General features: G+C 46.3%; 1 protein-coding gene across 1 annotated transcript; it reads left to right on the top strand.

Annotated features, from left to right (window-relative positions):
• Positions 1-13,902: 13,902 nt before the first annotated feature.
• Positions 13,903-22,161, top strand: LOC139250474 (zinc finger protein 436-like). The gene is made up of 2 exons (XM_070872876.1): positions 13,903-14,160; positions 21,093-22,161. Exon 2 carries the CDS (start codon positions 21,202-21,204, stop codon positions 22,069-22,071), a length of 870 nt encoding a protein of 289 aa, XP_070728977.1. The 5' UTR covers positions 13,903-14,160; positions 21,093-21,201; the 3' UTR covers positions 22,072-22,161.
• Positions 22,162-72,089: the final 49,928 nt, after the last annotated feature.

Raw genomic sequence — 72,089 nt, 5'->3', positions numbered from 1 at the left:
CGATCCAGCATTGTGTTCAGTAATTACACTCGAGTCTGCCTCTGTATTATTGGATCAAACACTGTCTTTGTTACTCTCACAGTGGGCCATGCATTTGCTGTTATTACTCCGGACCCTGTCTCTGGAATTGTTACACTAGACCTGAAAATAACCTGCCCCTGTAGTTCCAGTTCTAGTGGCACACCTCTGTTATTATAACTGTAGATTGTGTCTCTGCTGTATTCTATAGAGTATGTTTCTGGTATTGTTAAAGTGTTAAAGGCTTCTGTTAGAGGTGATAGTGTCACACTTTGTTATTATTGCAAAAACACTGTTTCAATTATTAAATACTTGTTTACAGTGTAAAACTAGGCCTTGTCTTTGTTTGTATTACGCTGGACCCTGTCTCCATTTGTATTACGCTGGACCCTGTCTCCGTTTGTATTACGCTGGACCCTGTCTCCGTTTGTATTACGCTGGACCCTGTCTCCGTTTGTATTACGCTGGACCCTGTCTCCGTTTGTATTACGCTGGACCCTGTCTCCGTTTGTATTACGCTGGACCCTGTCTCCGTTTGTATTACGCTGGACCCTGTTGTCGTTTGTATTACGCTGGACCCCGTCTCCGTTTGAATTAAGCTGGACCCCGTCTCCATTTGTATTACGCCGGACCCTGTCTCCATTTGTAATACGCCGGACCCTGTCTCCATTTGTATTAGGCCGGACCCTATCTCCGTTTGTATTACGCTGGACCCTGGGTCTTTTGTGATGCCCAATAGCGTGAGCCCAGGCTGGCCCAATAGCGTGTGCCCGGGCTGGAACCGGGGTGCAAACACGGGGCCTGCGGGCTGTGATTCGGGGCCTGGAACCGAGCCCGGGTGTGTGTGTAGCGGATGGTGCGGAGTGTTGTCTCTCGAGCCTGGGCCCACGCTTGGGCTGCGTGACCTCCCGGGATTTATTAACGCAGGTAACTATTTGTTCTGCACTTTTCTGATGGACAGGCGACAAGCCCCACCCCGTGTCATGGCCCGCCCCCTCTAAGCACAAATCATTCCATGCAGGTGGTGCCGAGAAACAGGACTGAGGTAAGGCATCTACTGGGACTGGGGCAAGGCACTTCAGCTGGGGGAGGCATGCACTGGGAGTGGGGTAAGGCACTTCGGCTGGGGGAGACATGCTTGAGCATGGGGTTTCAGAGCTTGAGCAGCAGCGAGTGTCACTGCATCCGCGAGGCTGAGAGCTACGTGGATAGCACCTTTCAGGGATTCGTCACCTCGCAGCATAAGAGTGTGCAGGCAGAGAGGGAATGGGTGACTGCCCAGACAGACATGGAGGACCAGGCAGGAAGTGCAGGACACCTCTCAGTGCATCTCACTCTCTGTACTGGTGGTTCCTCAGGGAGTACAGCCAGAGCCAAGTCCAAGGCATCATGGGTGGCTCAACTGTAAGGGGGGGGGGGGCAGTGGGAAGGGGAAGGTGAGAGATACGGAGGGGTGTCGGGCTGGAGGAGGTTAGAGAGATAGAGAGGTGTGTAGGTGCTGGAGGAGGTTAGAGGGATAGGGAGGGTGTAAAAGCTGGAAGAGATTACAGAGGGGGAGGGGTCTAGTGCTGGAGAAGGTTACAGAGGGGGAGGATTGTAATGCTGGAGGGGGTTACAGAGATAGAGAGAGGTGTAGGACCTGCAGGAGGTTAGAGATAGGGCGGGGTTTAGGGCTGGAGGAGATTAGTGAGGGAGGGATGTAGGGGATGGAGGTTACAGAGATAGGGAGGGGTTTAGGGCTGGAGGAGGTTTTCGAGAACAGGATGAGTGTAAGGGCTGGAGGAGGTTAGAGAGAGAGATGTTTGTAGGGTCTGGAGGAGATTACAGAGATAGGGAGGGTTGTAGGGCTGCAGCTGGTTACAGAGATAGGGAGGTGTGCAGTGCTGGATGAGGTTACAGAGATAGGAAGGGGCTGGAGGAGATTGCAGAGATAGGGAAGGTTCTGGTATTGGAGGTGGTTATGGAGATAGGGAGGGGTGGTGGGCTGAAGGAGATTACAGAGATAGGGAAGAGTGAACGGCTGGAGGAGGTTACAGAGATCGGTAGAGGCGTAAGGCAGGAGGTGGTGAGAGATAGGGAAGGGTGCAGGGGCTGGAGGAGGTTTGAGAGATAGGGAGGGGTGCAGGGGCTGGAGGAGGTTAGTGAGATAGGGAGGTATGTAGGGGCTGGAGGAAGTTAGAGATAGCGAGGGGTGTCGGTCTGGAGGAAGTTAGAGATAGGGAGGGGTTTAGGGCTGGAGGAGGTTACAGAAAGAGGGAGGGGTGTAGGGCTGGAGGAGGTTAGAGATAGGGAGGGGTGTAAGGGCTGGAGGAGACTGCAGAGATAGGGAGGGTTGTAGGAACCGGAGGTGGTTACAGAGAGAGGGAGGGATGTAGGCGCTGGAGGGGATTACAGACAAAAGGAGAGGTGTAGGGTCTGGTGGAGGTTAGAGATAGTGAGTGGTGTAGGGACTGGAGGTTGCAGAGATATGGAGGGCTGTCGGGGCTGGAGGACATTACAGAGATCGGGAGGGGTGTATGGCAGGAGGAGGTTATAGAGATAGCGAAGGGTGTAGCGCCTGGAGGAGGTTTAAGAGATCGGGAGGGGTGTATGGGCTGGAAGAGGATATAGAGGGGGAGGCTTGTAGTGCTGGAGGACGTTACAGATAAAGGGAGGGGTGTAGGGGCTGGAGGAGATTACAGATAGGGGATGGTGTAGGGGTTGGAGGAGACTACAGAGATAGGGAGGGATGTAGGGGCTGAAGGAGGTTCCATAGATACGGAGGGCTGTCGGGATGGAGGAGGTTACAGAGATAAGGAGGGGTGTAGGGAAGGAGGAGGTTAGAGAGATAGCGTTGGGTGTTGGGGCTGGAGATTACAGAGATAAGGAGGGTTGTAGGGGCTGGAGGAGGTTAGAGAGGGAGGGAGGGGTGTAGGGCTGGAGGAGGTTAGAGATAGGGAGGGGTGTAAGGGCTGGAGGAGACTTCAGAGATAGGGAGGGTTGTAGGAACCGGAGGTGGTTACAGAGAGAGGGAGGGATTTAGGCGCTGGAGGGGATTACAGACAAAAGGAGAGGTGTAGGGTCTGGTGGAGGTTAGAGATAGTGAGTGGTGTAGGGACTGGAGGTTGCAGAGATATGGAGGGCTGTCGGGGCTGGAGGACATTACAGAGATCGGGAGGGGTGTATGGCAGGAGGAGGTTATAGAGATAGCGAAGGGTGTAGCGCCTGGAGGAGGTTTAAGAGATCGGGAGGGGTGTATGGGCTGGAGGAGGATATAGAGGGGGAGGCTTGTAGTGCTGGAGGACGTTACAGATAAAGGGAGGGGTGTAGGGGCTGGAGGAGGTTACAGATAGGGGAGGGTGTAGGGGTTGGAGGAGACTACAGAGATAGGGAGGGATGTAGGGGCTGAAGGAGGTTCCATAGATACGGAGGGCTGTAGGGATGGAGGAGGTTACAGAGATAAGGAGGGGTGTAGGGATGGAGGAGGTTAGAGAGATAGCGATGGGTGTTGGGGCTGGAGGTTACAAAGATAGGGAGGGTTGTAGGAACTGGAGGTGGTTACGGGGATAGGGAGGGGTGTTGGGCCTGGATGAGATTAGAGGTAGGGAGGGATTTAGGGCTGGAGGAGGTTATGGACATAGGGAGGGGTTTAGGGGCTGGAGTTGCTTACAGAGATAGGGAGGGGTCTCGTGCTGGAGGAGGTTACAGAGATAGGGAGCTGTGTAAGTGCTGAAGGTTACAGCGACAGGGACGGGTGTAGGGGCTGGAGGAGGTTAGAGAGATGTGGAGGTGTGTTGCACTGGAGGAGGTTACTGTTGGGGAGGGGTGTAGGGCAGGAGGAGATTGCAGAGATAGCGAGGGGTGTAGGGTCTGGAGGAATTTAGAGATAGGGAGGGGTGTAGGGTCTGGAGGAGGTTACACAGATTGGGAGGGGTGTAGGGGCTGGAGGAGGTGAGAGATAGGGAGAGGTGTCGGGACTGGAGGAGGTTACAGAAAAAGGGATGGGCCTAGAGTTGGAGGAGGTTACAGATAGGGAGGGGTGTAGGGGCTGGAGGAGGTTATGGAGATTGGGAGAGATGTAGGGGATGGAGTAGGTTGGAGAGATACCAAGGTGTGTAGTGCTGGAGGAGGTGACAGAGGGGGAGGGTTGTCGTGCTGGAGGAGGTTGCAGATGTAGGGAGGGGTGTAGGGGCAGGGGGAGGTTAGAGAGATAGCAAGGGGTGTAGGGCTGGAGGAGGTTACAGAGATACGGAGGTGGATAGTGGCTGGATGGGGTTAGAGATATGAAGGGGTGTAGGGGCTGGAGGAGGGTTAGAGAGATAGGGAGGGAGGAGGGTTAGAGAGATAGGGAGGGGTGTAGGGGCTGGAGGAGGGTTAGAGAGATAGGGAGGGGTGTAGGGGCTGGAGAAGGGTTAGAGAGATAGGGAGGGAGGAGGGTTAGAGAGATAGGGAGGGGTGTAGGGGCTGGAGGAGGGTTAGAGAGATAGGGAGGGGTGTAGGGGCTGGAGGAGGTTTAGAGATAGGGAGGGATGTACGGCAGGAGGAGGTTCGAGAGATTGGGAGGGATGTAGGGCTGGGGCTTTGGGGCTGGAAGAGGTTTAGAGAGATATGAGAGGCATCGGTGCTGGAGGAGGTTGAGAGAGATAGGGAGGGTTGTAGGGCTGAGGAGGTTACAGAGATAGGGAGGGGTGTAGAGTCTGGAAGAGGTTTAGAGAGATAGGGAGGGTTGTAGGGCTGAGGAGGTTACAGAGATAGGGAGGGGTGTAGAGTCTGGAGGAGGTTACAGAGAGATAGGGAGGGATGTAGGGCTGGGGCTTTGGCGCTGGAGGAGGTTTAGAGAGATATGAGGGGTGCAGGGCTGGAGGAGGTGGGAGGGGAGGAGGTGGGAGGGGAGGAGAGGAGAGGAGAGGAGAGGGGAGGGGAGGGGAGGGGAGGGGAGGGGAGGGGAGGGGAGGGGAGGGGAGGGGAGGGGAGGGGAGGGGAGGGGAGGGGAGGGGAGGGGAGGGGAGGGGAGGGGAGGATTTGAACACGAGGCTGAGAATTTTAAAATCAGCGCCTCGCTGGGGGGGGGGGGCGCGGAGAAGTGCAGGAACACAACCCCCTCACTACCTACCCTGCACTAACTCCCATCATCTGTTAAATCACCGGGAGTTCCAGCGACACTCCTCCCCCTCTCTCTTGGTATTTATCCACTCACTGCCTCACTCAAAGCTTATCTCCCATTGACAGTCCGTGTGAGTGCCCTCGTTGTCCCAGAATTGCTCCCCGTGGACACCGACTGACCTTCCCCGTGCCTCCGTCGCCCTCCTCCTGTTCCATGACGGCCGACAAATTCAGGTTGTGTTCCAGTCAGCAAGCGAAAGATCGGGAGTGGGGGTGTATAAATTAAAACACATGGCGGGCCGGAGGAAGGGGCTTGGGGGGCCGTGTCCTGCCCACGGGCCGTATGTTTGACACCCCTGAGCTACACTGTCAAGCCCTGTAAGAATTTTCTATGTTTCAATGAGATCACCTCTCATTCTTCTAAACTGTAGAGAATATCGGCCTGGTCTACTCAATCTCTGCTCACTGGACAATCCCCCCATCCCAGGAATCAGTCTGGCGAACCTTCGTTACCATCCTCAATGGTCAGTACATCCTTCCTTGGGTAAGCAGCCAAACTGTACACAATACTCCAGGTGTAGTCTCACCAGGGCCCTATATAATTGCAGTAAGATGTCTAGGAGCAAGTTATTATTTAAATGGAGAAAGATTACAAAATGCTGCAGTACAGTGGCACCTGGGGTCACTTGTGTATGAAGCACAAAAGGATAGTATGCAGGTACAGAAAGTGATCAGGAAGGCCAATGGTATCTTGGCCTTTATTGCAAAGGGGATGGAGTATAAAAGCAGGGAAGTCTTGCTACAGCTATACAAGGTATCAGTGAGGCCACACCCTGGAATACTGCAAGCAGTTTTGGTTTCCATATTTACGAAAGGATTTACTTGCTTCGGAGCCCGTTCAGAGAAGGTTCACTTGATTGATTCTGGGGATGAGGGGGTTGACTTATGAGGAAAGGTTGAGTAGTTTGGGCCTCAACTCATTGAAATTCAGAAGAATGAGAGGTGATCTTATCAAAATGTATAAGATTATGAGGGTGCTTGACAAGGTGGATGCAGAGAGGATGTTTCCACTGATGGGTGAGACTCGAACTAGAGGGCATGATCTTAGAATAATGGCCACCCATTTAAAGCAAAGATGAGGAGGAATTTCTTCTTAGGGTTGTAAATCTGTGGAACTCGCTGCCTCAGACGGTTGTGGAAGCTGGGACATGAAATAAATTTAAGACAGAAATAGACAGTTTCTTAAAGGATAAGGGGTTATGGGGAGTGGGCGGGTAAGTGGAGCTGAATACATGATCAGATCAGCCATGATCTTATTGAATGGCGGAGCAGGCTCGAGAGGTCGTATGGCCCACTCCTGTTCCTATTTCTTATGTTCTTATGTTTACTCTTATCCTCAAATCCTCTTGTAATAAAAGGCTGACATACCATTTGGTTTCTTCATTGCTTGCTGTACCTGCATATTAACTTTCAGTGATTCGTGTACAAGGACACCAAGGTCCCTCTAAACACCGTTTCCCAATCTCTCACCATTTCAAGTAGCTGTTTCCAGTCCACTTTGGCTAAATCACAAATCAGCTTAATAAAATTGGCTTTTCCCCAATTGAGAACTTTTATTCCTGGTCTATCTTTGTCCTTTTCCATAACTACCCGAAATCTAACTGAATTACGATCACTAGCACCAAAATGCTGTCCCATCGATACCCCTTCCACCTGCCCAGCTTCAGTCCCTAATACTAAGTCCAGAACTTCCCCCTCTCTTGTTGGGCTTGCTATGTACTGACTAAAAAGTTCTGCTGGTTGCTGACCCCTCTGCGAAGGGAAAATAGGTCCTTCCTATCCACTCTATCTCGACCGCTCATAATTTTATACACCTCATTAAGGTCTCCCCTCAGTCTCCTCCGTTCCAAAGAAAACAAACTATTAAGAGGGTTGGTGGGCTGGAGGAGGTTACAGAGATAGGGAAGGGCGAGACCCTGGAGAGATTTGAACAAGAGAATGAGTATTTTAAAGACTGACGGCACCAGCCATCTCACCCAGCACATAATGTGACTCACTACTAACAGGAAGGATGTTACTTTAACTGCTAAAGATGCATAATGCGGGGAAATCAATCTCTGTCCCTTTAACTAACAGCAACATGGAAAGAGGGAAATGAATGACCTTTAAACACCTGGTCCACTTGGCACTGAAGTGTCTGAAACTCATAATAGGAACTCCAGGAAAACAAAATAATGACAAATGTTAAACTGTTTTGTTGACAAAAGAAATCTCGATGAAACTTTAAAAGATGAATTGTTGAACAGGGATTCACACAGACTCACCTGACAGGCTGACTCAGGATCCACCCCTCAAGCACCGTGATTGGTTGCAGAACACGCTGCTCCCTGGGCCCCCCGGCCTCTGACCTCTCTTCCTGTTGGTTCCCAGGGCAATCAATCACCACTCGCCAACATTACGCTGCCACATTAAGTTGAGGGGCTCGGAGGAAGAAATAAAATGATGCCGTGAATCTGAGTTAAGAAATAAAATTAGAAAAGCATGATTAAATAAACGGGGAGAGGCAATATAAACTAAAGGGTACAATCCTAAAGGGGGGTGCATGAACAGTGAGACCTGCGGGTATATGTGGACAAATCACTGAAGGTGGCAGGACAGGTTGAGAAAGCAGTTAAAAACACGTACAGGTTGCTGGGCATCAGAGTACAAAAGCAAGGAGGTTATGATGAACCTTTGTAAAACACCGGTTCGGCCTCAACTGGAGCATTGTGTTCAATTCTGGGCACCACACATTAGGATGTGAAGGCCTTAGAGAGGGTGCAGAAAAGATTGACAAGAATGATTCACGAGATGAGGTACTTCAGTTCCGTGGATTGACTGGAGAAGCTGGGGTTGTTCTCCTTGGAGCAGAGAAGGTTAAGAGGAGAATTGCTAGAAGTGTTCAAAATCATGAGGGGTCTGGACAGAGTAGATAGAGAGATACTGTTCCCATTGGTGGAGGGGTCGAGAACCAGAGGAGACGGAAAGGTGAATGGCAAAATAACCAAAGGTGACATCAAAAAAATCTACTTTATGCAGCGAGTGGTTAGGATCCAGAATGCACGGCCTGAAAGGGTGGTGGAGGAAGACTCAATCACAGCTTTCAAAAAAAAAAAAACAAGTTGGATAAGTATCTGAAAAAAAACATTTTGCAGGGCCGGGGAAAGGGAGTAGGCAAGGGTTCGACGGGCCAAATGGCCTTCCGTGCTGTAAACATTCTCTGATTGTGTGAGCAGAACCACTCTGTTCCCTGACTCAATCTAAAGCCTTCCCGATTGTGAACACCTCTGTTAAACCTGCTCTGCACCTTCACTGCTCCAAGGAGAACCACCCCAGATGCTGCAGCCATCATCTTATTGAATGGCGGCAGGCTCGAGGGGCCAAAGGGCCGACTCATCTCCAATTTCTGATGTTCTCATGTATTCATGTCACTGGTCCCCATCCTGCACCTGCTTCCTGCAGTAAGATGGCCGCCGCGCATGCTCCCTGCCCTGCAGCGGGACAATGGAAAGTATGGTGATGTCGAGGAAGCCCCGCCCCTGTTGCTCCCTGCTCCCCGAGGCGGGCGGACCCGTGCTGCCCAAAGCTGGCGGCCGAACTCCCGGCAACCCCCGACAATAACCAAGGCCCGTCCCCGCCCGAAGGTGCCCCGCAGCTGCCACCCAAATCTCACCGCCCGCGCGTGTCCGTGAGTCCTCCGCGGGGGAGGGGGCAAAACGTCGTCCGTCGACAGCTAATCTCCCACAATAGGCTGGCCCCGCGCCTGCGCAAAACTCCTCCCCGCCTCACATGGGCCCCGAGCTCAAAGGTTGCGAGCCAATGGAGAGGCGTCGTGGGGCACCAGCCCACCCAGCGTGCTGCTCCGCGCCAATCAGTGGTGGGGGGCGGGGCCGGGGCACCAATCACTGGTCCCTGAAGGTGCTGACTCTGGCCAGGTTCAGTTCTACACTCACTGGTTCCCCTCCCCTGAAGGTACTGACTCTGGCCAGGTTCAGTTCAACACTCACTGGTTCCCCTCCCCTGAAGGTACTGACTCTGGCTGGGTTCAGTTCTGCACTCACTGGTTCCCCTCCCCTGAAGGTGCTGACTCTGGCCAGGTTCAGTTCTACACTCACTGGTTCCCCTCCCCTGAAGGTACTGACTCTGGCTGGGTTCAGTTCTACACTCACTGGTTCCCCTCCCCTGAAGATACTGACTCTGGCTGGGTTCAGTTCTACACTCACTGGTTCCCCTCCCCTGAAGGTACTGACTCTGGCTGGGTTCAGTTCTACACTCACTGGTTCCCCTCCCCTGAAGGTACTGACTCTGGCTGGGTTCAGTTCGACACTCACTGGTTCCCCTCCCCTGAAGGTACTGACTCTGGCTGGGTTCAGTTCTACACTCACTGGTTCCCCTCCCCTGAAAGTACTGACTCTGGCTGGGTTCAGTTCTACATTCACTGGTTCCCCTCCCCTGAAGGTACTGACTCTGGCTGGGTTCAGTTCTACACTCACTGGTTCCCCTCCCCTGAAAGTACTGACTCTGGCTGGGTTCAGTTCTACACTCACTGGTTCCCCTCCCCTGAAGGTACTGACTCTGGCTGGGTTCAGTTCTACACTCACTGGTTCCCCTCCCCTGAAGGTACTGACTCTGGCTGGGTTCAGTTCTACACTCACTGGTTCCCCTCCCCTGAAAGTACTGACTCTGGCTGGGTTCAGTTCTACACTCACTGGTTCCCCTCCCCTGAAGGTACTGACTCTGGCTGGGTTCAGTTCTACACTCAGTGGTTCCCCTCCCCTGAAGGTACTGACTCTGGCTGGGTTCAGTTCTACACTCACTGGTTCCCCTCCCCTGAAGGTACTGACTCTGGCTGGGTTCAGTTCTACACTCACTGGTTCCCCTCCCCTGAAGGTACTGACTCTGGCTGGGTTCAGTTCCAGACACTGACATCATTCACTTTGTATCTTCAGCAAGATGGCCGCGCATGCGCTGTGCTGCTCACTCAATCAAGATGGCGGAGCGCTGAACCTGCCTTCCTGCTCGAATATGGCCGCCGTTAGCCTGGGCCTGTGACGGGAAGAAAGCCCCGAAACTGCTTCCGCCGATATTCCGGTTATTATTGCTGGCTTCCGGCGGGCACCGGTTGTTTGTGAAGCCTCCCCGGCTCCCCGCTGGTCCCTTACTCCGCTCCGTCCCGCTGATAAAGAGAATTCTGAGGAGCCTGTCCAAAACACGTCTTCTCCGCCATTACACGCACTGCGCATGCTCCAAACACATCCACGGCCCGCGCCTGCGCACTGAGCTCCTGTAGTCTGGGTGCGGCACATTTTCCCCCGCAGGGCATGCTGGGTAGATAAGACCATGACAAACAGGAGCAGGAGTGGGCCAGATACTGCAAAGGTTATATACAGAGTGAAGCTCCCTCTGTACTGTCCTAAACAATCCCAGGGCAGGTACAGCACGGGTTAGTTACAATTTAAAGCTTGCTGTACGCTGACTTTCATCAAACACATCAAGCAGGTACAGCACATGTTAAATACACAGTAAGTGTCCCTGCACACTGTCCCACCAGGTATTCCCAGGGCATGTACAGCACGGGTTAGATACAGAATACAGCTCCCTCTGCACAGTCCCAAGAAACAATCCCAGGGCAGGTACAGCGCAACTATTTTGTTGTTAATCTTTAAATCAAATGCCCCTGATTAAAGGGAGGAGGGCACTATAACCAACAAAATAAACTAATTAAACTTTGGATGGTAAACTTAAATCAAATTAAAATTTGGTTGCTCGAGGTGACGATGCACTCCAGTCCCTCCAGTGCCGACCTCTTACAGAAAGCCACAAGCGTACCGGTAGCAGCTACAGCAGGGTTTAGAGACAGAGTGAAGCTCCCTCTGCACTGTCCCATCAAACACTCCCAGGGCAAGTACAGCATAATTTAAATGCAGGGTAAACGTCTTTCAAAACAGCCAATCCAAAAATTCACAGGACAAGCACAACACAGGTTAGGTACACATTATCATCATCATAGGCAGTCTCTCGAAATCAAGGAAGACTTGCTTACACTCTAAAGGTGATTTCTTAGGTGACTAAACATTCCAATACGGGAATTACAGTCTCTGTCACAGGTGAGACAGCCAGTCATTGAAGGAAAGGGTAGGTGGGACTGGTTTTCCACATGCTCCTACGCTTGGTTTCTGCATGCTCTCAGTGATGAGACTTGAGGTGCTCAGCACCCTCCCGGATGCACTTCCTCCACTTAGGGCGGAATTTAGCCAAGGAATCAGTGGTGATGCTGCATTTTTATCAAGGAGGCTTTGAAGGTGTCCTTGAAAAGTTTCCTCTGATCACCTTGGGCTCGCTTGCCATGTAGGAGTTCTGAGCAGAATGCTTGCTTTGGGAATCTTTCGTCAGCCATGTGAACAATGTGGCGAGCCAGGGTATCTCCGAAAATGGAGCACGCCGTATCCACAAGAGATGGACACTGCAGAGACTGGAGTGCATAATTTCAAGAGAGAACATAATTTTTATTTAATTAATTTGATTTGATTTGACAAAAGTTCTCTTTATTTTGAATTATTAAGTTGTGTTTTTGGTGCCCTCAAAAAGAAAACAAGGGGGCACTTTAATGAAAGTTTCTGGAGTGTGACCCCCCCCCCCCTTTAATCAGGGGGCACTTGATTATTGTTCTACTTAAAATAATTGTGAACAATGTGGCCCACCCAACGCAGCTGGTCGAGTGTGGTCAGTGCTTCGATGCTGAGGATGTTGGCCTGATCGAGGAAACACCGGGAATGGTTTGATGAGAATGACCAGGAGATCCAAGAGCTAATAAATCGCAAGAACAGGGCATTTCTGAACCTAAAACAACAACCCAACTCGGGACCAGCAAAGCAGCATTACAGGTGGCTTCAGGCCGAGGTCCAAGAAAAAATCTGTGACCTAAAGCATAGATGGTTCGTGGAGCAATCAGAGGAGATTCAGCAGCTGGCTGACAGCCATGATGTGTGAGGATCCTTCACATCAGTCAACGCCACCTACAGCACAACCACCCAAGGCACCACCCCACTGTTGGCCAAGAATGGAGAAACACTCATCAAACAGTCCCATCAAACAGACCCAGGGCAGGAACAACACAGGTTAGATACAGAGTAAAGCGCACTCTACACTGTCCCATCAAACACTCCGAGGGAAGATACAGCATGGATTAGATAAGAGAGAAAAGCTTGCTCTACACTATCCCATCAAAAACTGCCAGAGCAGGTACAGCATGGGTTCGACAGAAAGGTTTAGGCTCGGTTTACCAGGACTTGGAACCTGGGCAACAGAAGGCACAGTCACCAATTATAATCAGGGATACTCAGGAAGACAGATATCTCATGGGTGGGGGGCAGGATGGTGGTTGTGGGGCTGGAGGAATTTACAGAGCTCGGGAGGGGCGAGGCAATTTAGGGGTTTGAAAATATTAGAATTTTCAAATCAAGGTGTTGCTTAACCATAAGCCAGTGTAGGTCAGTGAGGACAGGGGTGATGGGTGAGCTGGACTTGGTGCGAGTTAGGGCATGGGAAGCCGAATTTTTGATTAACTCTAGTTTATGTACAGTCGAATGTGGGAGGAGTGCATTGGAATAGTCAAGTCCAGAAGTAACAAAAGCATGGATGAGGGCTTCAGCAGTGGTTGAGCTGAGGCAAGAGCGGAAACGGATGATGTTACAGAGATGGAAATAGGCAGTCTTAATTATGCCGTGGATATATGGTTAAAAAACCTATTTCAGGGTTAAGTATGACACCAAGGTTGCAAAAAGTATGGTTCAGGCTCAGACAGAAGTTGGGGAGAGGGACGGAGTCTGTGGCTAGGGAACGGAGGTTGTGGCAATGACAATTACAAATATCAGAATATTTGACAGGCTATCATGTGCAAAATGTGTGGATGAGTTTGTAAAGTTCAATCGGTTACAAAAACTGGTTACAGAAAGTAAGGGATTTTGAACCTTATGCAAGATGGTTCAATAATGGGGTGGTTCAAAGGATTTCAGTTGAGTTTAAACTGACACACTGCAGTGAAGTCTACTACAACTACAACTCGTACTCAAATGGAACAAGTTTGGGGTTTGATAGAAGGTGAACTAGGTGAGAAATGACATAAGTTAGATAAAGAAAAAGCACTAAAATGGAACAGTCAGTAACAGAACATCAATTAGTCTCCTCTGATCATGGAGGAATCAAATATTCGACAGACTGTGTTTGAAACAAAGATAATTTATTCAACATTTATACACAATATTAATCTCCAGCTCAGGTATAGGGGTTATTAAGATCATCAGAAACAAAGTAGAGCTGCCAGAGTGAACATGTTTCAGTGCCCAATGCAATCACAGTAATTCCTGTTCTATTTACAAATGCAGCCTTTCTCCTCAGCCCATTCAAAACTGAGATAAGGAGAAATGTCTTCTCTCAGAGGGTTGTAAATCTGTGGAATTCTCTGCCCCAGAGAGCAGTGGAGGCTGGGTCATTGAATATATTTAAGGCGGAGATAGCCAGATTTTTGAGCGATAATGGAGTATAGGGTTCTGGGGAGCGGGCAGAGAAGTGGAGCTGAGTCTATGATCAGACCAGCCATGATCTTATTGAATGGGGAGCAGGCTCAGGGGTCCGGCTGGCCCACTCCTGCTCCAATTTCTCATGGTCTTATGAACCCAGCATGCCCCGCGCGGAATAATATGCCGCATCCAGACGACAGGAGCTCAGTGCGCAGGCGCGGTTCTTGGATGTGTTTGGAGCATGCGCGGTGCGTGTAATGGCGGAGGAGACACGGTTTGCACAGGCTCCTTAGATGTGCCTTTTCAGCGGGACGGAGCGGAATAATGGACCAGCGGGGAGCCGGGGAGGCTTCATAAACAACCGGTGCCCGCCGCAAACCCGGAATAATAACCGGAATATCGGCGGTTGCAGCTTCAGGTCGTTCTCCCGGTCACAGGCCCAGGATAACGGCGGCCATCTTCGTATAGGAAGGCAGGGTCATCGCTCCGCCATCTTGGTTCAGTGAGTAGCATAGCGCATGCGCTGCTATCTTGGTGTCGAAACAAAGTGAATGATGTCAGTGTCTGGAACTGCATCCAGCCAGAGTCAGTACCTTCAGGGGAGGGGAACCAGTGAGTGTAGAACTGAACCCAGCCAGAGTCAGTACCTTCAGGGGAGGGGAACCAGTGAGTGTAGAACTGAACCCAGCCAGAGTCAGTACCTTCAGGGGAGCGGAACCAGTGAGTGTAGAACTGAACCCAGCCAGAGTCAGTACCTTCAGGGGAGCGGAACCAGTGAGTGTAGAACTGAACCCAGCCAGAGTCAGTACCTTCAGGGGAGGGGAACCAGTGAGTGTAGAACTGAACCCAGCCAGAGTCAGTACCTTCAGGGGAGGGGAACCAGTGAGTGTAGAACTGAACCCAGCCAGAGTCAGTACCTTCAGGGGAGGGGAACCAGTGAGTGTAGAACTGAACCCAGCCAGAGTCAGTACCTTCAGGGGAGGGGAACCAGTGAGTGTAGAACTAAAGCCAGCCAGAGTCAGCACCTTCAGGGGAGGGGAATCAGTGAGTGTAGAACTGAACCCAGCCAGAGTCAGTACCTTCAGGGGAGGGGAACCAGTGAGTGTAGAACTGAACCCAGCCAGAGTCAGTACCTTCAGGGGAGGGGAACCAGTGAGTGTAGAACTGAACCCAGCCAGAGTCAGTACCTTCAGGGGAGGGGAACCAGTGAGTGTAGAACTGAACCCAGCCAGAGTCAGTACCTTCAGGGGAGGGGAACCAGTGAGTGTAGAACTGAACCCAGCCAGAGTCAGTACCTTCAGGGGAGGGGAACCAGTGAGTGTAGAACTGAACCCAGCCAGAGTCAGTACCTTCAGGGGAGGGGAACCAGTGAGTGTAGAACTGAACCCAGCCAGAGTCAGTACCTTCAGGGGAGGGGTACCAGTGAGTGTAGAACTGAACCCAGCCAGAGTCAGTACCTTCAGGGGAGGGGAACCAGTGAGTGTAGAACTGAACCCAGCCAGAGTCAGTACCTTCAGGGGAGGGGAACCAGTGAGTGTCGGACTGAACCCAGCCCGAGTCAGCACCTTCAGGGGAGGGGAAGCAGTGAGTGCAGAACTAAACCCAGCCAGAGTCAGCACCTTCAGGGGATGAGGGGAACCAGTGAGTGTCGAACTGAACCCAGCCAGAGTCAGCACCTTCAGGAGAGGTGAGCTAGTGGAACCAGTGAGTGTGGAACTGAACCCAGCCAGCCAACACCCTCTGGTAATGAGAGGGAGGAGAACAAGTGAGTGTGGAACTGAACCCAGCCAGGGTCAGCACCATCAGCGGAGGTGAGCTAGGGGAACCAGTGAGTGTGGAACTGAACCCAGATAGAACTAGAGTTTTCAGTGGAGGAGAGGGGCACCAGTGAGTGTGGAAATGTTCCCAGCCACAGTCAGCATCTTGAAGGAAGTGAGGAGAACCAGTGAGTGTAGAACTGAACCCAGCCAGAGCCAGCACTTTCAGGGAAGCAGATGGAGGGGAGCCAGTGAGTGTCGAACTGAATGCAGCCAGAATTGTTGGTGAAAATTGGGAGTGGAGGGAAAATAGTCTATAACATAAGAAATAGGAGCAGGAGTAGGCCATTTGGCCCCTCGAGCCTGCTTCCCATTCAATAAGATCATGGCTGATCTGATCATGGACTCGGCTCCACTTCCCTGCCCACTACCCATAACCCTTTATTCCCTTATCGTTCAAAAATGTGTCTATCCCCACCTTAAATTATTCAATGACTCAGCTTGCACAGCTCTTTGGGGCACAGAATTCCAGGGATTTGCCACCCTCAGAGAGGAAATTCCTCCTCACCTCACTTTTAAATGGGCGGCTCCTTATTCTGAGACTATGTCCCCCTAGTTTTAGTTTCCCCTATGAGTGGAAATATCCTCTCTGCATCCACCTTGGCGAGCCCCCTCATTATCATTAAGTTTCAATACGATCATCTCTCATTCTTCGAAGCTCCAATGTGTATAGGCCCAACCTACTCAACCTATCCTCAGAAGTCAACCCCCCCATCTCCGGAATCAACCTCGTGAACCTTCTCTGAACAGCCTTCAATGCAAGTATATCCTTCCTTCGATACGGAGACCAAAACTGTACGCAGTACTCCAGGTGTGGCCTCACCAATACTCTTTACAGTTGCAGCAGGACTTCTCTGCTTTTATACTCTATCCCCCTTGCAATACAGGCCAACATTCCATTTGCCTTACTGATTACTTGCCGTACCTGCATACTAACTTTTTGTGTTTCATGCACAAGACCCCCAAGTCTCTCTGTAATGCAGCTCTTTGCAATTTTCCTCCATTTAAATTATAATTTGCTTTTCTATTATTTCTGCCAAAGTGGTTAACTTCACATTTTCCCACATTATACTCCATCTGCCAAATGTTTGCCCTCTCACTTAACCTGTCTATATCCCTTTGCATATTTTTTGTGTCCTCCGTACAATTTTTGTAACAACAGCAAACTCGGTCACTTCATCCAAGTCATTAATATGGATTGTAATTAGTTGAAGACCCAGCACCGATCCCTGCGGCATCCCACTAGTCATGTTTGCCAACTGGAAAATGACCATTTATCCCGACCCTCTGTTTTCTGTTGGTTTGCCAATCCTCTATCCACGTTAATACATAACCTCCAACCCTGTGAGCTTTTATCTTGTGCAGTAACCTCTTATGTGGCACCTTATCGAATGCCTTCTGGAAATCCAAATACACCACACCCACTGCTTCCCCCTAATCCACCCTGCTCATTACATCCTCAAAGTACTCCAGCGAATTTGTCAAACATGATTTCCCTTTCATAAAACCATGTTGAATCTGCTTGATTGAATCATGCTTTTCCAAATGTCCTGCTACTACTTCCTTAATAATGGACTCCAGCATTTTCCCAATGACAGATGTTAGACTAACTGGTCTAAATTGTCCTGCTTTTTGTCTGTTTCCTTTTTCAAATAGGCACGTTACATTTGCGGCTTTCCAATCTGTTGGGACCGTCCTCAAATCCAGGGAATTTTGGTAGATTACAACCAATGCATCCACTATCTCTGCAGCCACTTCTCTTAAGACCCTAGGATGCAAGCCATCAGGTCCAGGGGACTTGTCTGCCTTTAGTCCTATTATTTTACCGAGTACTACGTCATTAGTGATAGTGATTGTATTGCGTTCCTCCCTATCGATAGTCCCTCGCTTATCCACTGCTGGGATGTTTTTAGTGTCTTCCACCATGAAGGACTCTTACTATCTGTTTTTATATTTTGTGCTAGTTTTCTTTCATAATCTATCTTCCCTCTCAATCATTTTTTTAGCCGTTCTCTGCTGGCTTTTAAAAATGTCAGAAACCTCTGGCCTCCCACTAGACTTGGCCACACCGTATGCCTTTGTTTTCAATTTGATAACTCCCTTATTTCCTCAGTTAGCCACGGATGGTTATCCCGTCTCTTACAGTCTTTGCTTCTCATTGGAATATATTTTTGTTACAGGTTATGAAATATTTCCTTAAATGTCTGCCACTGCTCATCAACCATCCCATTCTTTAATCTATTTTCCCAGTCCACTTTAGCCAACTCTGCCCTCATACCATTGTAGTCTCCTTTATTTCAGCTTAGGACCCTGGTTTGAGAACCAACTTTCTCACCAACCATAATATGGTTGAATTTGAAATTCAACCATATTATGGTCACTCATTCTGAGAGGATCTTTTAGTACCAGATCACTTATTAATCCAGCCTCATTACACAGAACTCGATCTAAGATAGCCTGCTCCCTGGTTGGTTCCACAACATACTGTTTAAGGAAACTATCTCGGATACACTCTATGGACTCCTCCTCAAGGCTACCCTGGCCAATTTGCTTTGTCCAATCAATATGAAGTTTAAAATCACCCATAATTATTGCCGTTCCTTTTATTACAAGCCTCCATTATTTCTTGATTTATACTCCGTCCAACAGTGTAGCTACTGTTAGGGGCCTATAGACTCTGCCCACCAGTGATTTTCCCTTTATTATTCCTCATCTCCACCCAAACTGATTCAATATATTGATCCTCTGAGCAAATATCGTTTCTCACTGAAGCACTGATCTCATTCTTTATTAACAGAGCTACCCCACCTCCTTTTCCTTTCTGTCTGTCCTTCTGAATTGTCAAATATCCCTGAATATTTAGTTCCCAGTCTTGGTCACCTTGCAAACACGTCTCTGTAATTGCTATCAGATCATACCCATTTGGATCCATTTGTGCCGTCAATTCATCTATTTTGTTACAAATGTTATGTGCATTTAGACAAAGAGCTTTTAAATTTGTGTTTTTTCCTGTTTTTCCTGCTTTTTTCCTCTGTCCTTCCAACTCACTTTCTATATTTTTGCTTTCTAATTCCAGCTTTACTTCCCTCCCACTGAATCTATTCTCAGGTTCCCATCCCCTGCTAAGCTAGTTTAAACCCTCCCCAACAGCACTGACAACTCCCTGCCCCCCCACCCCCCCCGCGAGGATATTGGTCCCGGCTCTGTTGAGGTGCAACCCGTCCGGCTTGTACGGGTCCCACCTCCCTCCAGAACCGGTCCCAATGCATCAGGAATCTAAAGCCCTCCCTCCTGCATCATATCTCCAGCCAGGCATTCATCTGCTCTATCCTCCTATTTCTGTACTCACTAGTTCATGGCACCAGGAGTCATTCTAAATATTACCCTAGACCATGTCACTGTTTATAATTACACATGACCCAGTCTCGGTTTATATTACATTCGACCCTGCCTCTGTTTATATTACACTAGACCCTGTCCCTGTTTACACTACACTTGACAGTATCCCTGTTTATAAATAGAAGTATAGAGTACAAACGCATGGATATTATGATGAACTTGTACAAAACAGGAGCAGCTGGGGTTGCAAGGGGGATAGAGTATAAAAGCAGAGAAGTCCTGCTACAACTGTACAGGGTATTGGTGAGGCCACACCGAGAGTACTGCGTACAGTTTTGGTCTCTGTATTTAAGGAAGGATATACTTTCATTGGAGGCAGTTCAGAGAAGATTCACTAGGTTGATTCCTGAGATGAGGGCATTGACTTATGAAGAAAGGTTGAGTAGTTTGGACCTATACTCATTGAAGTTCAGAAGAATGAGGGGTGATCTTATTGAAACTTAAAACATACTGGAGGGCTTGACAAGGTGGATGCAGAGAGGATATTTCCACTCATAGGAGAATCCAGAACTAGAGGGCATAGTTTTAGAATAAGGGGTTGCCCATTTAAAACTGAGATGAGGGGGAATTTCTTCTCTCAGAGGGTTCGAATTCTGTGGAATTCTCTGCCCCAGAAAGCTGTGGAGGCTGGATCATTGAATTTTTTTAAGGCGGAGATAGACAGATTTTTTGAGCGATATGAGAGTAAAGGTTTATGGGAGCGAGGGGGAAGTGAAGTGGAGTTGAGTCCATGATCAGATCAGCCATGATTTTATTGAATGATGGAGCAGACTCGAGGGGCCAAATGGCCTACTCCCGCTCTTATTTCTTGTGTTCTCCTTAGAGCAGGGAAGATTGAGAGGAGAGTTGATCGAGGTGTTCAAAATCATGAGTGGTCTTGCCAGAGTAGATCGAGAGATACTGTTTCCATTGGCAGAAGGGTCGAGAACCAGAGGACACAGATTTAAGGTGATTGGCAAAAGAACCAAAGGCGACACAAGAAAAAACCTTTTTGCGTAGCGAGTGTTTAATATCTGGATTGCACAGCCTGAAAGGGTGGTGGAGGCAGACTCAATCACGGCTTTCAAAAGGGAGTTGGATAAGTACCTGAAAGAAAAACATTTGCACGGCTGTGGGGTAAGGGCGGGGGAGTGGGACTAGCTGAGGTGCTCTTGCAGAGAGCTGGCACGGGCTCGACGGGCCGAATGGTCTTGTTCCGAGCTGTAACCATTCTCTGATTCTATGGTTCTAACTCTCTCAGCATCAGCCTCTATTCACTTCTCCCTCATATGCTGATCTTCAGTGCATCGATACTGGAAACACAGAGCGACCAATCCAGAGCCGCTCTGTATCAGGGTGGGTGCTGTATACGGAAGTCGCTCCCTGGCCTCCTGTGTGGGTCTGTTTGTTGCATCAGTTTGAGCTGGAGTGGAGAGGGGGAGAAGCTGCTGGGTTTAAACCCCAGTACCTCTGGGCCCAGTCGGGACCAACAATTTCCGATGAGAGACCGTCAACGGCGGTGGATTCTAGGGGAGATTAGGTTGTGAAACAGACACTGCCCGCACAATGTAGAAGCGTATTGTTTTAGGAACAAGTATTTCTGTAGGGGCTTTCAATATACAGATTTGTTTTAATCCATTCTTAGGATGTGGTTGTCGCTCGTAGGGCCAGAATATATTTCCAATTTCCATTTGCCCCTTGACAAGGTGATGGTGGGCCTTCTCGAACTGCTGCAGTCCGTGTGGTGAAGGCCCTCCCACAATGCTGTTAGGTGAGGAGTTCCAGGATTTTCACCCAGTGACGATGTAGGAACGGTGATATATGCCCAAGTCAGGATGGTGTGAGACTTGGAGGGGAACTTGGAGGTGATGGATTTCCATGCACCTGCTGCCCTGGTCCATCTAGGCGGGATAGGTTGTGGGTTTGGGAAGTTCTGTCAAAGTTCTGGTCGAGTTGCAGATGTTTAAATTCCCTCCCCTTCACCCCGCCCACCTCTCCCTCCTCCCATAGAAGCCAGAGTCTTGTGTCGGCCCAGACCGGTTGGTGGGTTCCCTTCCCTGCAGGACATTAGTGACCAGTTGGGTTATTACAACAATCCGTCAGCTTTCATGGTCACTTTTCTTCTGCTGATGGCCGCACAAATAGCCAGGTTCATTCAGCTCAATTTCACAACCTGCCTTTGTGTTTTTGTGGGTTCTCTCTCACCCACCCTTTTTCCTGTTTGAAACTCACTTTACAGGGTATTAAAAGGGGAGGAGTTGTCAACCAGAGGCCCAAACCAAACATCACATTAAGATCTGACGGAGTCACTCGATTCATCGGGAACGGAATATCATCGGCCTTTGATCATGGAAGCAAAAAGCACTGTTCACAGCGGGGAGAAACAGTACACGTGCTCTGTGTGTGGACAAGGCTTCAACCGATCATCCAACCTGGAGAAACACAAGTGTAGTCACACTGGGGAGAAACTGTGTAAATGTGCGGACAGTGGGAAATGTTTCAACTACCCATCCCAGCTGGAAACACATCGGCGAGTTCACACTGGGGAGAGGCCATTCAGCTGCTCTGAGTGTGGGAAAGGATTCACTCAATTATCCAACCTGCTGATACACCAGCGAGTTCACACTGGGGCGAGACCGTTTAGCTGCTCCGATTGTGGGAAGGGATTCACTCGGTCAGCCGACCTGCTGAGGCACCAGCGAGTTCACACTGGGGAGAGGCCATTCACCTGCTCAGAGTGTGGGGAAGGATTCACTCAGTCATCCAACCTGCTGATACACCAGCGAGTTCACACTGGGGAGAGGCCGTTCACCTGCTCCGATTGTGGGAAGGGATTCCCTCGGTCCTCCCACCTGCTGGCACACCAGCGAGTTCACACCGGGGAGAGGCCGTTCACCTGCTCCGATTGTGGGAAGGGATTTGCTCGGTCCTCCCACCTGCTGAGGCACCAGCGAATTCACGCTGGGGAGAGGCCATTCACCTGCTCTGAGTGTGGGAAGGAATTCACTACATCATCCCACCTGCTGGCACACCAGCCGGTTCACACTCAGGAGAGGCCGTTCACCTGCTCTGAGTGTGGGAAGGGATTCACTCAGTCATCCCACTTGCTGACACACCAGCGAGTTCACACCGGGGAGAGGCCGTTCATCTGCTCTGAGTGTGGGAGGGGATTCACTCAGTCATCCACCCTGCTGAAACACCAGAGAGTTCACAAGTGACTGCAGGGGTGGGATTCTGCTGTTATTGCTGCTGTTAATCACATCCGGACTGAACCATGTTCATTCTGACAGTTGGGGTTTGTTTCCGCTGATGTCAATAACTCGTGTAACTGGACTGGAGTTTAATATTTGGGAGAAAGACAAATAAATTCTTGTTGCTTTCAATACATTGGTGTGGATTTCTTTCTTTCCCACCCGAGAGTTTAGCATCACCTGGCTGGAGCTCAGTGAGGACAATCTGGGCGGAGGATCGTATGGGGGGAGAACTTCAGCCTGGACACAGTCCTTCAGGGTCAAACTGAGAGGGGCAAATGGCACTTTGGTCTTTCTAATCACTCTTCATTGACAGCAAAGTCGCTATGCGGGTTCACCTTGACATTGTAAGGTACGGATGATATCCACCCAAGGGTGTTTAAAGAGATGGGACGGGTGCTCTGTCAGCCCTTTGCCCATATCTCCATCAGCTCAGTAGAGTCATGGGTTGTTCCCCGAGATTGGAAGGTAGCACACATAGTTCAAGTTTTGCAAATTGGCCACAAGTTGGGAACTGAAGGCCCATCAACGTGACCTCGATCACTGGGAAGGTGCTTGAAGGGATCCTGAGAGATGCTGTTTTCGATCATGGGGAAAGGGAAGGGGCCATTACAGACACTGAACATGGATTCCGGGAAACATGGTCACGCCTTACAAACTAGCTTGAGTTTGTAAAGAAGTTGTTCGGTTGGTGAATGGGCGAATCCGGTTGACATTGTCTACCTCAAGGTGTCAAACTCATTTTCTATGGTGGGCCTGATGCGATACCCTGGCACTTGGCATGGGCCACATTCAGCAAAAGCTATTATAATAGGAATAAATGAAGATAAACTACATCGGAATTTACATTTAGATTTTATTTACTGCCGCTGCTCCCGATCCCTGGCACCTCTTAGCTTGAGCATTCATGAACTGACCCTGCTCAAACCATAAGCTCAAGGCTATCGGTGCATGGTTCTGCCTGTGACCACAAGGCTGTGTCACTGCCACACACAGATACCATTTCCTCGTTTCACATCTCCATACAAACACCATCACTTCACACATCCTCTTTCTACACAATTGCAGCAGACATGAGCAAGGACATGAGGCTTATTAAAAGACACATTTCATTACAGCAAAGGTTGCACTGGGAGAAATGTTCAGTTACTTTGCATTACAGGCAAATACCGGACAAACCAGCAGCACACTGGCACCTGAACAGTGTCTCATCGGCCTTCAGGCTTTTCTTAAATAGATTTGCTGCCTGGATATAAACTTAAACCAGCTTTGCAGGCGTGATGTTCTATTCACACATTGAAGGTGAGAGAGATGCTGTGGGGCACACACTCAGTCCAGTAGCTGAAAGTGATTTACAGACTGGGTTTTGTGTTTAGTGATCCCGGGCGTGTTACCAATACCAGCAAAGATGAAGCCCATGGAATAAAAGGGACAGTGGATACTGTCTCACTTTGAGCGAGTCAGAATGAGAAGCTTTAACAACAGCTGATGTTTCACAAAGGGAGACCTCACCAGACCAAAGGACATTGGTGGTGTTTAATGGGCTGTTTGTGTCACTGGGCGACAGGAGGCTATTTGTGACAGAGGGAAAGCTGGTTACAGCAAACAAACAGTTTCCCGACCTGTCCAGGGCCCACTCTGACCCCCACCTTCTCTCTCTCACTATTGATGGACACTGCTGCAGTAATTGCTCCTCTGACCTTTCCTCTCTTGTCCCTCCCACACCCCTAATACACGGCCCGACACAATCTCCCTCCCACTACATCCTCACTGTGCTGGAATCCACACCAGTCTCCCCATCTGTTCCTTTTTCCCTCCCTGGATCCTGAAACTACAGTCTGAATCCCACTGTACTTAAGGAAGTGGCCCTCGAAATACTGAATGCATTGGTGATCATTTTCCAACAGTCTATAAACTCTGGATCAGTTCCTATGGACTGGAGGGTAGCTAATGTAACACTACTTTTTAAAAAAGTCGAGAGAGTGAAAATGGGGAATTATAGACTGGTTAGCCTGACATCCGTAGTGGGGAAAATGTTGGAATCAATTGTTAAAGATGAAATAGCAGCACATTTGGATCGGTCCAAGTCAGCATGGATTTATGACAAGTCTTCTAAAATTTTTTGAGGAAGTAACTAGTAGAGTGGACAAGGGAGAACCAGTGAATGTGGTGTATTTGGACTTTCAAAAGGTTTTTGACAAGATCCCACACAAGAGATTGGTGTGCAAAATTAAAGCACAGGGTATTGGGGGTAATGTATTGACGTGGATAGAGGACTGGTTGGCAGACAGAAAGCAGAGAATTTGGATAAACAAGTCCTTTTCAGAATGGCAGGCAGTGACTAGTGGGGAGCCGCAGGGCTCAGTGCTGGGACTCCAGCTATTTACAATATGCATCAATGATTTAGATGAAGGAATTGAGTGTAATATCTCCAAGTTTGCAGATTACACTAATCTGGATGGTGGTGTGAGCTGTGAGGAGGATGCTAAAAGGCTGCAGGGTGAATGGACAGGTTAGGTGAGTGGGCAAATGCATGGCAGATGCAGTATAATGTGGATAAATGTGAGGTTATCCACTTTGGTGGCTAAAACATGAAGACAAAATATTATCTGAATGGCGACAGATTAAGAAAAGGGGAGGTGCAATGAGACAAGGGTGTCATGGTACATCAGTCATTGAAAGTTAGCATGCAGGTCCAGCAGTTGGTGAAGAAGGCAAATGGCATGTTAGCCTTCATAGCTAGGGGATTTGAGTGTAGGAGCAGGGAGGTCTTACTGCAGTTGTATAGACTTTTGCTGAGGCCTCACCTGGAATATTGTGTTCAGTTTTGGTCCCCTAATCTGAGAAAGGACGTTCTTGCTATTGGGGGAGTGCAGTGAATGTTCAACAGATTGATTCTCGGGATGGCAGGACTGACCTATGTTGAGAGACTGGTTCGACTGGGCCTGTATTCACTGCAGTTTAGAAGAATGAGAGAGGATCTCATAGAAACATATAAAATGTTGACGGGACTGGACAGGTTAGATGCGGGAAGAATGTTCCCAATGTTGGGGAAGTACAGAACCAGGGGTCACAGTCTAACGATAATGGGTAAGCCATTTAGGACCGAGTTGAGGAGAAACTTCTTCACTCAGAGACTTGTTAACCTGTGGAATTCTCTACTGCAGAGAGTTGTTCATGCCAGTTCGTTAGATATATTCAAGAGTGGGTTAGATATGGCCCTTATGGCTAAAGGGATTAAGGCGTATGGAGAGAAAGCAGGAAAGGGGTACTGAGGTGAATGATCAGCCATGATCTTATTGAATGGTGCTGCAGGCTCGAAGGGTCGAATGGCCTACTCCTGCATCTATTTTCTATGTTTCTTACTCACTCTTCCCCTCCTGAAGCCTACAAGCTCTAAAACTGAAGCTTGATGGCCCTCAGTCCCCACTCCTTGATTTACCTCCACTTCTCTCCTCCTCTTTCCCCCTTGGTTCTGTTCCACACTGTGGGACTTGGGCCATCCCCGGGGATTCTCAGAATGAACAGGGGGATGTGTGTTGAGATAGGATGTCCCAGCTCTCCTCCTCTTTCCCCTTTGGTTGTGTTCCACACTCTGGACCTTGGGCCTTTCCTGGGGATTCTCAGTATGAACAGGGGGATGTGTGTTGAGACAGGATGCCCCAGCTCTCCACCTTTAAAGGGACAAGGAGATGATCAGCTGGGCTGAATGGCCCTGCTTTATGATATCACTGCAGTGCCTAGCAACCAAATTCCCTGAGCCCTGCTCATTATGGGCTGGGTTGAGCTCAGTGCTGTTACAGGAAGGGAAACAGGAGCAGGATTCGACCCGTGTGGAGCCCAGCATTAATGGGGAGAGGAACATGATCAATTTATACCTTAGAGTGAGAAATGTCAGTGTCCCTGACACTCCCTGTCCCTCAGTATCTGTGTCGCGGAGTGACCGATGGGTTCACTCTGTATCTAACCTGTGCTGTGCCCGACTGGAGAGTGTTTGATGCTGGCACGAGGTGCTCAGCTCGATAAGCACAACATTTAACCCAAAGATGATCAGGTAACCCATCACCTTGTCCCTGGACACAGGTCCTGAACGACATGAAGTGTTTCTAATAATTTGGCTGGTGTCCTTGATCAAATTGAAACACCTCCGATCTCTCTTTAAAAATTTGTTTATGGGATGTGCGTGTCACCTCTCACCTCTCCTTCTAAATGCTGGGGAATATAGGCCATGTCTACTCATTCTCTCAGGACAATCCCCCCATCCCAGGAATCAGTCTGATGAACCTTCATTGCACTCCCTCTGCAGCAAGTTTATTTTTCCTTAGGTAAGGAGACCAAAACAGTAAACAATACTCATGGTCTGGACTCACCAGGGCCCTGTATAATTGCAGTAAGACGTAAGTACTCAAATCTTTTTGTACAAAGGCCATTATAGCTTTTGCTTTCTTAATTGCTTGCTGGACTTCATATTAACTTTTAGCGATTTCTGTACAAGAACACCCAGGTCCCTCTGAACACCAACATTTCCCAATTTCTCACCATTTTAAAAAATACTCTGCCTTTCTATTTTTACTATCACTGTCTAACTTAACATTTCTTCACATTATATTCCATTTACCATGTTCTTGCCCACTCACTGAGCCTGTATATATCCCTTTGAAACCTCTTTTCATCCTTCTCACACTTACATTACCAACTAGCTTTGTATCCTCAGCAAACTTCGATATATTACATTTGGTCCCCTCATCCAAATTATTGATATAGATTGTGAATAGCTGGGGCCCAAGCACCGTTCCTTGCAGCACCCCACCAGTTACAGCCTGCCAACCCGAAAATCACCCGTTTATTCCTACTCTCTGTTTTCTGTCCATTAACCAATCCTTAATCCTTGCTCGTATATTACTTTCAATCTCATGAGTCCTAATTTTGTTCAATAATCTCTTGTGTGGCACCTCATTGAATGCCTTCTGTAAATCTAAATACACCACATCTGGTGGTTCCCCCTTATCTATCCTACGAGTTACAACCTCAAAAAACACCAACAGATTTGTCAAGAACAATTTCCCTTTCATAAATCCATGTTAATTCTGCCCAATCCTGTTATCACTTCCGAAGTGTCCTGTTACCACGTGCTTAATAATAGATTGTAGCATTTTCCCGCTACTGATGTCAGGAATACCCGTACTGGACGAGTTAGATACAAAGTAAATCTCACTCCAGCCTATCCCAAACACTACCATTGTTGATGTCGAGTAAATCTCAGTCTACAACATCCCAAACACTCCCAGGGCAGGTACAGCACTTGTTAGATATAGAGTAAATCTCCCTCTGCACAGTCCCCTCAAACTCTCCCAAGGCAGGTACAGCATAATTTAGATAGAGGGTAATCCTCTCTCTAACCTCGCTCTGCAATTGCACAGGACCTTGGTGAGACCACACCTGGAGTACTGTGCACAGTTTTGGCCTCTTTATCTGAGGAAGGGTATACTTGAGTTGCTTTGATATAGAGTACAGCTTCCTCATCACTGTCCCACCAGACATTCCAAGGGCAGGAGAAGGCCACCTGGCCCCTCGAGCCTGCTCCATCATTTAATAGGATCATGGCTGATTTCATCATGGACTCAGCTCCAGTTCCCTGCCCGCTGCATATAAACCTTTATTCCCTTATCACTCAAAAATCTGTCGATCTCCGCCTTAAATATATTCAATGAACCAGACTCCACAGCGCTCTGGGAAGAGAATTCCATAGATTTACAACCATCTGAGAGAATAAATTCTTCCTCATCTCAGTTTTAAATGGGCAGCCTTTTATTCTGATACTATGTCTCCTAGTTTTAGTTTCCCTGATGAATGGAAATATCCTCTCTGCATCCACCTTGTCGAGGCCCCTTATTTTCTTATCTGTTTCGATAAGATCAGCTCTCATTCTTCTGAACTCCAATGGGTATAGGCCAACCTACTCAAACTATCTTCATCAGTCAACCCCCTCATTTCTGGAATCAACCTAGTGTCCCTTCTCTGAACAGCCACCAATGCAAGTATATCCTTCCTTAAATACGGAGACCAAAACTATACGCAGTACTCTAGGTGTGGCCTCACCAACACCCTGTACAGTTGTAGAAATACTTCTCTGCTTTTATACTCCATCTCCCTTGCAATAAGGGCTAATATTCAATTTGCCTTCCTGATTACCTGCTGTACCTGCATACTAACTTTTTGTGTTTCATGCACAAGGACCCCCAGGTCCCACTATAATGCAGCACTTTGCAATTTTTCACCATTTAAACGATAATTTGCTTTTCTATTTTTTCTGCCAAGGTGGATTACCTTACATTTTCCTACATTGTACACCATTTGCCAAATTGTTTCCCACTCACTTAGCCTGTCTATCACTTTGCACATTTTTTGTGACCTCCTCACAATTTGCTTTCTCACCCATCTTTGTATCATCAGCAAACTTGACTACATTACAGTTAGTCCCTTCATCCAAGTCATTAATATAGATTGTAAATAGTTGAGGACCCAGCACTGATCCCTGCAGCTCTCCACTAGTCACTGTTTGCCAACAGAAAAATGACCCATTTATCTTGACGCAGATACAAAGTAAATCTCCGTCTACACTGCTCCATCAAACACTCCCAGGGCAGGTATAGTACAGGTCAGCTACAGCAAAAAGTTCTCTCTCGACTGTCCCATCAAACACACCCAGGGCAGGTATGGCATGGGTTGGATACAGAGTAAAGCTGCCTCTACACTGTCCCATCAACCACTCCCAGGGCATGTGCTGCATTGGTTAGATACTAAGTAAAGCTCCCTCTACACTTTCCAAATAAACACTCCTAGGGCAGGTACAGCATAATTTAGATTAAGGGTAACCCTCTCTCTAACTTCGCTCTACAAATGTACAGGGCTTTGGTGAGACTACACCTGGAGTACTGTGCACAGTTTTGCTCTCCTTATCTCAGGAAGGATATATTTGCCATGCTTAGATACAGAGTAAAGCTCCCTCAACACTGTCCCACCAGACATTCCAAGTGCAGGGTCAACACACGTTAGATACGGATTATAGCTCCCTCTACTCTGTCCCAAGCATTCCAGAGTCGATGCTGCATTGGTTAGATACAGAAATAAAGCTCCTTCTACACTGTCCCATCAAACACTGCCAGGGCAGGTACAGCACGGGTTAGCTACAAAATAAATCTGCCTCTACACTGTCCCATCAAATCATAGGGCAGGTACAGAATGGGATAGATACAGAGTAAAGCTCCCTCTACACTATCCCATCAAACACTCCCAGGGCAGGTCCAGCACGGGTTAGAAATCTGACACAAACACCCCAGAGAGCACAACCACGGGGAATGATTCCCAGAGCCTGATGCCTATCAGACACACACACGCTCTCTCGATCGTTTTCTGTTATACACACCGACTCTCTCAATTTTCCACTTGAACACACAGAAAGGCTCCAGCTTTTAGACAATATTTCAGGGAGATGAGAGGCGGTGCCAGACGATGCCTGCGAGTATTAATGACCTTTTCCGCTGGTGGGCTCAGTGGGGGTGTTGATTCCTGGATTATTTTACCTCAATTTGGTTCAGCAAAATTACTGAAACGAATACCGTTTGTGCTTTAAACAAAGCAAGCTTTTATTTAAAAAGCAAATCCCGATCGGGGACTTTATCAGACAGAAGGAATGCAAGTCTGTTCGAACGCACTCACTTCCTACGGACAAAGTGACGTTACATTGTAAAGGGACGATGGTTATACATTTTCGGCAAAAGATAACAAGATAGGGCCAGAGTGACATCCCAGCTCAGCCCATCTCTTTTGATCCCTCCTTCCCTTTGTCCACTGATAAGCCGACCCAAGCATGGTCCGATTTCAAACAAAGACCTTCTGTCAATGTTTCAGGTTAATAACATGATTTAATAAGACCTTGAGGTTTTTCTGCAAGCTGTGGGTTTTGTTTCAATATGTGTTAGTGTTGTAACATTTCGCAGTCTCGAGTCTGAGATGTCATGGCTATTCCTCCATGAATTGTTTGTTAGCTTATACTGTCCCTATACAATTCCCACGTTCTCAACTTCAATGTCTCCATACATTTTTAAACATTCACATTCCCCCCTTTTATCATTCCATGATAACACTTAGGATCATTCTAGGAATATCGCATTCATCCGTTCACACTCTATTTCCTGACAGTCTCAGTTAGGGTTAGTGGAACTCCCCCTTTGGAATGTATAGGGAATGTACAGGGAATGTGAACACACCCAACATCTAGAAAAGTTCCCATTTTGCGCATTAACATAAGACATGTAGCTCATGTCTCTGTCTCCCCTCCCATGCGCCGAAACTGTCATATATCAACACTATTATACAGACTGTGGCATACAGAGAGTTTCATCTTATGGCTCAGGATTCAGATAAATAGTCCAATTATTTTGCTGATTAAAAGAGTTCAGTTTTCCCGTCTCTCTTCTCAGGTCACCGTCGGTGTAGCTGGCTTTCTATCACTATGGGTAAAAGTTCAAACTGGTCCACGTTCCAATTAGGATGCCAATGGCCTTGTTCAGCTATGGAGAAGAGGAAGTCTGGAACAGAAACAGGAGTTATAATAACCAGTAAAATAGGTTTGTTAGAGGGTGGTGAGCTTGCAGTGGTGCAGGTGAACCCAGGCACTTTCCCCCTCAACCTTGGCTGCAGTGGGGGTAGTGAGTAACACCTGAAAAGGCCCCTCCCATGGTGGCTCTAATCCCTTGCAAATCCATACTTCCCTGGTGCCACGAGGGACAATTCGGGTAAAACTGGGAGGTCGAGGTGAGTATCTTGAACCTGGTTGTGAGCTAGTCGCAGAGCCTGAGTCAGAGAAAGAACATAGGTGGTCATCAGTCGAGCTGAGATACCATATCTAGGAACAATTTCCCTCATTAACACCGTAACAACAGTTTGAGCCTTATTGTCCAGGGTAGGGTAGGCTTCAATCCATCTGCTAAACACATCTACTATTACTAACACATATTTGTAACACTGAACTTTTTGCAACTCAATGTAGTCCAACTGAAATGTCTCAAAGGGACCTTCGGGTAGGGGCATTTTACCCCAATCACAGGGGACTCCCTTCCATGGATTATGTTGCTGGCAAACCAGGCAACGACTACTGATGTTCTGGGTGAGCGCCTGGAATCGTGAGTGCCACCAAGTAGCCAAAAGTGTGTCACTCGTGGTCCTTGCTCCACAATGAGTAGCAAAATGCATGCATTCAATAACCCATAGAGCCAACTCGTCAGACATGCAAGTCTGTTCCGCGGGAGTGGTCTAGAGTTTAGAAACATTGTCATAAGTACATGCATAATATTTCCACAACAGTTTAACTTTTTCAGGAGTGTCCTCCTGTGCTTTTATAACATCTTGGATGGCTGGCATTGGTTTTTCCGAGGCTAACTTATCCTTCGCAGGATTTTTAGTCTGACTCATAATTTTGGGCACTACCATCTGTTGGTCACGAGAGGCTTGTTTGGCCTCTTGGTCAGCACAACGATTCCCTATATCAACCAGAGAATTTCCGGTAGTGTGGGCAGTACATTTGACAATGGCAATGCGTTTGGGGAACATGAGGGCTTGCAACAAATCAGATACTAGCTGTTTATGGGATATCTCATTCCCCTGTGAGGTTAGGAATCCCCTATTTTTCCATAGTTGTCCGAAATCATGGGCCACCCCAAAGGCATGCCTAGAGTCGATATAGGCAATTTCAAAAGTGGCAGATTCCAAGACCTGATTCTCCTGGTTTACTGTGGCGTATCCTGAGATTCGTGTACCTTCTGGATTAATTCCATCAACATACATAATACAGTCTGGACCTTCAATTGGTACATCAACAAAATCTTCCCTGACTGATGTGGCCTCTTAAATTAAAGATAAGCAATCATGACTGGGCTCTTCCTCATCTTGGGGTGGCTCAGTAAGAAAACAGGCCGGATTAATTGCAGTGCAGTGCCGAAAGGTCAGCTTAAGATTGTTTAGTAAGTAGATCTCATATCTGCTTTGCCTGGCCATGGTAAGGTGTTGAGTCTGCAGTTGGCCCAGGAGGGCAGCTACGGAGTGAGTTGTGTTAAGACAACGGTAGCACAGTCTTTCAGAACTGTAAATGCAGTTGAAAGGGCCGGTCATAGAGGGGCCGGCCCAAAGCCGGAGCTTGCAGCAGGGCTGTCTTTAGTTCCTTAAAGGCTTGGACGTCTACGGTTTCTATTTCAAAGCTGCCTTACTTATTTGTATACGGGGTGAGGTGCTTAGTCATCAGGGCAACATTAGGGATCCAGGATCTGCAGTAATTGATCATCCCCAAACACTGTCGCATTTGTTTAGCCGTGCTAGTGACTGGAAACTGGCAAATTGGTTCGACTCGGCTAGCCTCCAAAGCTCGGTGGATACTCAGTATTGCCTGTGATAACCCACTTGGGAGGGGTCCTCTGCCCACACATGAGAATCCACATAGTCAGGTATGTCAGAGCCAGTATGATGCTGCAGAGTCGTTAAGACCTTCTCGGGATCCCCGTGGAGTTGGACTGTACGGCCATGTTTTACAATTTGCACATCCCGGCTGGTAGGGTCAGCCTCGTCTATAGCCTGGCGCACCATAACTCCCAAATCTTTAGCATGGTGGGGAGGTAATACTTCACGAGTAATATGTGGTGCCACCGTTGGGGGCTGTCCTTTTCCACAAAATCTGCCTTCCCTTCCGGTCCAGTCACTCTAGCCCTTAATAGAATTTCCTTCACTTCCCCTTCGTGATCCTGATAAAAGTTCTGCAGGTCCTGATTCTTTCCACTGGGATCGTATGCTAGGGTCACGTGATAGGGTGCCTGCCGCAGGTCCAGAGACCACCACTGAGGGGTTCTAGTGGTATAATACTGCCGCTTAAGGGTTCCCTGTTTTACAATGATCCCATCATCTTCACACTCCAAATGCAACTGGAATTTGCAGAGGAGTTCTCTAGCCATAAAATTACAGTCCAGATTGGTTGTGATAACAAATCGATGTTCCACCGATTCTTCCTGGTAACCCATTTTAACGGGTTCTGACACCGGGAATGTCGAGATTTGTCCCAGGAATCCTGAAAGTTCCTGTGTTTCAGTAGAGGCAGGGAGTTTAAGCTTTGATTGTACAGAAGACATGAAGGCTCCCGTATCTATCAAAAAGGGTTGCCACTCATTCAGAATCTTTAACAATATCATTGGTTCGTCGTCCGAGAAGGATCCCTGCACAATCAAGCTGCGTAGTCAATCGGGGGACAATTGACCAAAGGGGTTGTTCTGGGAGAAGTTAGTGTAAGATCCTCCTCTCCCCCCTTGCCCCCCTCCTCTTCCTTTTCCATGCTGATGGTAGTGGCAATTTTTATTCCAATGTCCTTCCTGCCCACAATTAAAATAGTCAATTCCTCTTACCCAGTCTCGGCCTCTTCCCATACCATGCCGGGGACAATAGGGAGGTTTATTAGCAGGGCTCGGGCCGTTTGGTTGTTTAGTATAACCGTATCCTTGCTTATCCATCCAATCCTGTATGCAACACTGCGGTTCTATTGATCCTTCCTCCCGAGATGGCTCTTCCTTGCTAGTCACGTATTCAGTCTTGACCTGGGTTGGGGGCGCACCTCCCCCCTCCCCTTTCTTTTCCTGCCAATAATATCTAACTGCCCTTTCCATTTGTCCGGATAGCGTGAGCAATCGAATAGTTGTTCGAAGATCACATCGACATCTATAGTGGGGTGGTCTGCAGCTTGTTGTGCATCAGGGTTTGGCATTGGTCTGACAGGGAATTGGTGTCGGGATTTTGGGATCTTGGAAATCATTTCTAGGTCGGAGGATGTTTCGGAGCTGTCTAACTGCTTGACAGTTCTGCGTCTCGATCAGCGGGGGTGTTTGCTATGCCTTTCACAACTTGGACTGGTAGATTGACTGGAAGATTTACGGAACTGTCTGTGATATCGAGATATAGTTCTGCCCTTTCGAGTGTGTGATCTGGTCCTTTCGGCTATATTGCTTGTGAACTGGGGATCCGAATCGCTATCAGAGGATGAGGAGTCAGTTTGGGTTTGATGCTTTGGTGGTATGGGGTTATTTTTAACTCCTCTCACCGGAGTGTAAGATGGAGGGTGTTGGGAAGAGGACTGGAGCAAGGGGCCAAGGGGTGCGGGAGGCGCCGTTGGGCGCTGAGTCAGTGACCACTCATCAATTTCATCATCAGCCTCGGTTAACACAAAGCCAGCCATTTGACTACGTAGTCGGTCAATACCTTTCTCAGAGGTCCCAGAGGATCTCTTAGTAAGTTTCTCGTGCACACATTCTTTTTTTTTAAGACGTCTACAATTTTAACATGTGTTCCCTCTGTCAATGAGAATCCCAATTTAATAGCATTTATTTGCCAACTTGACAGAAGTGATGCATCTTTTAATTTTTGACAATCCCTGTGCTTTTTTTTGCTACCTCTACGCTTCTAGTGCCACCTAGAGGCCACTGGTCATCTCCTAATAATTTGCTCAGGGCTCCTGATAATTTTCTAAAGTCTTCAGCTCTTTCAGGGAATTCCTCACATAACTTTTGCAGCGGACTATCCGCATCCGTTGTTTTATCCAACTGATTACCCATTTTCACGCTGCCCCTCATATTACCGTGTCATTATGCGTTCGTGTCGTCGTGCAATTTGAACAAACTTAAAATAAACACAGACTTTACTGAAACTAACACTGACTTTGAACAAACTCAAAATAAACAGACTTTACTAAATCTAACACTGATCCGCATCGCCCCGCGGTTCGCGTGGCCGCGCGATTTAAAACACTTAAAATAAACAAAGACTTTACTAAATCTAACACTGATCCGCGTCGCCCCGTGGTTCGCGTCGCCACGCGATTTAAAACACTTAAAATAAACAAAGACTCCCGCGTCGCCCCGCGGTTCGCGTCACCACGCGATTTAAAACACTTAAAATAAACAAAGACTTACTGACACCAGCACTGACTTTGATATCACCCCGCGGTTCGCGTTGCCGCGCATTCGCATCGTCCCACGTTCACTCGGCCGCGCGCTCACGCCGTCGCACGTCCCGCGCCGCCACGCGTTCCACACTGCTGCGCGTCTGCGTCAGCCCTCCTTCACTCGGCCGCACGGTCGTGCCGTCGCACGTCCCGCGCCGCCACGCGTTCCACACTGCTGCGCGTCTGCGTCAGCCCTCCTTTACTCGGCCGCACGCTCGCGCCGCCGCACATCTCGCACCGCTGCGCGTCCGCGTCGGCCCTACCTTTCGAGTTGCTGCGTGATTTAAATTCAATCAGTGCCTAGATGGGCCAAGTGATATACGAGGTCGACGTCACACCTGACTTGAACACCTATCCTCTATTTAATTCCCCATAAGCCTTACTTAATTTCCTGTGAGCCTAATTTTCTAAATTTGATTTCTTATGAGCCTTATTTAAGTTCTTTTAGTCTCCAAATGTCCCGATCCTTTCGCGTCACTGCGCAGTATAAATCCAATCAGTCAATGAAAGCCCTAATTTGATGGAGTTTTTCTGCCAATTGGACAGGAGTGATTTTTTTTTTAGACTGCCGTGGAATTTTTCTCATAATTTAAAATCTCAGAAAAAAAATTTTTTTCAGCACCTATTTAGTACGTTACTTTTATTTGTCTTTTCCATAACTAGAGGGAAGTCTGGCACGTAGGCTGTGGACTGCTTTTCGTTATCTCAATTGTTCCAGCCTCAAGGTCGTGTTATTTAATATAATATATTTTTTTGAATCCTTTTGAATCCATCTCAGTTGTTTTGCTGTGCCTTCTCTGAATGTTTTCTTTCGACAAGTAAGTGAGCATGTTAAATCCTTTTTTTTAACCACCCGGACCATGTAATTTTTTTCTTTTTTTTTTAACTCAACAAACCTATCCTTTGTGCATTTTCTGGCTCTCTAACTTATCATCCGAATATACGTAATTCAATAAGGTTCACACTCTTAATCTTCCCACATACAGGACAACACTACGAATGGTTAAAAAAAAAATTCATTCTGTTTGAGATAAAACAAACCACAACTCCCCGGCTTTTTTTTTTTAAACAGTAAAAATCACATAGGCATTTCTCATTTAAACAGACGTTCACAAGAATCTCTTTTCTTTCCTATTAATTTTTAGATCCATGATTGATCATCTATCCCTATCTAGCTCTAACTTTAACCTATCTTTCCAAGTCGCCGTTTGGTTTGCGTCATCGCGCAATTTCCCTATCTCTATCCCTATTCTAAGTTTGAAAGGTATTCACCAGATTGTCCTGGATCTCGTTCAGACACTACCTGAGAACCAGCGAGTGGCTAAACTTTCCTCAGACTTTTGAAACCGGGGGAAACTGGAGCAGTATTGAAATCATACTCACACTAGTGGCCACTTTCCCCTCGTCTCGTCCAAGGCTAGTCTGGCTCTTAATTCGCAAGTTTTCGGCTGTCGTCCGTTGAGATCCCACTTTTGACACCAAATGTTGATTCCTGGATTCTTTTACCTCAATCTGGTTCAGCAAAATTACTGAAACGAATACCGTTTGTGCTTTAAACAAAGCAAGCTTTTATTTAAAAAGCAAATCCCGATCGGGGACTTTATCAGACAGAAGGAATGCAAGTCTGTTCGAACGCACTCACTTCCTACGGACAAAGTGACGTTACATTGCAAAGGGACGATGGTTATACATTTTCGGCAAAAGATAACAAGATAGGGCCAGAGTGACATCCCAGCTCAGCCCATCTCATTTGATCCCTCCTTCCCTTTGTCCACTCATAAGCCGACCCAAGCATGGTCCGATTTTAAACAAAGACCTTCTGTCAATGTTTCAGGTTAATAACATGATTTAATAAGACCTTGAGGTTTTATTGCAAGCTGTGGGTTTTGTTTCATTATGTGTTAGTGTTGTAACATTTCGCAGTCTCGAGTCTGAGATGTCATGGCGATTCCACCATGAATTGTTTGTTAGCTTATACTGTCCCTATAGAATTCCCACGTTCTCAACTTCAATGTCTCTATACATGTTTAAACATTCACATTGGCAGGGTGTGTGATCGCTGGGAAAAGTCCAATTCTGATCTAATACCATTTAATTTTGACCAGGCCAAATATGTGAGTGGAGCCCTCCTGTCGGGGAGAGCACTTGTACAATGATTTTTGGTTTTGGATTAGCCTCTTTAAATAACTCCCATGTCCAAACGTTTTAACAGACTGAGGAGCAAAGTAACCACCTCCAATCCTGCTCTAATCTCAACAACACCAATTAACCCTAACACTCAGTCTCCTATTTCCAGACTAAAGTTCGCCCTACTGGAATTAGTAATGGGGAACATGGAGATGGCAGAAACTCTGAACAAATATTTTGTATCAGTCTTTAAGGTAGAGGGCACTAGCAATAATATGGCAGTGGATAGTCAAGGGGCTGTGTGGGTGGGGGGTGGGGGGTAGGGGGAGGAACTTAACACAATCACAATCTCTAAGGAGGTGGTACTCAGTAAGATAACGGGACAAAAGGAAGATAAATCCCCTGGACCTGATGGCTTGCATCGTAGGGTCTTAAGAGAAATAGTGGCAGGGATAGTGGATGCATTGGTTTTAATTTACCAAAATTCCCTGGATTCTGGGGAGCTCCCAGCGGATTGGAAAACTGCAAATGTAACACCACTATTTAAAAAAGGAGGCAGACACCAAGCAAGAAACTATGGACCAGTTAGCCTAACATCTGTCGTTGGGAAACTGTTGGAGTCCATTATTAAAGAAGCAATAGATGGAGATTTGGAAAAGCAAAATTCGGTCAGACAGTGTCAGCATGGATTTATGAAGGGGAAGTCTTGCTTGACAAATTTGCCGGAGTTCTTTGTGGATGCAATGAAGAGGGTGGATAAAGGGGAACCAGTGGATGTGGTGTATTTGGACTTGCAGAAGGCATTTGTTAAGGTGCCACATAAAAGGTTACTGCACAAGATAAAGTTCACGGGGTTGGAGGTAATATATTAGCATGGATAGAGGATTGGCTAACGAAAAGAATACAGAGAGTCGGGATAAATGGTTCATTCTTGGGTTGGCAACCAGTAACTAGTGGGCTGCTGCAGGGATCAGTGCTGGGCTCTCAAATATTGACTATCTATATTAACGATTTGGAAGAAGGTACTGAGTGTAACGAAGCCAAGTTTGCTGACGATACAACGATGGGAGGAAAAGCAATCTGTGAGGACACAAAAAACCTGACAAAGGAAATAGACAGCCTAAATGAATGTCCAAAAATTTGTCAGATGGAGTATAATGTTGGAAAGTGTGAGGTCATGCACTTCGGCAGAAAAAATTCGAAGAGCAAGTTATTGTTTAAATGGAGAAACATTGCACAGTGCTGCAGTGTAGCGGGATCTGGGGGTACTTGTGCAGGAAACACAAACAGAGAGTATGGAGGTACAGCAAGTGATCTGGAAGGCCTTGGCATTTATTGCAAAGGGGATGGAGTATAAAAGCAGGGAAGTTTTGCAACGGCTACATAAGGCCACACCTGGTATACTGCGTGCAGTTTTCGTTCCATATTTAAGAAAGGATATACTTGCTTTGGAGGCAGTTCAGAGATGATTCACCAGGTTGACTCCGGGGATGAGGGGTGGACTTATGAAGAAAGGTTGAGTAGGCTGGGCCTCTCTACTCATTGGAATTCAGAAGAATGAGAGGTGATCTTATCGAAACGTGTAAGATTATGATGGGGCTTGACAGGGTGGATGCTCCCATTGATGGGGAGACTAGAACTAGAGGGCACGATCTTAGAATAAGGGGCCACCCATTTAAAACAGAGATGAAGAGAAATTTCTTCTGTCAGTGGGTTATAAATCTGTGGAATTCGCTGACCCAGAGAGCTATGGAAGCTGGGACATTGAATCAATTTAATGCAGAAATAGACAGTTTCTTAAACGATAAGGGGATAAGGGGTTATGGGGAGCGGGCAGGGAAGTGGAGCTGAGTCCATGATCAGATCAGTCATGATCTTATTGAATGGCGGGGCAGGCTCGAGGGCCGTATCGCCTACTCCTGTTCTTATGTTCTTATGTTCTACTCTGCTCCGTTTCCTCTGATACCATCTCCCTGAACTCACTGATCATCACCCTGGGGATCCTGTCTCCCTGCTCTGCGCCATTCCCTCTGATACAATCTCCCTGAACTCACTGACGATGACGCAGGGATCCACCAGTGACATTCGCACCCTGTTTCCCTGAAGTTTGGGAATCTGTCCTTCACCATCTGAACTTTCATTCGGAGCCACCCGACCATGGAACACCTACTGCGGTTTCTGGTCACACCCGAGTATCTTCCGGAATTTTCCATCTGATGCCACGCTGCTCTTCCTCTAAGATGATGGGGTCCAGGCCTGAGGCCTCCTGTAGTAGAATAGTGCTTCGGGTTGGCGGGAGGGAAGAATCATCGGTGCTGCTGAAGAGGCTTGCAAGTGAATTTGGGAATGTGTGGAGTTGGTGAACATTGTTATATATCACCTATTGACAGATGTTAGAAGTTAGCATTAAGAAGCTTATTTTACACATCTTTAATGAATAAATAATATTTACGTTTGTATCCTCCTGTATGTGCATTGATTGTCTGTAAAACTAGTTTATAAAGATAGAAAATGGCAGTAAAACATAAAATGGGGTTTAAAATGGCCAAAGGCTGAGAAGCAAAGCATCATGGTAAATTGAGCCATTATTATGTTATCCATTTTTGTAACTGCTGATACAGCTTCACTTAGAACTGGAAGGATCATGGCCAAAATTATTAATAGGTAAGATAAAGGTATGCAGCATGTACCATTTATTTTCATAATTTTGTAAAGCCAAGCTCAGTAATGAATTCTGTGTGACATGTTCTGTATAATTGTTCTCAGAGAACTGATTCCTGCTACAGAGAGGGAGAGGAGATAGAGATAACTTAGAAGGTCAAAGGCATTAGATAATATGATCTATTGTAAGGCGACAACAGCTACAGATTTTCACAGCATTTGAATGGGAGAAAAGGGCTATAAAGTAACAGCTCTTCTACTCAGAAGGCAGTGCGAATCAAGAGAACAGGAGATAAGGAGTCGGCACCACGGTCAGCTCGAGAGGACGCTATCGAGAATTAGGCTGTGACTCTAATTTGTTAAGTATTACTTTTTATAACAGAAGGTATTTATTTGATAAAACTCTGTTGTTTTTACTCACCATACCTGTATTAAAAGCAATTGGTATGATCTGAACAAGAGTATCCTAGTTTGAATTATATATAAACCCTGAGAATAGTTGAATTGCTATAGTTAGCAAAGCGGCAGAAGGCTGCTAAGTACTTAACAACTACGTCTGGCCACCACGAAGGGACAAAACAAAGAGATAGCTGATAAAATACAATATATTTATTAAACAAGTTAATTGGGGACTCTTGTATTTTTTTCTCTCCATTTAAAAACAGATAGTTGTGTATAAACAGCAGACGCAAGGCAGCTAGTTTGATCACCGATCGAACCTTAGGTGGGTTGATTTACGTCAAATGATAGTTACTATTATCTTCGGTAAGGAAGCTTAATTAAAAATAATTAATTTTTTCTCCCTCATTTTTTAAAAAGTGGTGTTACATTAGCTACCTTCCAGTCCATAGGAACTGATCCAGAGTCGAAAGACTGTGGGAAAATGATCACCAATGCATCCACTATTTCTCGGGACACTTCCGTAAGTACTCTGGGATGCAGACAATCAGGCCCCAAGGATTTATCAGCCTTCAATCCTATCAATTTCCCCAACACAATTTCCCGCCTAATAAGGATATCCTTCAGTTCCTCCTTCTCACTAGACCTTCAGTCCCCTAGTACCTCCGGAAGGTTATTTGTGTCTTCGTTCGTGAAGACAGATCCAAAGTATTTGTTCAATTGGTCTGCCATTTCTTTGTTCACCATTATAAATTCACTGAGTCCGACACAAGGGACCTACGTTTGTCTTCACTAATCTTTTTCTCTTCACATATCTATAGAAGCTTTTGCAGTCAGTTTTTATGTTCCCGGCAAGCTTCCTCTCGGACTCTATTTTCCTCCTCCGAATCAAATACTTTGTCCTCCTCTGTTGAATACTTAATTTCTCCCAGTCCTCAGGTTTGCTGCTTTTTCTGGCCAATTTATATGCCTCTTCCTTGAATCTAACACTATCCTTAATATACCTTGTTAGACATGATTGAGCCACATTCCCCGTTTAATTTTTACTCCAGACAGGGATGTCCACTTGTTGAAGTTCATCATGTGATAGAAACATAGAAACATAGAAACATAGAAAATAGGTGCAGGAGTAGGCCATTCGGCCCTTCTAGCCTGCACCGCCATTCAATGAGTTCATGGCTGAACATTCAACTTCAGTACCCCATTCCTGCTTTCTCGCCATACCCCTTGATCCCCCTAGCAGTAAGGACCTCATCTAACTCCTTTTTGAATATATTTAGTGAATTGGCCTCAACAACTTTCTGTGGTAGAGAATTCCACAGGTTCACCACTCTCTGGGTGAAGAAGTTCCTCCGCATCTCGGTCCTAAATGGCTTACCCCTTATCCTTAGACTGTGACCCCTGGTTCTGGACTTCCCCAACATTGGGAACATTCTTCCTGCATCTAACCTGTCTAACCCCGTCAGAATTTTATATGTTTCTATGAGGTCCCCTCTCATTCTTCTGAACTCCAGTGAATACAAGCCCAGTTGATCCAGTCTTTCTTGATAGGTCAGTCCCGCCATCCCGGGAATCAGTCTGGTGAACCTTCGCTGCACTCCCTCAATAGCAAGAATGTCCTTCCTCAGGTTAGGAGACCAAACTGTACACAATACTCCAGGTGTGGCCTCACCAATGCCCTGTACAACTGTAGCAACACCTCCCTGCCCCTGTACTCAAATCCCCTTGCTATGAAGGCCAACATGCCATTTGCTTTCTTAACCGCCTGCTGCACCTGCATGCCAACCTTCAATGACTGATGTACCATGACACCCAGGTCTCTTTGCACCTCCCCTTTTCCTAATCTGTCACCATTCAGATAATAGTCTGTCTCTCTGTTTTTACCACCAAAGTGGATAACCTCACATTTATCCACATTATACTTCATCTGCCATGCATTTGCCCACTCACCTAACCTATCCAAGTCGCTCTGCAGCCTCAAAGCATCCTCCTCGCAGCTCACACTGCCACCCAACTTAGTGTCATCCGCAAATTTGGAGATACTACATTTAATCCCCTCATCTAAATCATTAATGTACAGTGTAAACAGCTGGGGCCCCAGCACAGAACCTTGCGGTACCCCACTAGTCACTGCCTGCCATTCTGAAAAGTACCCATTTACTCCTACTCTTTGCTTCCTGTCTGACAACCAGTTCTCAATCCATGTCAGTACACTATCCCCAATCCCATGTGCTCTAACTTTGCACATCAATCTCTTGTGTGGGACCTTGTCGAACGCCTTCTGAAAGTCCAAATATACCACATCAACTGGTTCTCCCTTATCCACTCTACTGGAAACATCCTCAAAAAATTCCAGAAGATTTGTCAAGCATGATTTCCCTTTCACAAATCCATGCTGACTTGGACCTATCATGTCACCTCTTTCCAAATGCACTGCTATGACATCCTTAATAATTGATTGCATCATTTTACCCACTACCGATGTCAGGCTGACGGGTCTATAATTCCCTGTTTTCTCTCTCCCTCCTTTTTTAAAAAGTGGGGTTACATTGGCTACCCTCCACTCCATAGGAACTGATCCAGAGTCAATGGAATGTTGGAAAATGACTGTCAACGCATCCACTATTTCCAAGGCCACCTCCTTAAGTACTCTGGGATGCAGTCCATCAGGCCCTGGGGATTTATCGGCCTTCAATCCCATCAATTTCCCCAACACAATTTCCCGGCTAATAAGGATTTCCCTCAGTTCCTCCTCCTTACTAGACCCCCCGACCCCTTTTATAACCGGAAGGTTGTTCGTGTCCTCCTTCGTGAATACCGAACCAAAGTACTTGTTCAATTGGTCCGCCATTTCTTTGTTCCCCGTTATGACTTCCCCTGATTCTGACTGCAGGGGACCTACATTTGTCTTTAATAACCTTTTTCTCTTTACATATCTATAGAAACTTTTGCAATCCGTCTTAATGTTCCCTGCAAGCTTCATCTCATACTCCATTTTCCCTGCCCTAATCAAACCCTTTGTCCTCCTCTGCTGAGTTCTAAATTTCTCCCAGTCCCCAGGTTCGCTGCTATTTCTGGCCAATTTGTATGCCACTTCCTTGGCTTTAATACTATCCCTGATTTCCCTTGATAGCCACGGTTGAGCCACCTTCCCTTTTTTATTTCTATGCCAGACAGGAATGTACAATTGTTGTAGTTCATCCATGCGGTCTCTAAATGTCTGCCATTGCCCATCCACAGTCAACCCCTTAAGTATCATTCGCCAATCCATCTCAGCCAATTCACGCCTCATACCTTCAAAGTTAGCCTTCTTTAAGTTCTGGACCATGGTCTCTGAATTAACTGTTTCATTCTCCATCCTAATGCAGAATTCCACCATATTATGGTCACTCTTCCCCAAGGGGCCTCGCACAACGAGATTGCGAATTAATCCTTTCTCATTACATAACACCCAGTCTAAGATGGCCTCCCCCCTAGTTGGTTCCTCGACATATTGGTCTAAAAAACCATCCCTTATGCACTCCAGAAAATCCTCCTCCACCGTATTGCTTCCAGTTTGGTTAGCCCAATCTATGTGCATATTAAAGTCACCCATTATAACTGCTGCACCTTTATTGCACGCACCCCTAATTTCCTGTTTGATGCCCTCCCCAACATCATTACTACTGTTTGGAGGTCTGTACACAACTCCCACTAACGTTTTTTGCCCTTTGGTGTTCTGCAGCTCTACCCATATAGATTCCACATCATCCAAGCTAATGTCCTTCCTAACTATTGCCTTAATCTCCTCCTTAACCAGCAATGCTACCCCACCTCCTTTTCCTTTTATTCTATCCTTCCTGTATGTTGAATACCCCTGGATGTTGAGTTCCCAGCCCTGCTCATCCTGGAGCCACGTCTCCGTAATCCCAATCACATCATATTTGTTAACATCTATTTGCACAGTTAATTCATCCACCTTATTGCGGATACTCCTTGCATTAAGACACAAAGCCTTTAGGCTTGTTTTTTTAACACCCTCTGTCCTTTTAGAATTTTGCTGTACAATGGCCCTTTTTGTTCTTTGCCTTGGGTTTCTCTGCCCTCCACTTTTCCTCATCTCCTTTCTGTCTTTTGTTTTTGCCTCCTTTTTGTTTCCCTCTATCTCCCTGCATTGGTTCCCATCCCCCTGCCATATTAGTTTAACTCCTCCCCAACAGCACTAGCAAACACTCCCCCGAGGACATTGGTGATCTATAAATGTTTGCCATTGCCTATCCACCGTCAACCCTTAAAGTATCATTTGCCAGTCTAGTCTAGCCAATTCACACCTCGTGCCATCGAAGTTAGCTTTCCTTCAGTTCAGGACCCTAGTTAGCGAATTAACTGCGTCATTCTCCATCTCAATAAAGAATTCTACCAGATTATGGTCACTCTTCCCCAAGGGGCCCGCACAACAAGATTGTTAATTAGTCCCTTCTCATTACACATCACCCAGTCTAGGATGGCCAGCTCCCTTGTTGGTTCCTCGATAGATTGGTCTCGAAAACCATCCCTAATACACTCCAGGAAATCCTCCTCCACCGCATTGCTACCAGTTTGTTTAGCCCAATCTATATGTAAATTAAAGTCGCCCATGATAACTGCTGTACCTTTATTGCGCACATCCCTTATTTCTTGTTTGATGCTGTCCCTAACCTCACTACTACTGTTTGGTGATCTTTACACAACCTCCACCAGCGGTTTCTGCCCGTCGGTATTCCGTTGGTCTACCCATACCGATTCCACATCATCCAAGCTAATGTCCTTCCTTACTATTGCATCAATTTCCTCTTTAACCAGCAACGCTACCACACATACTTTTCCTTTCTGTCTATCCTTCGTAAATGTTGAATACCCCTGGATGTTGAGTTCCCAGCCTTGGTCACCCTGGAGCAATGTCTCTGTGATGCCAATTACATCATATCCATTAACTGCTATCTGCACAGTTAATTCATCCACCTTATTCCGAATACTCCTCGCATTGAGGCACAGAGCCTGAGGCTTGTCTTTTTAACACACTTTGCCGCTTTAGAATTTTGCTGTAAAGTGGTCCTCTTCGTTTTTTGCCTTGGGTTTCTCTGCTCTCCACTTTTACTATTCTCCTTTCTATCTTTTGCCTCTGTCTCCCTTTTATTTCCATCCCCCTGCTATATTAGTTTAAATCCTCTGCAACAACACGAGCAAACACTCCCCCAAAGACATTGGTTCTGCTCCTGCCCAGATGCAGACCATCCGGTATTTACTGGTCCCACCTCCCCACAGAACCCGTTCCAAGGTCCCAGGAATTTGAATCCCTCCCTTCTGCACCACTCCTCAAGCCACGTATTCATCTGAGCTATCCTGCGATTCCTGCAGTGACTAGCTCGTGGCACTGGTAGCAATCCTGAGATTACTACTTTTGAGGTCCTACTTTTTAATTTAGCTCCGAGCTCCCTAAATTCATCTCGTAGGACCCCATCCCGTTTTTTACCTATATCTTTGGTATCTATATCTTTGGTACCTATATGCACCACGACAACTGGCTGTTCACCCTCCCTTATCAGAATGTCCTGTACCCGCTCCGAGACATCCTTGACCCTTGCACCGGGGAGGCAACATACCATCCTGGAGTCTCGGGTGCGGCCGCAGAAACGCCTATCTATTCCCTTTACAATTGAATCCCCTATTACTATAGCTCTCCCAATCTTTTTCCTGCCCTCCTGTGCAGCAGGGGCACCCATGATGCCATGAACTTGGCTGCTGCTGCCTTCCGCTGATGAGTCAACAGTACCCAAAGCGGTGTATCTGTTTTGCAGGGCGATGACCGTAGGGGTCCCCTGCACTTCCTTGCTTGCACTGCTCTTCCTGTTGGTCTTCCATTCCCTATCTGGCTGTGGACCCTGTACCTGCGGTAAGACCAACTCGCTAAACCTGCTATTCACATCATGGATGCTCCAGAGTGAATCCACCCACAGCTCCGGTGCCGCAATGCGGTCTGTCACGATCTGCAGTCAGATACACTTCCTGCACATGTAGTCGTCAGGGACACCGGAAGCATCCCTGAGTTCCCACATAGTACAGGAGGAGCATAACACATGCCCGAGCTCTCCTGCCATGACTTAATCCTTGGATTAACTTAATTAGGCAACAACAATGTTAAAAGGTTACTCACTGATAAAAGAAAGAAAAAGAAAAACTGTCCCTTACCTCCTTGGTTGTGACATCACCTTTCGATTTCTTTCTACTTCTTTTTTGCTGCCCTGCTGCAGCTGCACCGGCTGGGCCTTTATAGGCCTCAGCAATATCCTGCTCCACCTCTCCGACACTGCCGCCGATCCCCGATCTCCCGCTGGGCCTTTATAGGCCTCAGTGATCTCCTGCTCCACCTCTCCGACACTGCCGCCGATCCCCGATCTCCCGCTGGGCCTTTATAGGCCTCAGTGATCTCCTGCTCCACCTCTCCGACACTGCCGCCGATCCCCGGTCTCCCGCTGGGCCTTTATAGGCCTCAGTGATCTCCTGCTCCACCTCTCCGACACTGCCACCGATCCCCGATCTCCCGCTGGACCTTTATAGGCCTCAGTGATCTCCTGCTCCACCTCTCCGACACTGCCGCCGATCCCCGATCTCCCGCTGGACCTTTATAGGCCTCAGTGATCTCCTGCTCCGCCTCTCCGACACTGCCGCCGATCCCCGATCTCCCGCTGGGCCTTTATAGGCCTCAGCGATCTCCTGCTCCGCCTCTCCGACACTGCCGCCGATCCCCGGTCTCCCGTTGGGCCATTTTAGGCCTCAGCTATCTCCTGATCCGCCTCTCTGACGCTGCCGCCGATCCCCGGACTCCTGCTGGGCATTTATAGGCCTCAGTGATCTCCTTCTCCGCCTCTCTGACACTGCCACCGATCCCCGGACTCCCGTTGGGCCTTTATAGGCCTCAGTGATCTCCTTCTCCGCCTCTCTGACACTGCCACCGATCCCCGGACTCCCGTTGGGCCTTTATAGGCCTCAGCGATTTCCTGCTCTGCCTCTCTGAGGCTGCCGCCGGTCCCCGGATTCCCGCTAAGCCTTTATAGGCCTCCCGAACTTCTACTCCGCCTCTCCAATGCTGCCGCCGGAATTGGAGGATAAGATATCAGCATTGAGAAAACAAAATTCGGCTAAGAATGAAGAATTGCAGAAAATAGATTCAGTCAGTAAACAAATTGAGAATTTGCAGAGTCAATTTGCCTCAGCTACTGCATTAATGCAACAGCAGAATATCAATGCAAATCACGCAGGACTGCAATTCAAAAATTACGCAATCTTGAGATTCAAAACGAAGATCTAAGCAGAGAGAATAGACATCTCACCAAACAATTAGAGAACTCATGGGGAGCTATGAGGGAGGTTTTGCATCGACCCCATAGAGAGGCAGACCATCAACCTTGTCAGGTTACGATCCGACAGTTTTTCAACTCGTTGGGAGTAAAAACATGCAGTTGTATCCGCAGTAACGATGGACTATACCTGCTCAGATCTTAATGAGAGTCTGGCTCGTTCTGGTTGAAATTTGTATGCATTTCTCCTCGCTCTCTTACTGCTAAATACCACATCATGTGGTAATAATGACACAACAATTAAAAAGGATGAGAAAAAGGCTCCGCTCAAACCCCCGGCTATCGAAAACCAGTAAGTATCGTGACTTGAACTGATGTCACCTCAACTCAACACCAGATGACACTGCGGCAGATACTGATTGAGTTGCACCACCGGCACTCCTGTTTGGTAGGCGCTTATCAGCATTCTCAGCCTTCAAAAACTAAACTTAAAAAAGCCAGTTAGAAACCAGAAAACACAACATACCTCTGCGCGTAGCATAGAAACTTGTGAAACAGGATAAGCATGAAGTGCAGGAGAGAGAGTAGGAAGATCTAAGAACTCAGCAAAGGAAGAAAAAAACGGAACTAGAAAATATGTTGCTGAAATAAACTAATTGAAAAAAAAATGAAAGTATGAATAAATTGAGCGTTAAAATATTCATTGTGTACTTAAAATTGAATTAAATTTTGAGTTAGAAACGCAGGTGCCTAGTTAGTTTAATTATGATTTATGCAGCAATGGGTTTGTAAAAAGGATGGGTTTGTTTAACAAAAGATAAAATTTAAGCCTCGAAGTTACAGTTGCTAAAAAAATGATTTGGAAGTTTTTAATTGGATTACAGTAAAAAAATAAATGCATGGTCTCATTTTAAATTAATTCAGATTGTAACAAAGCACTGTCTTTTCAATTGTGTTATTACAAGCTGAAAAGTTCCGAGATGCTCACTTACCTATCAAAATAAAACTTAAAAATTGATTACATTGGTTTGAAAGATAAGTGCCTTTAAAAAAAGCCTGCATAAATTTCTCGAAGCTACAAGCTAAGGGAAAATCCCCTCTCTTTTGCCTTTTGTGTAGAATGTGTTTCTGATGTTTGTTAAATACAAAAACGATTGTTTCTCCAGTTACATTCAGAATTTTAAAATTAACCTGGTCAGCAGAAAGTCGACACCATTTGGACGCTTCCGCTGCCCGTGTCAAAGACAGTGCTGTGATCCTTCTTGGGACTGATAAGATATCAAAGGAATTTAATTCTGCATTTTGCAAACAAAACAAAACCTATGTATGAACAGTTGAAAAATGAGTATGGGGAAGACTTTCGACCGGCCTGGGGTGATATCCAGACAAATTAAGTAAAATGCTTTAAAACAAGCTACAATACAGGCAACTGCTCTTATCTCTCTAGATGGGATTCAGAGTGAACACCCACTCATCTCAGCAAGCAGAATTGGTAGCCATTATTCGCGCCACCCACTATACAGTATCTGAAGCAATAAACATTTGGTCTGACAGAAGCTATGTATGCCATGCAGTTATGGCCTTGCACCAATACCAAAAACTGTGTACTATTTGTTAGATAGTAAAATTCCAATACATTCTGGTCTCCTCCGTAAACTTTGGGAAGTGCTCCAGAAATGACTCGCCCTTGTCATATAGGCCACCAGAAAGATTCCTCATCCCATAACAATGGCCATAATGCAGCTGATCAGTTGGCTAAAGAATCTGCAATAACCGGATTAAATGTACCAGGTTGCGTTTTGGAAACTCCCCAGATATCTGCTGTAGCGGCTGCCACTAAAACACAATACATCGACTTGCATAAACTCCAGTCCAAGCACGACACTACATGCGAGACGAGTAAGTCCATATGAGGCTATGACTGGGAACCAAATGTGGATACCAATAGACATAAACCTGGGGAATAACATACCATTCAAATGGACGGGTCCACATCAAATAATTGATAAATTAAATCCCGTTCTGTGCCTATTGAAACATACATAGAAACATAGAAAATAAGTGCAGGAGTAGGCCATTTGGCTCTTCGAGCCTGCACTGCCATTAAATAATATCATGGCTGATCTTTCCCTTAGTACACCTTTCCTGCTTTCTCAACGTACACCTTGATCCCCTTAGCCGTAAGCACCATATCTACCTCCCTCTTGAATATATCCCATGAACTGGCATCAACAAATCTCAGCGGCAGGGAATTCAATACGTTAACAACTCTCTGAGTGAAGAAGTTTGTCCTCATCTCAGTCCTAAATGGCCTACCTCTTATCCTAAGACTATGTCCCCTGGTTCTGGACTTCCCCAACATCGGGAACATTGTTCCCGCATCGAACCTGTCCAGTCCCATCAGAATCTTATTCATTTCTATGAGATCCCCTCTCATCCTTCTAAACTCCAGTGAATAAAGGCCCAGTTGATCCAGTCTCTCCTCATATGACAGTTCAGCCATCCATGGAATCAGTCTTGTGAACCTTCACTGCACTCCCTCAATAGCAAGAATGTCCTTCCTCCGATAAGGACACCAAAACTGAACACAATATTCCAGGTGAGGCCTCATTAAGGTCCTGTACAACTGCAGTAAGACTTCCCTGCTCCTATACTCAAATCTCCGAGCTATGAAGGCCAACATACCATTTGTCTTCTTCACTGCCTGCTGTATCTGCATGCCAACTTTCAATTTCTGATGGACCATGACATCCAGGTCTCGTTGCACCTCCCCTTTTCCTAATCTTCCACCATTCAGATAAAATTCTGCCTTCGTATTTTTGCCCCCAAAATGGATAACCTCACATTTATCCACATTATAGTGCATCTGCCATGCATTTGCCTACTCACCTAAGCTGTCCAAATCACCCTGCCGCCTCTTAGCGTCCTCCTCAAAGCTCACACCGCCATCCAGTTTTGTGTCATCTGCAAACTTGGAGATATTACACTCAATTCCTTCATCTAAATCGTTAATGTATATTGTAAAGATCTGGGGTCCCAGCACTGAGCCCTGCGGCACTCCACTAGTTACTGCCTGCCATTCTGAAAAGGACCAATTTAACCCGACTCTCTGCTTCCTGTCTGCCAACCAGTTCTCTATCCACGTCAGTACATTACCCCCAAAACAATGTGCTTTGATTTTGTACACCAATTTATTGTGCGGGACCTTGTCAAAAGCCTTTTGAAAGTCGAAGTACACCACATCCAATGGTTCTCCCTTGTCCACTCTACCAGTTACATCCTCAAAAAATTCCAGAAGATTCGTCACGCATGATTTCCCTTTCAAAAATCCAAGCTGCCGTGGACTGATCCTGTCACTGCTTTCCAAATGTGATTTAAAACACTTAAAATAAACAAAGACTTACTGACACCAGCACTGACTTTGATATCACCCCGCGGTTCACGTTGCCGCGCGTTCGCATCGTCCCACGTTCACTCGGCCGCGCGCTCACGCCGTCGCACGTCCCGCGCCGCCACGCGTTCCATGCTGCTGCGCGTCTGCGTCAGCCCTCCTTTACTCGGCCACACGCTCACGCCGCCGCACGTCTCGCATCGCTGCGCGTCCGCGTCGGCCCTACCTTTCGAGTTGCTGCGTGATTTAAATTCAATCAGTGTCTTGACGGGCCAAGTGATATACGAGGTCGACGTCACACCGGACTTGAACACCTATACTCGATTTAATTCCCCATAAGCCTTACTTAATTTCCTGTGAGCCTAATTTTCTAAATATGATTTCTTATGAGCCTTATTTAATTTCTTTTAGTCTCCAAATGTCCCGATCCTTTCGCGTCACTGCGCAGTTTAAATCCAATCAGTCAATGAAAGCCCTAATTTAATGGAGTTTTTCTGCCAATTGGACAGGAGTGATTTTTTTTTTAGACTGCCGTGGAATTTTTCTCACAATTTAAATTCTCAGAAAAAAAATTTTTTTCAGCACCTATTTAGTACGTTACTTTTATTTGTCTTTTCCATAACTAGAGAGAAGTCTGGCACGTAGGCTGTGGACTGCTTTTCGTTATCTCAATTGTTCCAGCCTCAAGGTCGTGTTATTTAATATAATATATTTTTTTGAATCCTTTTGAATCCATCTCAGTTGTTTTGCTGTGCCTTCTCTGAATGTTTTCTTTCGACAAGTAAGTGAGCATGTTAAATCCTTTTTTTTAACCACCGGGACCATGTAATTTTTTTCTTTTTTTTTAACTCAACAAACCTATCCTTTGTGCATTTCCTGGCTCCATAACTTATCATCTGAATATACGTAATACAATAAGGTTCACACTCTTAAACTTCCCACATACAGGACAACACTACGAAGGGTTAAAAAAAACTTTCATTCTGTTTGAGATAAAACAAACCACAACTCCCCGGCTTTTTTCTTTACAGTAAAAATCACAGAAGCATTTCTCATTTAAACAGACGTTCACAAGAGTCTCTTTTCTTTCCTATTAATTTTTAGATCCATGATTGATCATCTATCCCTATCTAGCTCTAACTTTAACCTATCTTTCCAAGTCGCCGCTTGGTTTGCGTCATCGCGCAATTTCCCTATCTCTATCCCTATTCTAAGTTTGAAAGATATTCACCAGATTGTCCTGGATCTCGTTCAGACACTACCTGAGAACCAGCGAGTGGCTAAACTTTCCTCAGACTTTTGAAACCGGGGGAAACTGGAGCAGTATTGAAATCATACTCACACTAGTGGCCACTTTCCCCTCGTCTCGTCCAAGGCTAGTCTGGCTCTTAATTCGAAAGTTTTCGGCAGTCGTCCGTTGAGATCCCACTTCTGACACCAAATGTTGATTCCTGGATTCTTTTACCTCAATCTGGTTCAGCAAAATTACTGAAACGAATACCGTTTGTGCTTTAAACAAAGCAAGCTTTTATTTAAAAAGCAAATCCCGATCGGGGACTTTATCAGACAGAAGGAATGCAAGTCTGTTCGAACGCACTCACTTCCTACGGACAAAGTGACGTTACATTGTAAAGGGACGATGGTTATACATTTTCGGCAAAAGATAACAAGATAGGGCCAGAGTGACATCCCAGCTCAGCCCATCTCTTTTGATCCCTCCTTCCCTTTGTCCACTCATAAGCCGACCCAAGCATGGTCCGTATTAAACAAAGACGTTCTGTCAATGTTTCAGGTTAATTACATGATTTAATAAGACCTTGAGGTTTTTCTGCAAGCTGTGGGTTTTGTTTCAATATGTGTTAGTGTTGTAACATTTCGCAGTCTCGAGTCTGAGATGTCATGGCTATTCCACCATGGATTGTTTGTTAGCTTATACTGTCCCTATACAATTCCCACGTTCTCAACTTCAATGTCTCTATACATTTTTAAACATTCACATTGGCAGGGTGTGTGATCGCCTGGAAAAGTCCAATTCTGATCTAATACCATTTAATTTTGACCAGGCCAAATATGTGAGTGGAGCCCTCCTGTCGGGGAGGGCACTTGTACAATGATTTTTGGTTTTGGATTAGCCTCTTTAAATAACTCCCATGTCCAAACGTTTTAACAGACTGAGGAGCAAAGTAACCACCTCCAATCCTGCTCTAATCTCAACAACACCAATTAACCCTAACATTCAGTCTCCTATTTCCAGACTAAAGTTCGCCCTACTGGAATTAGTAATGGGGAACATGGAGATGGCAGAAACTCTGGACAAATATTTTGTATCAGTCTTTAAGGTAGAGGGCACTAGCAATAATACGGCAGTGGATAGTCAAGGGGCTGTGTGGGTGGGGGGTGGGGGGTAGGGGGAGGAACTTAACACAATCACAATTTCTAAGGAGGTGGTACTCAGTAAGATAACGGGACAAAAGGAAGATAAATCCCCTGGACCTGATGGCTTGCATCGTAGGGTCTTAAGAGAAATAGTGGCAGGGATAGTGGATGCATTGGTTTTAATTTACCAAAATTCCCTGGATTCTGGGGAGCTCCCAGCGGATTGAAAAACTGCAAATGTAACACCACTATTTAAAAAAGGAGGCAGACACCAAGCAAGAAACTATAGACCAGTTAGCCTAACATCTGTCGTTGGGAAAATGTTGGAGTCCATCATTAAAGAAGCAATAGATGGAGATTTGGAAAAGCAAAATTCGGTCAGACAGTGTCAGCATGGATTTATGAAGGAGAAGTCTTGCTTGAAAAATTTGCCGGAGTTCTTTGTGGATGCAATGAAGAGGGTGGATAAAGGGGAACCAGTGGATGTGGTGTATTTGGACTTGCAGAAGGCATTTGTCAAGGTGCCACATAAAAGGTTACTGCACAAGATAAAGTTCACGGTGTTGGGGGTAATATATTAGCATGGATAGAGGATTGGCGAACGAAAAGAATATAGAGAGTCGGGAAAAATGGTTCATTCTTGGGTTGGCAACCAGTAACTAGTGGGCTGCTGCAGGGATCAGTGCTGGGCTCTCAAATATTGACTATCTATATTAACGATTTGGAAGAAGATACTGAGTGTAACGAAGCCAAGTTTGCTGACGATACAACGATGGGAGGAAAAGCAATCTGTGAGGACACAAAAAACCTGACAAAGGAAATAGACAGCCTAAATGAATGGGCAAAAATTTGTCAGATGGAGTATAATGTTGGAAAGTGTGAGGTCATGCACTTCGGCAGAAAAACTTCGAAGAGCAAGTTATTGTTTAAATGGAGAAACATTGCACAGTGCTGCAGTGTAGCGGGATCTGGGGGTACTTGTGCAGGAAACACAAACAGAGAGTATGGAGGTACAGCAAGTGATCTGGAAGGCCTTGGCATTTATTGCAAAGGGGATGGAGTATAAAAGCAGGGAAGTTTTGCAACGGCTACATAAGGCCACACCTGGAATACTGCGTGCAGTTTTCGTTCCATATTTAAGAAAGGATATACTTGCTTTGGAGGCAGTTCAGAGATGATTCACCAGGTTGACTCCGGGGATGAGGGGTGGACTTATGAAGAAAGGTTGAGTAGGCTGGGCCTCTCTACTCATTGGAGTTCAGAAGAATGAGAGGTGATCTTATCGAAACGTATAAGATTATGATGGGGCTTGACAGGGTGGATGCTTCCATTGATGGGGGAGACTAGAACTAGAGGGCACGATCTTAGAATAAGGGGCCACCCATTTAAAACAGAGATGAAGAGAAATTTCTTCTCTCAGTGGGTTATAAATCTGTGGAATTCGCTGACCCAGAGAGCTATGGAAGCTGGGACATTGAATCAATTTAATGCAGAAATAGACAGTTTCTTAAACGATAAGGGGATAAGGGGTTATGGGGAGCGGGCAGGGAAGTGGAGCTGAGTCCATGATCAGATCAGTCATGATCTTATTGAATGGCAGGGCAGGCTCGAGGGCCGTATGGCCTACTCCTGTTCTTATGTTCTTATGTTCTACTCTGCTCTGTTCCCTCTGATACCATCTCCCTGAACTCACTGATCATCACCCTGGGGATCCTGTCTCCCTGCTCTGCGCCATTCCCTCTGATACAATCTCCCTGAACTCACTGACGATGGCGCAGGGATCCACCAGTGATATTCGCACTCTGTTTCCCTGAAGTTTGGCAACCCTGTCCTTCACCATCTGAACTTTCATTCGGAGCCACCCGACCATGGAACACCTACTGCGGTTTCTGGTCACACCCGAGTATCTTCCGGAATTTTCCATCTGATGCCACGCTGCTCTTCCTCTAAGATCATGGGGTCCAAGCCTGAGGCCTCCTGTAGTAGAATAGTGCTTCGGGTTGGCGGGAGGGAAGAATCATCGGTGCTGCTGAACAGGCTTGCAAGTGAATTTGGGAATGTGTGGAGTTAGTGAATATTGTTATATATCACCTATTGACAGATGTTAGAAGTTAGTATTAAGAAGCTTATTTTACACATCTTTAATGAATGAATAATATTTATGTTTGTAACCTCCTGTATATGCATTGATTGTCTGTAAAACTAGTTTATAAAGATAGAAAATGGCAGTAAAACATAAAATGGGTTTTAAAATGGCCAAAGGCTGAGAAGCAAAGCATCATGGTAAATTGAGCCATTATTATGTTATCCATTTTTGTACCTGCTGATACAGCTTCACTTAGAACTGGGAGGATCATGGCCAAAATTATTAATAGGTAAGATAAAGGTATGCAGCATGTACCATTTATTTTCATAATTTTGTAAAGCCAAGCTCAGTAATGAATTCTGTGTGACATGTTCTGTATAATTGTTCTCAGAGAACTGATTCCTGCTACAGAGAGGGAGAGGAGATAGAGATAACATAGAAGGTCAAAGGCATTAGATAATATGATCTATTGTAAGGCGACAACAGCTACAGATTTTCACAGCATTTGAATGGGAGAAAAGGCGTATAAGGTACAGCTCTTCTACTCAGAAGGCAGTGCGAATCAAGAGAACAGGAGATAAGGAGTCGGCACCACGGTCAGCTCGAGAGGACGCTATCGAGAATTAGGCTGTGACTATAATTTGTTAAGTATTACTTTGTATAACAGATGGTATTTATTTGATAAAACTCTGTTGTTTTTACTCACTATACCTGTATTAAAAGCAATTGGTATGATCTGAACAAGAGTATCCTAGTTTGAATTATATATAAACCCTGAGAATAGTTGAATTGCTATAGTTAGCAAAGCGGCAAAAAGCTGCTAAGTGGTTAAAAACTACATCTGGCCACCACGAAGGGACAAAACAAAGAGATAGCTGATAAAATACAATATACTTATTAAACAAGTTAATTGGGGACTCTTGTATTTTTTTCTCTCCATTTAAAAACAGATTGTTGTGTATAAACAGCAGACGCAAGGCAGCTAGTTTGATCACCGATCGAACCTTAGGTGGGTTGATTTACGTCAAATGATAGTGACTATTATCTTCGGTAAGGAAGCTTAATTAAAAATAATTAATTTTAAAATGCCAGAGGAGTGTCTTTGGGAAGAGTATCAGAAAAAGTTAGAAAAAAGATGTGGCGAATCGCAAGTGTAGACACTTTTGGTAGATTGCCTAGGGAGAAACCCGAAAGTGTCACTTAAGGATGCGGTCATTTTTGTTGATGAACAGATTAAAGGTAAGAAATGGAAGCTGGGTAAGGCGATCAGTCTCGTCACCTATGCAGCTTCATACTGCGCAGAACGTGAATCAAAGGCCAAGAAACATAGAAAAAAAACATAGAAACATAGAACATCGGTGCAGGAGTAGGCCATTCGGACCTTCGAGCCTGCTCCACCATTCAATAATATCATGGCTGACCATTCGCCTCAGTACCTTTTCCTGCTTTCTCTCCATACCCCTTGATCCCTTTAGCCGTAAGGGCCATATCTAACTCCCTCTTGAATATATCCAATGAACTGGCATCAACAACTCTCTGTGGCAGGGAATTCCACACGTTAACAACTCTGAGTGAAGAAGTTTCTCCTCATCTCAGTCCTAAATGGCCTACCCCTTATCCTAAGACTGTGTCCCCAAGTTCTGGACTTATCCAACATTTCCATGAGATTCCCTCTCATCCTTCTAAACTCCAATGTATAAAGGCCCAGTTGATCCAGTCTCTCAACATAGGTCAGTCCAGCCATCCCGGGAATCAGTCAAGTGAACCTTGGCTGCACTCCCTCAATAGCAAGAACCGTCCTTCCTCAGATTAGGAGACCAATTCTGAACACAATATTCCAGGTGAGGCCTCACCAAGGCCCTGTACAATTGGAGTAAGACCTCCCTGCTCCTATATTCAAATCCCCTAGCTATGAAGGCCAACATGCCATTTGCCTTTTTCACTGCCTGCTATACCTGCATTCTAGCTTTCAATGACTGATGAACCATGACACCCAGGTCCCATTGCACCTCCCCTTTTCCTAATCTGCCGCCATTGAGATAATATTCTGCCTTCGTGTTTTTGCCACCAAACTGGATAACCTCACATTTATCCACATTATACTGCATCTGCAATGCATTTGCCTACTCACCTAACCTGTCCAAATCAACTTGCAGCCTCTTAGCATCCTCCCCACAGCTCACACCGCCACCCAGTTTAGTGTCATCTGCAAACTCCAAGTTACACTCAATTCCTTCATCCAAATCATTAATGTATACTGTAAAGAGCTGCGGTCCCAGCCCTGAGCCCTGCGGCATTCCACTAGTCACTGCATCGCATTCCGAAAAGGACCGGTTTATCCCGACTCTCTGCTTCCTGTCTGCCAACCAATTCTCTATCCACGCCAGTACATTACCCCCAATACCATGTGCTTTGATTTTGCACACCAATCTCTTATGTGGGACCTTGTCAAAGGCCTTTTGAAAGTCCAAATACACCACATCCACTGTTTCTCCCTTGTCCACTCTACTAGTTACTTCCTCAAAAAATTCCAGAGGATTTGCCAAGCCTGATTTCCCTTTCGTAAATCCATGCTGACTTGGACTGATCCTGTCACTGCTTTCCAAATGCGCTGCTATTTCATCCTTAATAATTGATTCCACCATTTTCCATACTACTGATGTCAGGCTAACCGGTCCATAATTACCCGTTTTCTCTCTCCCTCCTTTTTTAAAAAGTGGTGTTACATTAGCTACCTTCCAGTCCATAGGAACTGATCCAGAGTCGAAAGACTGTTGGAAAATGATCACCAATGCATCCACTATTTCTCGGGACACTTCCGTAAGTACTCTGGGATGCAGACAATCAGGCCCCAAGGATTTATCAGCCTTCAATCCCATCAATTTCCCCAACACAATTTCCCGCCTAATAAGGATATCCTTCAGTTCCTCCTTCTCACTAGACCTTCAGTCCCCTAGTACCTCCGGAAGGTTATTTGTGTCTTCCTTCGTGAAGACAGAACCAAAGTATTTGTTCAATTGGTCTGCCATTTCTTTATTCTCCATTATAAATTCACTGAGTCCGACACAAGGGACCTACGTTTGTCTTCACTAATCTTTTTCTCTTCACATATCTATAGAAGCTTTTGCAGTCAGTTTTTATGTTCCCGGCAAGCTTCCTCTCGTACTCTATTTTCCTCCTCCGAATCAAATACTCTGTCCTCCTCTGTTGAATTCTTAATTTCTCCCAGTCCTCAGGTTTGCTGCTTTTTCTGGCCAATTTATATGCCTCTTCCTTGAATCTAACACTATCCTTAATATACCTTGTTAGACATGGTTGAGCCACATTCCCCGTTTAATTTTTATCCAGACAGGGATGTCCACTTGTTGAAGTTCATCATGTGATCTATAAATGTTTGCCATTGCCTATCCACCGTCAACCCTTAAAGTATCATTTGCCAGTCTAGTCTAGCCAATTCACACTTCGTGCCATCAAAGTTAGCTTTCCTTCAGTTCAGGACCCTAGTTAGCGAATTAACTGCGTCATTCTCCATCTCAATAAAGAATTCTACCAGATCATGGTCACTCTTCCCCAAGGGGCCTCGCACAACAAGATTGTTAATTAGTCCCTTCTCATTACACATCACCCAGTCTAGGATGGCCAGCTCCCTTGTTGGTTCCTCGATATATTGGTCTCGAAAACCATCCCTAATACACTCCAGGAAATCCTCCTCCACCGCATTGCTACCAGTTTGTTTAGCCCAATCTATATGTAAATTAAAGTCGCCCATGATAACTGCTGTACCTTTATTGCGCACATCCCTTATTTCTTGTTTGATGCTGTCCCTAACCTCACTACTACTGTTTGGTGATCTTTACACAACCTCCACCAGCGTTTTCTGCCCGTCGGTATTCCGTAGGTCTACCCATACCGATTCCACATCATCCAAGCTAATGTCCTTCCTTACTATTGCATCAATTTCCTCTTTAACCAGCAACGCTACCCCACATACTTTTCCTTTCTGTCTATCCTTCGTAAATGTTGAATACCCGTGGATGTTGAGTTCCCAGCCTTGGTCACCCTGGAGCAATGTCTCTGTGATGCCAATTACATCATATCCATTAACTGCTATCTGCACAGTTAATTCATCCACCTTATTCCGAATACTCCTCGCATTGAGGCACAGAGCCTGAGGCTTGTCTTTTTAACACACTTTGCCACTTTAGAATTTTGCTGTAATGTGGTCCTCTTCGTTTTTTGCCTTGGGTTTCTCTACTCTCCACTTTTACTATTCTCCTTTCTATCTTTTGCCTCTGTCTCCCTTTTATTTCCATCCCCCTGCTATATTAGTTTAAATCCTCCGCAACAACACTAGCAAACACTCCCCCAAAGACATTGGTTCTGCTCCTGCCCAGATGCAGACCATCCGGTATTTACTGGTCCCACCTCCCCACAGAACCGGTTCCAATGTCCCACTCCTTGTGCACCACTCCTCAAGCCACGTATTCATCTGAGCTATCCTGCGATTCCTGCAGTGACTAGCTCGTGGCACTGGTAGCAATCCTGAGATTACTACTTTTGAGGTCCTACTTTTTAATTTAGCTCCGAGCTCCCTAAATTCATCTCGTAGGACCTCATCCCGTTTTTTACCTGTATCTTTGGTATCTATATCTTTGGTACCTATATGCACCACGACAACTGGCTGTTCACCCTCCCTTATCAGAATGTCCTGTACCCGCTCCGAGACATCCTTGACCCTTGCACCGGGGAGGCAACATACCATCCTGGAGTCTCGGGTGCGGCCGCAGAAACGCCTATTTATTCCCTTTACAATTGAATCCCCTATTACTATAGCTCTCCCAATCTTTTTCCTGCCCTCCTGTGCAGCAGGGGCACCCATGATGCCATGAACTTGGCTGCTGCTGCCTTCCCCTGATGAGTCAACAGTACCCAAAGCGGTGTATCTGTTTTGCAGGGCGATGACCGTAGGGGTCCCCTGCACTTCCTTGCTTGCACTGTTCTTCCTGTTGGTCTTCCATTCCCTATCTGGCTGTGGACCCTGTACCTGCGGTAAGACCAACTCGCTAAACCTGCTATTCACATCATGGATGCTCCAGAGTGAATCCACCCACAGCTCCGGTGCCGCAATGCGGTCTGTCATGATCTGCAGTCAGATACACTTCCTGCACATGTAGTCGTCAGGAACACCGGAAGCATCCCTGAGTTCCCACATAGTACAGGAGGAGCATAACACGTGCCCGAGCTCTCCTGCCATGACTTAATCCTTGGATTAACTTAATTAGGCAACAACAATGTTAAAAGTTTACTCACTGATAAAAGAAAGAAAAAGAAAAACTATCCCTTACCCTCTTGGTTGTGACATCACCTTTCGATTTCTTTCCACTTCTTTTTTGCTGCCCTGCTGCAGCTGCACTGGCTGGGCCTTTATAGGCCTCAGTGATCTCCTGCTCCACCTCTCCGACATTGCCGCCGATCCCCGGTCTCCCGCTGGGCATTTATAGGACTCAGTGATCTTCTGCTCCACCTCTCCGACACTGCCGCCGATCCCCGATCTCCCGCTGGGCCTTTATAGGCCTCAGCGATCTCCTGCTCCACCTCTCCGACATTGCCACCGATCCCCGATCTCCCGCTGGACCTTTATAGGCCTCAGTGATCTCCTGCTCCACCTCTCCGACACTGCCGCCGATCCCCGATCTCCGGCTGGACCTTTATAGGCCTCAGTAATCTCCTGCTCCGCCTCTCCGACACTGCCGCCAATCCCCAGACTCCCGTTGGGCCTTTATAGGCCTCAGCGATCTCCTGCTCCACCTCTCTGACACTGCCGCCGATCCACGGGCTCCCGCTGGACCTTTATAGGCCTCAGCGATCTCCTGCTCTGCCTCTCCGACACTGCCGCCAATCCCCAGACTCCTGCTGGACCTTTATAGGCCTCAGTGATCTCCTGCTCTGCCTCGCCGGCACTGCCGCCGATCCCCGGTCTCCTGCTGGGCCTTTTCAGGCCTCAGCGATCTCCTGCTCCGCCTCTCCGACACTGCCGCCGATTCCCGGACTCCCGCTGGGTCTTTATAGACCTCAGCGATCTCCTGATCCACCTCTCTGACGCTGCCGCCGATCCCCGGACTCCCGCTGGGCATTTATAGGCCTCAGTGATCTCCTTCTCCGCCTCTCTGACACTGCCACCGATCCCCGGACTCCCGTTGGGCCTTTATAGGCCTCAGCGATCTCCTGCTCTGCCTCGCTGAGGCTGCCGCCGGTCCCCGGATTCCCGCTAAGCCTTTATAGGCCTCCCGAACTCCTACTCCGCCTCTCCAACGCTGCCGCCGGAATTGGAGGATAAGATATCAGCATTGAGAAAACAAAATTCGGCTAAGAATGAAGAATTGCAGAAAATAGATTCAGACAGTAAACAAATTGAGAATTTGCAGAGTCAATTTGCCTCAGCTACTGCATTAATGCAACAGCAGAATATCAATGCAAATCACGCAGGACTGCAATTCAAAAATTACGCAATCTTGAGATTCAAAACGAAGATCTAAGCAGAGAGAATAGCCATCTCACCAAACAATTAGAGAACTCATGGGGAGCAATGAGGGAGGTTTTGCATCGACCCCAAAGAGAGGCAGACCATCAACCTTGTCAGGTTACGATCCGACAGTTTTTCAACTCGTTGGGAGTAAAAACATGCAGTTGTAGCCGCAGTAACGATGGACCATACCTGCTCAGATCTTAATGAGAGTCTGGCTCGTTCTGGTTGAAATTTGTATGCATTTCTCCTCGCTCTCTTACTGCTAAATACCACATCATGTGGTAATAATGACACAACAATTAAAAAGGATGAGAAAAAGGCTCCGCTCAAACCCCCGGCTATAAAACCAGTAAGTATCGTGACTTGAACTGATGTCACCTCAACTCAACACCAGATGACACTGCGGCAGATACTGATTGAGTTGCACCACCGGCACTCCTGTTTGGTAGGAGCTTATCAGCATTCTCAGCCTTCAAAAACTAAACTTAAAAAAGCCAGTTAGAAACCAGAAAACACAACATACCTCTGCGCGTAGCATAGAAACTTGTGAAACAGGATAAGCATGAAGTGCAGGAGAGAGAGTAGGAAGATCTAAGAACTCAGCAAAGGAAGAAAGAAACGGAACTAGAAAATATGTTGCTGAAATAAACTAATTGAAAAAAAAATGAAAGTATGAATAAATTGAGCGTTAAAATATTCATTGTGTACTTAAAATTGAATTAAATTTTGAGTTAGAAACGCAGGTGCCTAGTTAGTTTAATTATGATTTATGCAGCAATGGGTTTGTAAAAAGGATGGGTTTGTTTAACAAAAGATAAAATTTAAGCCTCGAAGTTACAGTTGCTAAAAAAATGATTTGGAAGTTTTAATTGGATTACAGTAAAAAAATAAATGCGTGGTCTCATTTTAAATTAATTCAGATTGTAACAAAGCACTGTCTTTTCAATTGTGTTATTACAAGCTGAAAAGTTCCGAGATGCTCACTTACCTATCAAAATAAAACTTAAAAATTGATTACATTGGTTTGAAAGATAAGTGCCTTTAAAAAAAGCCTGCATAAATTTCTCGAAGCTACAAGCTAAGGGAAAATCCCCTCTCTTTTGCCTTTTGTGTAGAATGTGTTTCTGATGTTTGTTAAATACAAAAACGATTGTTTCTCCAGTTACATTCAGAATTTTAAAATTAATCTGGTCAGCAGAAAGTCGACACCATTTGGACGCTTCCGCTGCCTGTGTCAAAGAGAGTGCTGTGATCCTTCTTGGGACTGATAAGATATCAAAGGAATTTAATTCTGCATTTTGCAAACAAAACAAAACCTCTGTATGAACAGTTGAAAAATGAGTATGGGGAAGACTTTCGACCGGCCTGGGGTGATATCCAGACAAATTAAGTAAAATGCTTTAAAACAAGCTACAATACAGGCAACTGCTCTTATCTCTCTAGATGGGATTCAGAGTGAACACCCACTCATCTCAGCAAGCAGAATTGGTAGCCATTATTCGCGCCACCCATTATACAGTATCTGAAGCAATAAACATTTGGTCTGACAGAAGCTATGTATGCCATGCAGTTATGGCCTTGCACCGATACCAAAAACTGTGTACTATTTGTTAGATAGTAAAATTCTAATACATTCTGGTCTCCTCCGTAAACTTTGGGAAGTGCTCCAGAAACGACTCGCCCTTGTCATATAGGCCACCAGAAAGATTCCTCATCCCATAACAATGGCCATAATGCAGCTGATCAGTTGGCTAAAGAATCTGCAATAACCGGATTAAATGTAGCAGGTTGCGTTTTTGAAACTCCCCAGATATCTGCTGTGGCGGCTGCCACTAAAACACAAGCCATCGACTTGCATAAACTCCAGTCCAAGCACGACACTACATGCGAGACGAGTAAGTCCATATGAGGCCATGACTGGGAACCAAATATGGATACCAATAGACATAAACCTGGGGAATAAAATACCACTCAAATGGACGGGTCTACATCAAATAATTGATAAATTAAATCCCGTTCTGTGCCTATTGAAACATACATAGAAACATAGAAAATAAGTGCAGGAGTAGGCCATTTGGCCCTTCGAGCCTGCACTGCCATTAAATAATATCATGGCTGATCTTTCCCTTAGTACACCTTTCCTGCTTTCTCAACGTACACCTTGATCCCCTTAGCCGTAAGCGCCATATCTACCTCCCTCTTGAATATATCCCATGAACTGGCATCAACAAATCTCAGCGGCAGGGAATTCAAACGTTAACAACTCTCTGAGTGAAGAAGTTTGTCCTCATCTCAGTCCTAAATGGCCTACCTCTTATCCTAAGACTATGTCCCCTGCTTCTGGACTTCCCCAACATCGGGAACATTGTTCCCGCATTGAACCTGTCCAGTCCAATCAGAATCTTATTCATTTCTATGAGATCCCCTCTCATCCTTCTAAACTCCAGTGAATAAAGGCCCAGTTTATCCAGTCTCTCCTCATATGACAGTTCAGCCATCCATGGAATCAGTCTTGTGAACCTTCGCTGCACTCCCTCAATAGCAAGAATGTCCTTCCTCCGATAAGGACACCAAAACTGAACACAATATTCCAGGTGAGGCCTCATTAAGGTCCTGTACAACTGCAGTAAGACTTCCCTGCTCCTATACTCAAATCTCCGAGCTATGAAGGCCAACATACCATTTGTCTTCTTCACTGCCTGCTGTGCCTGCATGCCAAGTTTCAATTTCTGATGGACCATGACATCCAGGTCTCGTTGCACCTCCCCTTTTCCTAATCTTCCACCATTCAGATAAAATTCTGCCTTCGTATTTTTGCCCCCAAAATGGATAACCTCACGTTAATCCACATTATACTGCATCTGCCATGCATTTGCTTACTCACCTAAGCTGTCCAAATCACCCTGCCGCCACTTAGCGTCCTCCTCAAAGCTCACACCGCCATCCAGTTTTGTGTCATCTGCAAACTTCGAGATATTACACTCAATTCCTTCATCTAAATCGTTAATGCATATTGTAAAGATCTGGGGTCCCAGCACTGAGCCCTGCGGCACTCCACTAGTTACTGCCTGCCATTCTGAAAAGGACCCATTTAACCCGACTCTCTGCTTCCTGTCTGCCAACCAGTTCTCTATCCACGTCAGTACATTACCCCCAATACCATGTGCTTTGATTTTGTACACCAATTTATTGTGCGGGACCTTGTCAAAAGCCTTTTGAAAGTCGAAGTACACCACATCCACTGGTTCTCCCTTGTCCACTCTACCAGTTACATCCTCAAAAAATTCCAGAAGATTCGTCACGCATGATTTCCCTTTCAAAAATCCAAGCTGCCGTGGACTGATCCTGTCACTGCTTTCCAAATGCGCTGCTATTTCATTCTTAATAGAAACATAGAAAATAGGTGCAGGAGTAGGCCATTCGGCCCTTCGAGCCTGCACCATCATTCAACAAGATCATGGCTGATCACCCACCCCAGCAACTCCCACCACGACCCCTCCACCCCCCCGACACCCACAGCCGCAAGGACCACATCCAACTCCCTCCCGAACACATCCAATGAACTGGCATCAACAACTCTCCGTGGAAGGGAACCCCACAGGCCAACAACTCCCTGAGTGAACATGTCTCTCCCAATCCCAGCCCCAAACAGTCCAACTCCCATCCCAAGAGCGTGCCCCCCCCGGTTCCGGACCCACCCAACACCGGGAACACTCCCCCCACACCCAACCCGCCCCGTCCCGTCAGAATCCTTCCCAAATACCCCTGGATATCGAGCCCCCAGCCCCGGCCACCGCGGAGCCACGCCCCCGCGACGCTAACCACACCACATCCACCAACCGCCATCTGCGCAGTCAATCCATCCACCCCACTCCAAACACTCCCCGCACTGAGGCACAGACCCCCCAGGCCCGCTCCTCCAACACACTTCGCCCCCCCCACACATCCGCTGCAATAAGGCCCCTCCTGTCCCCCGCCCTGGATTTCTACCCCCCCCCCCACCTCCACCACTCTCCCCTCCATCCAACGCCCCCATCTCCCCTGAACTTCCCTCTGCCTCCCCGCACAGGCTCCCATCTTGGGGGCGGTAACCTTCTGGGGCAGGGAATTTTAGCCCCCAGCGTGTAAGTCCTGCTCCCGCCGCAGAATTGGCCTTACCACCCCTCAATGGAAGCGGAGTGCAATTTCCCACACTCCACTTCCTCTGGGGGCAGTTACCAGGGCACGATATGATGCTCCTGTGACATTTGGAACTTGTGCTCTCCACTCTCCATCCTGTGACAGTTGGAACTGGTGCACTCTACTCTCTCTTCCTGTGACAGTTTGAACTGGTGATTGATTCCAATTAATGATTGATTCCAACATTTTCCCCAATGCTGATGTCAGGCTAACCGATCTATAATTACCCGTTTTCTCTCTCCCTCCCTTTTTAAAACGTGGTGTTACATTAGCTGCCCTCCAGTCCATAGGAACTGATCCAGAGTCGATAGATTGTTGGAAAATGATCACCATTGCACCCACTATTTCTAGGGCCACTTCCTTAAGTACTCTGGGATGCAGACCTTCAGGCCCCAGGGGTTTATCGGCCTTCAATCCCATCAATTTCCCGAACACAATTTCCTGCCAAATAAGGATATTCTTCAGTTCCTCCTTCTGACTCGACCCACTCTCCATGAGTACATTCGGAAGGTTATTTGTGTCTTCCTTCGTGAAGACATAACTGAAGTCTTTGTTCAATTGGTCTGCAATTTCTTTGTTCCCCATTATAAATTCACCTGAATCCGACTGCAAGTGACCTACGTTTCTTTTCACTCATCTTTTTTCCCTTCACATGTATATAGAAGCTTTTACAGCCAATTGTCTATTCCCTGCAAGCTTCGTCTTGTACTCTATCTTCCCCTCTTAAATAAACCCTTCGAACTCCTCTGTTGAATTCTAAATCTCTTCCAGTCCTCAGGCTCGTTGCTTTTCTAACCAATTTGTATGCCTCTTGCTTGGTTTTAACACTATCCTCAATTTCCCTTGTTAGCCACGGTTGAGCCACCTTCCCCGTTTTATTTTTACTCCAGACAGGGATATACAATTGCTGAAGTTCATCCATGTGATCTTTAAATGTTTGCCATTGCTTATCCACCATCAACCCTTTAAGTACCATTTGCCAGTTTATTCTAGCCAATTCATGCCTCATACCGTCGAAGTTATCTTTCCTTACGTTCAGGATCCTGGTTTCTGAATTAACTATGTCACTCTCCATCTTAATAAGGGATTCTACCATATTATGGTCACTCTTCCCTAAGGGGCCTTACACAACAAGATTGCTAATTTGTCCCTTCTCATTACACATCACCCAATCTAGGATGGCCAGCTCTCTGGTTGGTTCCTCGACATATTTGTCTAGAAAACCATCCCCAATACACTCCAGAAAATCCTCCTCCACCGTATTGCTACCAGTTTGCTTCACCCAATCAACATGCAGATTAAAGTCGCCAATGATAACTGCTGTACCTTTATTGCACACATCCATTATTTCTTGTTTGATGCTGTCCCCAACCTCACTACTACTGTTTGGTGGTTTGTACACAACTCCCACTAAAGTTTTCTGCCTTTTGCTATTCCGCAGCTCCACCCATACCAATTCTACATCGTCCAGGTTAATGTCCCTCCTAACTATTGATTTAATTTTCTCTTTAACCAGCAACGTCACCCCGCCTCCTCTTCCTCTCTGCCTATCCTTCCTAAAGGTTGAGTTCCCAGCCTGGAGCCATGTCTCCATGAAGCCAATTACTTCATACCCGTTAACTGCTGTCTGTGCAGTTAATTCGTCCACCTTATTCTGAATACTCTTCGCATTGAGGCACAGAGCCTTCAGGTTTGTTTTTTTAGAATTTTGCTGCAATGTGTCCCTGTTTATTTTTTGCCTTGGGTTTCTCTGTCCTCCACTTTTCCTATTCTCCTTTCTATCTTTTTCTTCTGCCACCATTTTATTTCCATCTGTCTCACTGCATAGGTTCCCATCCCCCTGCCATGTTAGTTTTACTTCTCCCCAACAGCACTAGCAAACACTTCCCCTCGGACATTGGTTCCGGTCCTGCCCAGGTGCAGACTGTCTGGTTTGTACTGGTCCCACCTCACCCAGAACCGCTTCCTATGCCCCAGGAATTTGATTCGCTCCCTTTTGCACCACGCCACGTATTCATCTGAGCTATCTTGCAATTCCTACTCTGACTTGCATGTGGCACGGGTAGCAATCCTGAGATTACTACTTTTGAGGTCCTACTTTTTAATTTAGCAACTAGCTCCCTAAATTCATCTCATAGGACCTCATCCCGTTTTTTACCGATATCATTGATACCTATATGCACCATGACAACTGGCTACTCACCCTCCCTTTTCAGAATGTCCTGCACCCGCTCCAAGACATACTTGACCCTTGCACCAGGGAGGCAACATACCATCCTGGAGTCTCGGTTGCTCTCGCAGAAACGCTTATATATTCCCCTTACAATTGAATCCCCTATCACTATAGCTCTCCCACTCTTTTTCTTGCCCTCCTGTGCAGCAGAGCCACCCACGGTACCATGAACTTGGCTGCTGCTGCTCCCCTCTGATGAGTCATCCCCCTCAACAGTAACCAAAGCAGTGTATCTGTTTTGAATGTTCCGCATGGCCTAAAGGAAGAACCAAAACTGAAATGGTTCCATATCAATAAGATGAAACCTGTTCAGACCGAAAAAATATTATGCTTGGTTTTCTTGCACGTGAATGATGTGGATCTATACGCTTCTATTGCTACTAGGAAGTTTTGGATAGACAACGAAAGAAGAGCAGGACTGCAGAACACTCTCAGACGATAAATGTACTCAGCTCCTCTTTTTTGGAACATTTCCACTGGTTCTTGGTGGACTTAAAAAAAGACATAATGAATCCTATGGATGGCATTTCCCATTGTGGATGAAGCAGGATAATAATGTAACAACAGAATACACGGCAGGTTGTGGTGCTATAACGGAAGGTGTAGATCAGTGGGACATAAAAGAAGTATACGGAGTATGTATGAGTTGTCCGTTTAGAGATAGGGAAGGCCGACAGGTATGGAGATTTCTGAAAAAGAGTGGGGGATTGTGGGGAGAAAAAAAAACAAGGCACAATAGCATCAGAAAAGAAAGCATACAACCAATTGTTTTGTCCTAGATGGTGGAAAAAACATGAAGGGCAGTACTCATGCATTGGGACACATATTAAACCTACCCACCCGGAAAATAAACCTGTCATGACTACATTCAAGGCTTGTGGAAAATATACCTACCTCACACGTGACAGAAGTGGGATAGGTGCACAGATGGTGAAATTTGAGGATGCTGTCGAAAGTGGTTTAAATGATAGAGGGGAATTCTGTAGTATTAGGTTTGAATCGTAAAATGAAAATAATGACTCAGATCAGGATCAGAGATGCGGAACTATGTAAAATTTAAAGTTTGATTAAAGTATATTCAGTCAAGCACGAATGCCACAAGGTAGGGAACCAAAAGTTATAGGGATTAATATAGAAAATCTTCCCTGGATTAGAATAATTTCACATTTATTGTTAATTGTTCAACTCACATTGTTAATATGATTAATAGTGCACATCTTCAATTTAAAGCATCTCATACGCCAGACACAAATATGACTTAACGTTATAACCGCCCAAAACCTATTAGACAAAAGTCAAAATGAAAACTTAGGAAGTCCCTCCACCTCAAGGTATGGATTGTAAGATATCAGCTATTGACAGATGTTAGAAGTTAGAATGAATAAGCTTATTTTACACGTCTTTAAATAATGAACAGCCTTTACGTTTGTAACTTCCTGTATGTGCATTGATTGTCTATAAAACTGTTTATAAATGATAGAAAATGGCCATGTAATATAACGTGTTTCAAAATGGCCAAAGTCTGAGAAGCAAAGCATCATGGTAAATTGAGCCATTATTATGTTATTCATTTTTATAACTGCTGATAGAGCTTCATTTAGAACTGGAAGGATCATGGCCAAAATTATTAATAGGTAAGATAAAAGTATGCAGCATGTACCAATTCTTATCATAATTTTGCAAAGCCAAGCTCAGTATAATTGTGTGTGTGAAGGTCTGTATAACTGTTCTCAGAGAAGTGAGCCCTACCACAGAGAACGAGGAAAGATAAAGATAACATAGTAGGTCAAAGGCAGTAGTCAATATGATCTATTGTAAGCTTAAAACGGCTGCAGATTTTCACAGCATTTGAATGGGAGGAAAGGGATATAAAGCAACAGCTCTTCTACCAGGAAGGCAGTGCGAATCAAGACAACAGGAAAAAATCATCTTCAGAAGGAAAAGAGGATAACGGGTCGGCACCACGGTCTCTCAAGAGGACGCAATGGAGAACAGGCTGTGACTATCATTTGTTAAGTATTGCTTTTTGTAACAATGTAATTTACTTGAAAAATCTCTCTTGTTTTTACACAATATCCATGTAATAAAAACATTTGTTCTCATCTGAACAAGATTCTCCTAGTTTGAACTGAATATAAACCATGAGAATAGTTGAATTTCTATAACTTGCAAAGTGGCAAAAAGCTGCTAAGTAATTAAACATGTGAACGGCCTCTCATCAGTGTGAACAAACTCGTGGCCCTTCAGCTTCCCAGAGCTTTTAAAGCTCTTCCCACAGTCAGAACACAGTCAGTGTGAACTCGCTGGTGTATCTGCAGGCAGGATGAATAAACAAGTCCCTTCCCACACACAGAATAGGTGAACGGACTGTCCCCGGTGTGACTGCACCGATTAACTTTCAACAGAGACGAGGAACTGAATCCCTTCCCGCCGTGCCCACCTTCACCCGATTTCTCCCCAGTGTGACGGTGCACATGTCTCGCCAGGTCAGGCGATCGGGTGAATCCGGTTCCACACTCGGGACACGTGTTTGATTTGTACGTGCTGCGATCGCTGCCCTCCCGTTCCATGAGCAAAGCCGATGATATTCACGTCCGAATGAATGACGTTACCCTGTCAGATCCTGACGTAATGTTTGGTTTCAGCTTTTTGTCTGTAAATGCTCCACTTCTAAAACCTTTCAAATACAAGTTTCGAAAAGTGATAAATGTTACTAAATGTCCCCACCTCCCAGTCCGGGGGCAGTGAAGCTGATTTTCAGCCGCAGCTGCTGCACAGGTTGGTTGAAAGGACCAACAGTAATGGCGGCTGCACTACCCACAAGCCCCCGCGCTCCGGCCACTCCTCCAAAGGCACCGGGTCCGCACCGCGCATGCTCAGCACACACACAAACACACACACACACACACTGGGACCCTATCAATCATCCTCCGCCCCCTCCCCCCCAATCCCCCCCGCCTGCTCGCTGGGCCCCTGAGTTTCAGGCTGCCGCGCCGGCATTTCTTTGTAAACATAGAAACAAAGTAATTTACAGCGCAGAAGGAGGCCATTTCGGCCCATCGTGTCCACGCTGGCCGAAAAAGAGCCACATAGCCCGGTCATCAGCCCTGAAGTTAAATATAAACATATGTACAATGAACAATGGTGGACAGATAAAGAGTACCCGGTCCAACCAGTACGCCCCCCACAACTGCGATACTCCATGTATCGCAACATTCTATTCTCCACAACTCCCAGAGCCATACGCTCTCCAGGGAGAGGCAAAAAAAACAGGTAAAAACTCAGGCCAATTGTAGATCAGAAAAAAATCTGGGAAAATTCCTCTCCGACTGCTCCAGGCAATCGAACCGATTCCAGGAGATCACTCTGGCCATATTAGATTCCCTGAAGTACTTACTATTGTATCTGCACCAGCCAACAAGAGGTTATCCAGTCGAATCCCACTTACCAGCTCAAGTTCCTTAACCCTGCAGGTTATGCTACCTCAAGTGCACATCCATGCACCTTTTAAATGTGGTGAGGGTTTCTGCCTCTACCTCATTTCCAGGCAGTGATGTCCAGACCCCCACAACCCTCTGCGTGAAGAAGCTTTCTTTAAATCCCCTCTAAACCTTCGGTACTGGTGAAGAGCCGCAATCAGAGAGGGAAAGTGAGTTTT

This window comes from Pristiophorus japonicus, unplaced genomic scaffold (genome assembly GCF_044704955.1).
Source record: "Pristiophorus japonicus isolate sPriJap1 unplaced genomic scaffold, sPriJap1.hap1 HAP1_SCAFFOLD_382, whole genome shotgun sequence".
Lineage (NCBI taxonomy): Eukaryota > Metazoa > Chordata > Chondrichthyes > Pristiophoridae > Pristiophorus > Pristiophorus japonicus.
The sequence above is the reverse complement of the archived record's forward strand: the minus strand, read 5'-3'. Positions and strand labels throughout refer to the sequence as shown.

Coding starts and splice junctions, on each gene's coding strand:
- LOC139250474 (XM_070872876.1), top strand. CDS start 21,202: ATGGAAGCAAAAAGCACTGTTCACAGCGGGGAGAAACAGTACACGTGC.